Here is a 69,325-nt window from a genome sequence, read left to right as displayed (position 1 = left end):
ACACACACACACACATACACACACACACACACACACACACACACACACACACACACACAGTGTATAAACACACACACATGCACGCGCACAGACTTGTCTAATTTTTTTAGTCTAGTATCCTGAATTCTGGGATCAACGAAGTCAAATCATGTTGCCAATTACTGTCCAACCGACCACAAAGCGGCTATTTCAAGGCAGTCTGGGATACATAAAAACAGGAGGAGTTTGTATTATACTCCATGTTTGGTGATACATATACTTACCATGTCAAACTGATGCAAACTAGGCCTATCAGTTTGCTCTGCTTGTCCAAATTTCGCGCGGCTAACAGTGAAAAGATGCCCCTTCTTACCCGGTCCGCTCTTAGCCAATCAAACGCCTCTAAAAGCTACAAGCGCTGAATCATTCTGTAAAAACAACAATTTTCATACATTTTGCGCAGCAGGCATGTGGGAAGTGACATGCAGAAAGCAGATGCACAGGGGAAAGCACGAAACCCACTCGTGTAATCAAGTGCTGGGATGACAAATAATGCAAAACCACCCACACTCACTGTCAAGCTCAGCTTGCCATGTTCTTTGTTCACCACTGAATGGATGGATGGAGGGGTGGGGGTGGGGAGAGGAGACGGGGCTGGGGAGAAGGGAAGAAGGTGAAGCCGGGACTGGTGAGAGGGCTCCCTCATTAGCACAAGCAAAGTGCGACATTGCTTAATATTAATAGCGCACCTGGCAAAAGGGCTGCATATGAGCGTTGCAAACGAACAAACCAGAATAAAAATTAACCCAATAAACAAGAACCCAAAAACCACTGAAAATTGTTAAAAATTACTAACATCTATTCACGGTCATTTTGCTTACAATATATATATACATAAACACTGACCTTAACATAATGCTCTGAAGTTAAGGTATGAAAACAGGCGTACACAGTGTGATGTGGACAAGCCGTATAAACCATGGGCTTGGCTTGGTATTAAAAGAAGGTAAAAATGCCATCATCATTATCATAACCATTGACACCATCATCAGCATCATAGCCATGCGGCCATCATCATTATCATATTGATAGCCATGATTCCATCATCATTATAGTAGCCATGACATCACCATCACAGCCATGACATCATCATCACAGCTATGACATCACCATCACAGCCATGACATCATCATCACAGCTATGACATCACCATCACAGCCATGACATCATCATCACAGCCATGACATCACCATCACAGCCATGACATCATCATCACAGCTATGACATCACCATCACAGCCATGACATCATCATCATAGTCATGACACCACTATTTTATGATCATTGCCCTGACACCATCATCACAGCTATGACATCATATCACAGCCATGACATCATCATCATAGCCATGACATCAACATCACAGCCATGACATCACCATCACAGCTATATCACCATCACAGCCATGACATTATCATCACAGCTATGACATCACCATCACAGCCATGACATCATCATCACAGTCATGACACCACTATTTTATGATCATTGCCCTGACACCATCATCACAGCTATGGCATCATATCACAGCCATGACATCATCACAGCCATGACACCACTATTTTATGATCATTGCCCTGACACCATCATCACAGCTATGACATCATATCACAGCCATGACATCATCATCATAGCCATGACACCACCATTTTATGATCACTGCCCTGACATCATCATAGTAGCCATGACATCACCATCACAGCCATGACATCATCATCACAGCCATGACACCACTATTTTATTATCATTGCCCTGACATCATCATAGTAGCCATGACATCACCATCACAGCCATGACATCATCATCAGGGCCATGACACCACTATTTTATGATCATTTCCCTGACATCATCATAGTAGCCATGACATGACCATCACAGCCATATGACATCATCATCGTAGCCAAGACACCACCATCATTGGCATGCCATGACATCATCATCATCATGGCAATACCGTCATAACTATGACACTGCCATCATTGCCATGGCACCACAATCACCATACCCATTACATCATCATGATCGCCACACGACAATCATAACCATGACACTGTCATCATAGCCATGACACCACCATCATAGCCATGACACCACCATCATAGCCATGACACCACTTCTTCAGCATCGCCGAAACAACACCATCTCATCATCATAGCCATGACACCATCACCAAAATCGACCGGGTACAATCCAGTTTTAACGTCCTTGAATTCAGGCGCCTGTTTCAAAGGCAATTACCGTGCACATATATGAAACGATATTACCACTAGCTGATGTTGTAACTCATTTTCAGAGGTTTTCGACTCTGTTTTGAGGGTTATTTTACTCAATTTTGGTGTGTTTTCTGTGCTTAACTGACCTGCCGCCATCTTGCAAGTCCGAAAAATCGTCTGCAATGAAAAAGGTAAACAAAAAACACGGGGTCTTGACACGACAAGTGTCGGTACGAGTTCGTGATAAGAGTAATTTCTCGTCGTATTATGACTAATTCTTGGTTAGAAGTGCCGATTAAACGCAACATGTCATTTCCCATATGCCTCCTTTGCAGAACACACTACATTTTTCCGTTAAATATGTCCCAGAATTTAAGATGTTAAAATAGGTCACTGGGAATGCACACACTTTTGCCAGAGTGCCAGAGCTCTGGTTCTATTCTGTTGTCGTTCTTACGGAAAATAGAATTCTTTATAGTTCTCCTTCACTTCTTTCCATTCTTTTTAAATCTGAAAATAAGTGCATAAAATCGAGCAAATACTGACCTGAGTATGTAATTCCCGGACCAAGAAAATACTAAGAGATGCTCGAAGCGCTTATGCCATTTAGTGGGAACCGCGGCGCATTAACTTGACCCCGAAAGATTCCCCCCAAAATGCTATTTTTAGCTCTAAATATTCAATGAGCGTGCGTGCAACATCCGTCCAACATCTGAAGGCCAGACGCCACAGTTGCAAAAAACAACAACAACAAAAAACAACAACAACCCCATGCCATTCTGTAAAAAAAAAAAATATTGGGTGTGTGACACTCTCTTGTTAGTTTACACACACACACACACACACACACACACACACACACACACACACACACACACACACACACACACACACACTATTATCAAATTCATTACGGACCACGCATTGTTCTAATGTCAAGTGCATATGCTTTAGTAACCTGACAATTGAGCATATAATTTTTCACTGTAGCTTGATGAAGCCTTTTGTACACGAAAGTGTGTCTTCACAAGTGATTGAGAACGTTGATGTTTTTTGACTTTTTGCATTCATTATCAGTTGTTTCGCTTGTCAGTTTAACGACTTCTGTTTTACGAAGTCCTTTAAGTAATTTCCTGTAACTGTATTTAGAGGGGTTTTTTTGTTTGTTTGTTTTGTTTTTCTTCCAAATTTCACCCACATTTTTACCCTCATTTGCCCAGTTTCCCCCAACCCTCCATTCATCCACATCGCCCACCCCTTCTAACCGATAATACTCAGATGTATTCATAAATACTTTAACAAAATGTCTTCAAACACCGATATGTGTGATGGGACATTAAACAAAAAATTCCTCCACACACAGAGGGAATATATATATATATATATATACGTCAAGCAAAGTCAGTTCTAGCAAATGTATCTGAAGAAAAGAGAGAGAGAGAGAGAGAGAGGTGGAAAGACTCAAGACGATACAGGAAAAATGTACCCTCGTTTTCTTTCTTTCTCTTTCCATGCCGCCATTCTCAATATCTTCAATTGTTAGTCCCACATGCAAGCTTCGCTGGAGATCAGCAACCATATGAGAAATTGATGATGGTATTTCATCAAGTCATAGAACATTTGAGAAGGGTGTGTCATCCTTTGCTCAGAGCTTTTTTTTTTTTTCTTTTTTTTCTTTTTTTCAGATGCCAGACATTCTCTCTGGAGTCTCTGCCCAGTGTCCTTGAGTCAGAGCAATGAACTCAATCAGTCGTCAGTCTTCTTGTTTCTTCTTTTCGAGGCACTTTCATCACAGTGTGTCTTTTTCAGCTCTCAGTGTTCTGCAACATATCCATATAGCGGTTGTGAAGGAGGAGTGCTGCGTGTTGCAATCCCTGCAGGTCATATTTTTCCACTTTTTATGTGTAGCTTAAGAGGAAAGTGGCAGAATGGTTAAAATGCTTATCTGCCAATACAGTGTGTCAATACAGTGTGTCAATACAGTGTGTCAATACAGTGTGTCAATACAGTGTGACAACACAGTGTGCCAATACAGTCTGTCAATACAGTGTGTCAATACAGTGTGTCAATACAGTGTGTCAATACAGTGTGTCCATACAGTGTGTCAATACAGTGTGTCAATACAGTGTGTCAATACAGTCTGCCAATACAGTGTGTCAATACAGTTTGTCAATACAGTGTGTCAATACAGTGTGTCAATACAGTCTGCCAATACAGTGTGTCAATACAGTGTGTCAATACAGTGTGTCAATACAGTGTGTCAATACAGTCTGTCAATACAGTCTGCCAATACAGTGTGTCAATACAGTGTGTCAATACAGTGTGTCAATACAGTGTGTCAATACAGTCTGTCAATACAGTCTGCCAATACAGTGTGTCAATACAGTGTGTCAACACAGTGTGTCAATACAGTGTGTCCATACAGTGTGTCAATACAGTGTGTCAATACAGTGTGACAACACAGTCTGCCAATACAGTGTGTCCATACAGTCTGTCAATACAGTGTGTCAATACAGTGTGACAACACAGTGTGCCAATACAGTCTGTCAATACAGTGTGTCCATACAGTGTGTCAATACAGTGTGTCCATACAGTGTGTCAATACAGTGTGCCAATACAGTCTGTCAATACAGTGTGTCCATACAGTGTGTCAATACAGTGTGTCAATACAGTGTGTCAATACAGTGTGTCAATACAGTGTGACAACACAGTGTGCCAATACAGTCTGTCAATACAGTGTGTCAATACAGTGTGTCAATACAGTCTGTCAATACAGTGTGTCCATACAGTCTGTCAATACAGTGTGTCAATACAGTGTGTCAATACAGTGTGTCCATACAGTCTGTCAATACAGTGTGTCAATACAGTGTGTCAATACAGTGTGACAACACAGTGTGCCAATACAGTCTGTCAATACAGTGTGTCAATACAGTGTGTCCATACAGTGTGTCAATACAGTGTGTCAATACAGTGTGTCAATACAGTGTGGCAATACAGTGTGTCAATACAGTCTGCCAATACAGTGTGTCAATACAGTTTGTCAATACAGTGTGTCAATACAGTGTGTCAATACAGTCTGCCAATACAGTGTGTCAATACAGTGTGTCAATACAGTGTGTCAATACAGTCTGTCAATACAGTGTGTCAATACAGTGTGTCAATACAGTCTGCCAATACAGTGTGTCAATACAGTGTGTCAATACAGTGTGTCAATACAGTGTGTCAATACAGTCTGTCAATACAGTCTGCCAATACAGTGTGTCAATACAGTGTGTCAATACAGTGTGTCAATACAGTGTCCTTGAGGGTGTTGGTTCAATTCCTGCTCTGCCCCTTTCTCCCAAGTTTGACAGGAAAATCAAAATGAGCGCCTAATCATTCAGATGAGATGATAAGCCAAGGCCCCAGGCGCAGCATGCACTTAGCGCACTGGAAAAGAACCCTTGGTAACAAAAGTGTTGTCGTCTGGCAAAGTTCTGTGTTTAAAAAACAAACACTATGATAGGTACACAAATATAATTATGTGCATGCACTCATGGCCTTACAAGTGTGTTGGGTTATGCTGCTATTGGGCATCTGCTTAGCAGATGTGGTGTAGCATTTAAGGATTTGTCCGAAAGCAGTGATGCCTCCTTGAGGAACTGAAACTGGTCGAAACTCTCTGTCTAGTCTAAATTGATTTCTGGATCTGGAGTGAAGTGTACACGAGAGCTGTCCCTCATCTTCCTGTATAATAGTCAGTCATGTCTGACTATGACCGTCAGAACAGCAGATAGAGGAGGCAACTGCTGTCCTAATTAACTGGGCTAGAATTTGATTATAGTACATAGTGTCTTGCCCAGGTTACATCCCCACTCTCTTGTCCACGAGGGCTTTTGGACAGTCAGTGTTGGGGATGGTTCCCAAAGTCCAACAAGCCCCCCCCCCCCCAAGGCTGCAGCACTAAGTGAGTCTTGCCTAAATTACACCCCCACTCTCTCGGCCAAGAGGGCTTTAGGACAGTCAGTGCTGGGATGATCCCGAAAGTCCAACAAGCCCCCCAAGGCTGCAGCACTAAGAGCCAGTGTAATTTTGTCTCTTAGTTTGAAAGTCATAGTCCTTCACAAAAGACTAAGCTGTAAATGATTCCCATTGTAACGGAGAAACCATTGATTACACAGCTCTTCTGTAACGCACACCTATTTGACACATGAAACTAAACACCCAACAGAACCAAGCCCCAATCCTTAACAACTTGACCTTTAGGACAGAGGCCAATAGGTCGTTAAAGTGAGCTCTGAACCAACAGAAAACAGTTTAAGTGTCCGTCTCAACACAGTGTTGCTTTGGTGGTGCGAAGAACGAGCAGTTCAAAATATACAAAATATCAGGGTAAAAGAAATACCTGATAACTTTTTTGTCAGCATGGTGTCAGTGTAGTGTTATCAAAGGTCCACTTCCCTTCTTTCTTTGGATTTTAACCCAGCCGATCATGTCAAGCTGGTGTTGATATCGAACTTGACTGTGACTAAATAAAGTATAAAATATAACCAGCGAACACATCTCTCTACATGGGTGAACATTTTGCCGTTTTGTTTCAGCTGGTGTCGCATCAGTTCGTTCTTTGCCTCAGGTCATTATCATTCCCCTTGGTCATTGTTTGCCACAGCTCATTATTATTCCCCCAAGTAATTCTATATTTACCACAGCCCATTATTGTTCCCCTAGTAACTGATTGTTTACCCCATCACATTGTCGTTTCCCTAGTATTTCGTTGTTTACTATAGCCTATCATTGTTCTAGTAACTCATTGTTAACCCGAGTTCATTGTTGTTCCCCTAGTATCTCATTTGCCACACCCCATTATTGTTGCCCTGCTAACTCATTGTTTAACCCAGCTTATTGCTGTCCCCCTAGTAACTCATTGCTTACCACAGCCCATTATTGTCCCCCTAGTAACTCATTGTTTGCCCCATCTCATTATTGTTCCCCTAGTAACTGACTGTTAGTCCCAGCTCATTATTGTTCCCCTAATAACTCTTTGCTCCAGTTCATTATTGTAGTAACTGTTGTTTGCCCAGCTCATTATTGTTCCCCTATTATCTGTTTGTTCCAGCTCATTATTGTAATAACTGGTTGTTTGGCCCAGCTCAATATTGTTCCCCTAGTAACTGATTGCTCCGGCTCATTACTGTTCCCCTATTAACTGTTCCAGCTCATTACTGTTCCCCTATTAACTGTTCCAGCTCATTATTGTAGTAACTATTGTTTACCAAGCTCATTATTGTTCCCCTAGTAACTGATTGTTTGCCCCAGCTCATTATTGTTCCCCTAGAAACTGTTTGCCCTAGCTCATTACAGTTCCCCTAATAACTGTTTGCCCCAGTTCATTATTGTTCCCCTAATAACTGTTTGCTCCAGCTCATTACTGTTCCCCTTATAACTGTTTTCCCTGGCTCATTATTGTCCCCCTAGTAACTATTGTTTGGCCCAGCTCATTATTGTTCTCCTTGTAACAGATTGTTTGCTTCAGCACATTGTTTCCCAGGTAACTCTATGGAATACTCCAGTTTTTGGTTCGCTCTATTGTTGCCCCAATTCATAAAGCGTATAGCAGAATGTTTGTTTGCTGAGGGGAGTGCTGAAACTGCCTGTTGTTGATTTTTTCCACTTTTATTCAATCTGTTTACACACGCCCTCATGCTTATGTGACCCCATACCTATCATGCCTCATCTATGGGTCCCATATGGCGATACTTACACGCCTGTACAAAATACAAGTTGACCTATCTCCCCTTACCTGCATCCCTACACCTACAAAGGTGTCTCCATGCCTGTAGTGTCCCCATGCATGTATGATGTACACATTCTATGTGTCGATGCACAATGTGTATATCCTTGCCAGTGTGTACCCATATTCATTTCCACCCATATCCATGCGTCTTGTCCCTGCATGTCTTGACTCATCTGTGAGTGACCTTAATACAGGTCATGACTAAGTGACCACTGTGTTTGTGGGCCGTTACTCCTGCATTCATTCACATCTAAAGAGGGCTTTCACATCCATGACAATTTTTTTGGCTGGATTTGTGCAGCATCACTCAATAGCCTTCAAACCGCATTGAGACTGGTCCATAGTTTTGATCATGTCAATGGTTTTACAGTGCCGTCGCGGTATGTTAGTTGAACTTCTGATCCAATGTGCACCAGTGGTAAGGGTCTAAGACCCTGTTTCAGCAATGTATTGTCTTTGGGAAAGGTACTTCACTCCAATTTTCCTAACTGCACCCAGATATGAATGAATACCAGATTTCAGTTGAGAGGTTAGATAAATAGGCGGAGAACTGGGCCCCGACTTCATAATATGCTGCGCCCTGAACACAGTCGGCATTCCTATGATCATGAAAGACTATGGGACCTTAAACTTAACTTCTTAACTCTCTCCATACGAATGACGAAAGAGACGACGTTAACAGTGTTTCATCCCAATTACCATCATCAAAATATTACAAGCGGAACGCTCTTATACTGAAGAGGTGAATGTTGACAAAGAATACCACAGTTCTGACGACAGAAGCTAAAGGTTGGGTCATTCAGACACCCACTGGACATCCGAGGGGTCTGTGTAGAGGAGAAGAGAGGACTGGCCGTACTGAGTGAGTTAATGTTTTATAGTAGCTATAGTAGCTTCTTGCAAGTGGTGTGATATACTTTCTCTAGAGAAAGAGAGCACCTAGCGCACACCCATTCACAAAGAAGTTGCAAAAAACGATTTTAAACTTTAAAAAAATAAGTTAAATCATCCAAGGACCAACATTTTTCACATGGCACTTTTTTATGTGCTTGACAATATACTGATTACATAACCTAAAATCATACACACACACACACACATGCACACTACTCTTCCACTGTAAGTGGGGCAGGTGAGAAAGAAATAATGAAAACAAAAACAAAAACAGACTGCTTGTGAGCTGTCAACTAGCCTGCAAAATAATTTGGTTTTGGTGTTCATGTTTGTTGTCTGACAGTCATGAGAGAGAGAGAATGTGAGAGGGAGAGAGAATGACAAAAGTTGAGATGGACTATTGAGAGAGTGTGACAAAAGTTAACAAACCAAACTTAAAAATTAGTGACATCTGAAATGATTTATTCATCAAATTCTAACACAATTTTACAAACTCTTTTAAATGTGGACAGCCAGTTAATATTAAATATGAACAGCAACAGTTCAAAGCAATGAATCTTATGATTAACAAAAATTTACCCAGATTAGGGTCTTTTTAAACAAGCTGAAGTTTAACCTAGGAGAAACAAAAGGGCTGAAATTGCATGCGTAACATAAATTTGAGTCAAGCTGATTGCCAGCACAATAATTGCAGGATAAAAAATATACTTTTCATGTCAGATGTTCCAATCGATCAATCAATGAATAGAGAGATTCATAGACCAGCTGACCATTAAGACCATCCTAGAACCGCAAAATGTGATTAAAAAAAAAGAAAAAAAAAGGATAAAACTACACACAATACACAAGCAAAAAGCTCAGAATCAATTAAAAGAAAAGTCAACTTCAAAATCAGTTCAAATGATAAAACATTTCAACAACAACAAAAGGACTCATTTAAAAAGCTAATTGAACCCCCCACCCCCCAAAAAAAACGACAATAAAAAAACAAACGAAAATTACACATGCTTATGTTCAACAAATCCCAGCAGTATATGAAACATGTTTGTTTCCCTGCCTACACCCCAATCCCCCTTCCTCCTCCCTACAATATGGCCAGAAAGAGAAATATGGTGTGATGAAAGAGAAATACAATACATCCCACAGTCTCCTTGCTTTTCAGACAGTAAGAATGGTTGAAATGTGGACCACCACACACACTTAACACTTTAAAAGGAAATTTTCTATCTAAAATCACGTTTAAATAACATACTTACCATGACCCAACTAGTGCATACTCCGGCAGGGGTCTGACATTCCTGTCCTGTGCAAACTACTATCCGCCTATGCGGAGAAAACGAAAGTAACTACGGCTGATAACCTCCTGGAAGTAGGTAACCTCCCCTTTGTCCCGCTGGCTAGCACCCTTTTTTTTTCTGGCAGCCATCATGACTCCTGTTCCTGTGCTCTTCATACGGCTAAGTTTTTTTTTTTCCTCGTATTTTCTGCCTGTCTGTCGATTCTTTGGCGTTCTTGTTTGTTTTGTTTTTTTTATCAAATTATGTCTCCAACCAGGTCACATAATTTAAAGTACAGGTTTACTTTCATGTTTCCCAGTACACCTTCAGAAGTGTCACTTGAATAACAGTTAATTCTTCACAAGTAAAATTCTACCATCCATTTCTAACACTTCTGGCCAGCTTGATGAATATTTTTTTTTACCACTTCTGAAGCCCAGAAAAGCTGCTAGAAAAGCAAAAACGGACAATGCTACTACCATAACCTTCGAGACAGTTGCCACATCAATCGTCTTCAAAAACAACAGTAAATTCAGTGTAAGTAGCAATGGTCTAAGGATGAGCAATGTGTACTTTTTGCCAGGAAATTATGCTACATAAACAGGCAACACCTGGTAGAGGATTTGAGGGACAAGAATCAGTAGTCCGGCAAAAAGCAGCAAAACACTGGTCTGCTTTACATTCCTCCAAATCTTGACACCACCTTCTTTGATGTGAAACAGGAAAACCGTAAAAACATAGTTTATATATGTCAAGCAGTGAAGGGAATACTATCACTTAATAAAAAAAACATCAAGTATGTACACGATGTCACAATGTTTATCAAGCAGTCAACTGGGTATATGCTTTTGTGAAAATGATAATAATTACCTCTCAGAATAGTTCCAAAGCTCTGTTCTGTTTCTGAAATGGCACAACAAAAGCTGATATATGGAAGGTGGACTGAAACCACAGACTCAAAACTGTAGTATGAACGTGAGTATTGCTTTGTTACTGCATTCTGAAAAATGATCAAAGTCAGCAAGAATAAATCTTATCTGAAATAGCTGAACAGTAATTTTGTTTTTGAAGACCTGAAGTTTGTAACCGTGACAAGAAGCATTCAATACGCTGGAATTACAGGAATGCAAGGGACTGGGGAATGCTACAAACTGATGTACCCTAATTTGTTCTGGTGATGCGGCTGATTTGTTAAAAAAATGTTTAGATCAGAAATGAAAAACAATGGTAGTTTTCAAACACACAATGCACATTTAGAACTTCATTTCCTTCAATCTTCAATGACTCCATCTTAAAAAACATGACAACCCAACATTTTCATGGAGGAAACTCAAAGTATGCAAAAAGTTTCTGACTGTGTCCACAAAGAATTGTTTTCATGTTTATTTCCAAATCCCACATACATGGACATCCAATTGTCAGCATGCATACAACACAACTTGCTGCTGTCTTGTTTGCTGACCATCTGTTGGTTGGTACTTTGTTTTTTGTTGAGACATACCACAACTTCATCTTTTCATCAGCCTAACAGGCAAACAACAACCCACAGATAATTAGAAATCTGAAATATGGCCCTTCATAGTGGGTTCCTTTCTGCCAAAAACCTTGTGATAAATGGCTGTGCATGAACATTGTAAGCTAACACTATGTTTTTATTGTTGTTGTTTGTTTTTCATAGACACATAATTCTTGTTAACATGTTTGCTGGTGATAACTTGCAAATGACAGAAGTCAAATGCTGCATTATGAAGTCAAAACAGAGGTGTACACAAGATGCCCTATGTAATCTCCAATATGCTCTACTGAAGGCAAATTACACCCTCAACACACTAACTGAATGGAAAGGTGACATATAATTATTGCCTTATTACAAATCAATTGCTATGTACCTTGCACAACACGAGCATACTTTGATTCTTTTAGAAAGACTTTTTTATTTTATATATATATAAATGTCTGGTTTTTATTTTAACGGGAATCATAAACTCATAATAAGACACAGCCTTGAACAGCTTAAAGAGAAAAACAAAACAAAACATGTAATTAACAAAAAGCACTGCCAGGTTAAGATATCGGCAATATATCATACTGTCTTGATTATGGTTTATCATTTAGAATTACTGAATACTCCTCTCTTTTTCAGCACACCTGAACACAGGACACTGCTGAGGCATTTCCCTTACCATCAGTGAACCTGGCTTTCACCAACAACTTGCCACAGGGGTGATGGTTGGAATATTCCCTTAAAAGTTAACAAAGGCTGAAGTCACATCTCTGCCTTACTGACAGAAATGAGCACACACACACGCATGAAAAAAAGAGGGGTGCAGGATACAGAACAGAGAAAAATTCAATCTTTGAATTAATAATAATAAAACAAATTTTTAAAAAGAGAGAAGGAAAACACAAATATACACATGTACTACCTTGAGGAAAAGTTCCCTCTGACAAATTCATGCACAGCAGTTTTAAATAACTCATCACCACTGAAACAAAAAAGTGATATGACCTGATCACACAACTGTTGGGTGGACAAACGCTATCCATTTTGTAACACTGAAGTCTTTAAAACTGAAAAGGTATATCCATCTGATCTCCTTCAGCAGCAGGAAAGCTTGCTTTCTTTCTTTCACAGATCCATTATTTTTAGGCATCCCTCCACAGCTGTTTACCTTCAGAGCTACAAAATCAAAGGCTACCATAGAGACAGAGGTAGAGAGAGAAATAGAAATGTTACACATACGCAACCATCCTTCAACCAAATCAATGATCAGGAGTCAAGTTACCACAGCAATGAAAAAAAAAAAAAAAGAACAAACAAATAAATGAAATCACAAAATGTGCTACAATATATACCAAAGAACAACAAAAACCACCAACAACAACAACAAAAAAAAGGGCTGAAAAACCTGAACAGCCTCAGCATAAAAGAGTGTCAGCAATTATGTGTCAACTTTGCCAGTACATCTTTTACTTCACCCAGTGGCAGACGCTATCGCAGTCTTTAAAAGCAAGGATGGAAATTTTGAAAGTAAAGGTAATCCGATATTGTGTACCCTTCTATTTCTCTTTGAAGATCACTACACCTGTTGAACAGCCCCTAAGGTAACGACATCATATCAAACCGTCCTTCAAGTAATGACATCATCTCAAACCATCCCTCAGGTAATGTAATGGTATCGCTTATTTTTCTTTCATGATATGCACACACTTTACGGTCAGTCATCCAACCAAAGATGTATGATGATGCGAGATGAACAAGCACAAAGTTCATAAAAGTTGACCACCCTCTGAAGCCAACCAAACAAGGAATGGGTCGCTCTCTTGTAACCCCATTTCCTTTCCCTGCCTACACCCCTGCTCCCAATTCCTCCCCCTCCCACCCCCCATTATGGCCACAGCAATACACACCCACAGCCAACCATCCAGATGTACCATGACCACGACCCTCCTCCCCTCTCCCCCTTGCAGTCTACTTGGCCACCTTGCGGCCACGCCTGGCCTTGTTGACCCGGCCACCCGGGACAGGGGTGGAGGTGCTGACAGCAGCACGAGTGGCCCTGGTGGGTAAGGAGTCGCCCTCCTTCTCTTGGCTCATGCTCCCCTCTCCCTCCAGGTCCTGCTCCTCCTCCTCCTCCTCCTCACCATCACCCACAGCCTGTTGGTTCAAAAACATTGCAAAACAGATGCAACACACGCATTGGGATGGTGATCAGGTCTTTATATGTGCTGCACAGAGAGTTACATCCAATTCCCTTTTGTGTTGACGGTTCTTTTTTTCTTTTACTTTACATATCAGTAGCTCAAGGAGGCGTCACTGCGTTCGGACAAATCCATATACGCTACACCACATCTGCCAAGCAGATGCCTGACCAGCAGCACAACCCAACGCGCTTAGTCAGGCCTTGAGAAAAATATATATATATATTTTTTTTTAATTAAAAAAACAACAACAACAAATAAATAAAATAAATGAAAAAAAAAGAATAAAAAGAAATAAGTAAATAAATAAATAATAGATAAATACATAAAAAAAACTACTACTACTACAACTAATAGTAATAGGAAATGCTTATAATCAATCTTCATGAAAATCTGTAAAACATGAGGCCAAACAGAAATAGATTAAGTCTTACACAGTATAGGTCACTGGCATTATATTAACTTGCGTCAATCAAGTCACCTCCTAGCAATAACTGGTTAGAAAAACAGCTATGTGCATGCGTGTGTGTGTGTGTGTGTGTGTGTGTGTGTGTGTGTGTGTGTGTGTGCATGTGTGTGCGTGTGAATACTGAACACAGGAAATTTAAAGACCCTATCACTGGAAAGTACAGGACAATACAAATGGCAAAGATTTCAGTCTGTCCGTGAAAACACAGTTCACAGAGACCTGCAAAGTTCTCCGAACAGAAAAGTATGGCTCTCTGACAACCCTGATGGTGACAAACACTGATCAAACAAGTCAAACTTTCATGTGAAAATGTCTGCCCGTTACGTACTAGAATAAGTGTGTACAAGTATCCAAATATACACCCCCCCCCCCCCCCCCCCCCCACCCTCTCTCCAAACTTACCAAGTCGGTGGTGATCTCTGAGGTCAGGAACTCAGAGCCACTCTCCCCGGCCATGAGACTGATGGCCGAAGTTTCCTCCCCCTCCCCCTGGTCCTCCTCCTCCTCCTCCTCTCTGTTCACCGTGTTGTCCGCCCCGGTTGTGTCATCAGCTGTGTGGTAGTCGCTAGCCTCTCTCGTGTCCTGGTATATGATAATCCAACTCAGGCTTTGGTTTTCTTACGTGTGTGTGTGTGTGTGTTCAACACGTGCAACAATATGAAAACTGGTTGGTGGCCTGACATTAAAACAGTTCTGAGCTCTGAGTAGTACATAAAAGACAGCTCAAAGATTCAATGAAAGTTCATCCTTTTGCCCGTTCTGGGGTGTGTGGAGGATACAATAAGAATATATGCACACTGAATCACAACTTCAGTCCAACAATGTCAAATGAAACAAGCAACAACAACAACAAAAAAAAGAGAGTCAATATTGAGTGTGTGTGTGTGAGTATGTGTGTGCATGTGCATCTGTGCGTGCATGTGTGCGTGCGTGTGTGTGTGTGTGAGCACTGACCTGCAGCAGGCAGCCCTCAGCATTCTCTTCGATGTCCTCATCCAGGTACTCTCCCGCCGACCCGTCCATGCCCAGCATGGCGTCTTCCTCCTCCTCCCCACCCTCCCCAACATCCTCCTCCGCCGCGTCTTCCTCCTCCCCTCCCCCTTCCTCCACATCCTCCATCCCCTCCTCTCCTGCCCCGTCCTCTTCCTCCTTCTCAAAGCTGTCGTCTTTGTCCGCGGCCCCATTCTCCTGTTCCTCCTCTCCTCCTCCTTCCTTCTCCGCTTCCGCTTTCTCCGCCACCTCTCTCTCTGCTTCTGCCTTGGCCCGGAGCTTGGCGTACACAAACCTCTGCAAAGTGCATTGTCCTTCTTCAATTAACTGTTGTGGGTGTGGGCGTCAAATCGGTGCTCTGCTTCACATCAGCTTCTGGCTTACTGGTTCAGTCTCCCCCCCACTTTGACCCTACGACTCGTGACACTAGTCCTGACAGTTATAACCCACACCATTCATCATGCTTGGCTGCTACCTGCTGTGCTTAACTAGTATGGTTAATCAAATGCATTACAGACACACATTTAGGAATCATGGAAATGTGGAGGAAAAGCCATGTGAAAGTGCATGGCGCTGTTTCTATGCTTTTTTTTGTGCTTCATTTCTTTTCTGTCCTCCCTCCCTCATTATTTTTTTCTTCTTGTATAATGCAAACATATTCAGAGACAACAGTGATTTCATTCTGATTCTTTCGAGTATACTAATGAACTATTCAAGATTTCCATTCATAGAGGCCAACTCAGACTGCTGTCAAAGCCTACCTTTAATTTGAAACCCATCAGAAATGTTGGCTGTTATCACCTAAAACCAAAGCCTAGTGAGTTTACACTTAACCCAACCCCGCAGGCAAAGGCTGAGCAGCTAACCACACGGTTATCTTTTCCACACACTCCCATCCACTCCTCCAGCCAGTATGTTACCTTGTATTTCACATAGTGCTCTTCGGTTTTGCAATGGGTCTCTTTGGCAGCTGATTCGTTGTTATAAAACTTGTTGCACAGCTTACAGAACCATCCTGACACTGGGATCACACACATCTGGCCTGGAAACATACACACACACACACACTACATAATGAACTGCATCCCACATTTATACTTCGATTCAGACAAAGAGATTGCTTACACCTGACTTCCCAAAGGCTTCTGCTACATGCTTAATTAATATAACGCTTTATCACATTGGTGCCTTTGCTAGACAATAAAAAACAACAACAAAAAAGCACATACATATAAATTATATAACATGTATGACAAGAGAAGCAAGGCCTTCAAGACTCACATGTGATACACTTAAAAAAAAAAAAAAAAAAAAAAAATCTAATCGTTAAAATGTGTTCTGTATTTGTTATTTTAAAGCTTCGGGTTAAAAAAAGAAAAAGAAAAAAGAAGCACGAAAAGTCCTGACGGCAGATTCTAACCACACGTGTTCAGGTGAGAAGAAACTGTCTTACCCAATACACTATCGTGGCTTCTTAAATGACATTCAAAAATTAAACATTTAAACATGCTTTTTTAAGGGTGATAAATCGATTGCGGTATTCGCAGTGAGAATGCTGTTTAAATCATATTATTCTGGTGTATCTTGGGTATTCAAAATGTCTTTAAGGGCAATTAAAAATTCTTTTTAAGACCGCGGTAAAGGAGACGTGGCTATCGCCGCAATCACACTGCAACATTTAGCTGTTTTCTCTGGATCTAGATAGATGTACCCGCCAGGAATGTATGACACGGTCGATTCAATTTCTCTTTTATGTTCATTCTAATTTTATAGTTTTAAAGCTGATATGAAAATTGAGTATTCTGTTAAACTAATAACATGTAGAGCCAAGTACAAGTACTTCTAAACGTCGTATGAAGTGAAAAGGACTTCATTTTGAGAAAAGTCAAGACTGGAAATTTGTACGTTTCATCAAGGGTATTAACTCTCATGGTTTATTATTTTTTAACTGTGAATTCCGAATGATTTTGTTGATATTTTTATGGCAGTTTGGGGGCATAATCCAGTAAGTGATGAGGCATTCACAAATCTTTCTCTGAATAAATGTTTAACGGTCTCCTTCTCCAACTTTCCATCACATGTTATCGTGTATTGTCGATTGAATATAGGACTGAACGGGCAGGTCAACAACTTGAAACAAAATGGCGTCCTTCGTGTTCACAAAGGAGGAATATGAGCACGTGCTTTGAATATGTATAAATATGTGTATGCAACTGATTTTTGCACATGACTTTCGGGGCTCAGCCAATAGATCTATAAAGTCCATTCGTAGTATTGATTTTAGTATTTTCCGAAAAAGACTACTTGAGCGAATGAACATAGTGAAAGCCCTGTACACTGAGAGTAAAATGTACAAGCTTTTTATGTACTGAGTATAATTTCAAAATGTTATGTTTAAGATGAGAAAGATCAGTTTAAAGCAAATTAACCCCCATAGCATTAATTACAGATTAATTTCCCTTTTTTACTATCTGCAGCAAAGACATGCACCAGAAATATAACTTCCATGCGAAGCAAAAGAAGTTCCTGTTTGAACAAAAAAATGATAATAATGACTCCTCTTGTTGTTGTGCCAGAATCAAAGTGCCAAGTTTAGAGAATAAAAAAAAAAAAACTATAACAGTAAATTCAGTGTGCATATAATTTGGCTTCTTATTTTTTTGAGCCCATCCCAGAGGTGCAATATTGTTTTAAACAAGATGACTGGAAAGAACAGGAAATTTTCTATCTAAAATTATGTTTAAATAACATACTTACCGTGACCCAACTAGTGCAGACTCCGGCAGGGGTCTGACATTCCTGTCCTGTGCAAACTACTATCCGCCTATGCGGAGCAGACGAAACTACGGCCGATAACCTCCCGGAAGTAGGTAACCTCCCCTTTGTCCCGCTGGTTATCGCCCTCTTTTATGCCAAATTTGGTGTCAACTGACAAAGTATTTGCAGAGAAAATGGCAATGTTAACGTTTACCACGGACACACACACACACACACACAGACAACCGAACACCGGGTTAAAACACAGACTCACTTTGTTTACACAAGTGAGTCAAAAATGAGAGGAAACGCTGGAACACTGGGTTAATTTTTTCCACTGGCACATGAGAGGGTGAAAAAGGTAAATATCCAGTGTGGTGAGTTTCTGTGAACTGTTTAACACCAATGACATCTAGAACAGTCAATTCATCACAACACACAGACAAGCACTTTCCATGTCAGTTTTATCCACATATTTCTTTTCTCTACAATCTTTTAATGAATATTTTTCACAAATTATTTTTACATCAACAACAAACTGTCTGTCTATCCCTATAAATCGTGACAGAAACAAGTCTGACCGTACATGACAATTATAAGCACTGAAGAACAAAGATTCAGAAAAAAACAAACAAAAAAAAACCCAAAACACACACACACACAAAAAGAAGCAGAAACATTTTCCATCTACTTCTTTCCCATTAACCAGCGGGACAAAGCACTTGGCTGGAGACCATATCTGGATAATTTCTCTGCTTTTTGTTTTTCACATCAATACATAACCACTGACATAGTTGTTCATCGTCCAACTGATCACACAGGGCAATGTCAGGACTGAAAACGAAATAAATGAAAAATTTAGCAACAGTGTTTTACACTAAACTGTCATATCTAACAACAACAACAAAAAAAAGCCGAACAACAATTACTTTAAACGTTAAGCTTCTGAAGGGACGTAAGCCCCGACTGTACCGGACACCAAAATAACAATGCCAATAAAATGAACTGACCGTAAGTGATATCAGCGTTGTAGCGTGCCAGATCAGCAGGGATCTCCACCCTGATGGGTGCACGCTTGCGGGACCCCTGCCAAGGACACAGCAAACGCATCGTCATTACATCACCACTAACACATCACAACAACAACTTTCTCAGGGACATACTCTCAGGGTTCCCAAACACATGACCAAACAAATTTTTCCACAGACTTTCCAGACCAGACTGAAAACAGAAAAACGTCCATACCAAACTGAATTCACACTTCATCAGCCACACCACTGACAAAAGATTATCACAGTAAAAATGTTCAATTTTCACCAATATTTCTTTGTTCATTTTTTTTTTTTTTTAAACAAGAGTAAAATCAGCACTCCTGACTCACATCGGTGTCTTTCTTGGGTTTGTCCTCCTTCTCATGTTTCTCCTGGTTCTGTCACAGTAAGCAAAACACAAACACATATATATGAATACCAAATTCAAGCACAGATATGTATGTTTCTTACAAATGCATATAAAGTTTGATTATTATACTGTTCATTATTTACAACGTGCTTTCAAATGACACATACGCTCTTCAACTCTGAACCGGTGTTAATTTGACTGTGATCAGTATCAGAACTGTTTTCCACATTTAACAGTGTCTTGAAAAGCTGAGCATTTTGTTTCTGAATCATTACATAACAATTTGTCTTCACTTAAAAAATAACATTTATACAGGTTCACCAACTCTTGATTGAAATCTCAACATAGATTTAGGACCCGGTCATTCAAGTATGGATGCTGAAAGTGGACATTATAAGACAAACACACAAAGTGAACAAATAATTCATGACATGAACATGATTGAAGGACTGAAGATTATTTCAATTAATAAGTCTTTGAGGCATTACAGCTCTTCAGTAAGGAAGTTTATTTTATATTAAAAAAAATCATTTAAGTTGCTGTGGAGATACTATCAGTAAGTCCAATTTACTAATACGGATAATTTTCACTTGATCACAAACAGTTAATGATCTGAAAGCAATGGTGATTTTCATCTGTTCATTTTCCCCATGATGGGGAGAACACGAGACAGGATGACTGAAGCCTGTACCTTTTTGTGTTCCTCAGTGTCGCGATGAGCCAGAACTTCTGTGAAGTTTTTGAAGGCAGGCATGCCACACCAGCCACAGCCTTTGGTCACCTGCTTGACCCGTTTCTGTCACCAACACACAGTACACACTCACTGCACAATCTCTTTTTTCTGTCCGCTCCACCTCTCCATACACACACACAATGGCCAACAATCTTTACAGGATTCACACAACAGCTTGTTTTCTTATCACCTAAGACAGACAGACAGCTACTGGAGTCATGAAAGAAACGGGTAAGAGGATTTCTCTGGCAACCATCTCGCTGCTTCAGGTTTATTCTTCAGCCTGTACTAATACTTTGCTCCCGATTGCCTGTTGATTTGGAAAACTCATGTGTATATGATATTTGGTATGTTGTCGCTGAACATATTGAAGAGGCTGCAACTGTCCCAGAATCCATGAATATGTATGAGGTTGATATGAAATTATGACATATTTCTCTGATACTACCATAAAAAATGACAGGTGAATTATTGGCCGTTCTTTCAACAACCTGTCATATAAAATCGCTCTTCATTGTTATTCTATCTTGCAAACTCACCCCGTAACACTCCTCCCCAAAAATCTCTCTAAAGCAAAAAAAACAAACAAACAACAACAATAAAGAAAAACACAAAAAAAACAACTTACATACAGAACACAGCAGATAGATGGACCCAACACTACCGTAAAGTTCGGTCTATTGAGCGCACTGGTATATAAGCCGCACCCACTAAATTTTGGAAAAAAATTGAACTTTATACATACATAAGCCGCACTGGCTTATAAGCCGCACTTATTTCTGGTACGGGAACACATACTGACACTACAGAAAAGCTGTCAATACTGTAGGTTATGAAATAAACACAAGTGGGAACAACACAAAGAAAAGCAAGCGAAAATACTGCTTGCCACAAAAAAATAATAAATAAACACAACGAAAATAAAATCCATAATTTAGGGATAGTCACATTTATTCAACGTCATCCTGCTCACTGAATCCACTGAAATCTTCGTCTTCAGTGTCCGAGTTTAAGAGAACCAGCACAGCTTCCTCCGCCATCTTGTCACTGACTTTAGCCTCGCTTTCACTTCATGAACATGAAGGTGCAGGTCGCTGCTGGTTTGTCGCTTGCACTGTCGTCTGCTAGGTCGATCGCCTTCAATTTGAAGGCTGCATCACAGGCATAACATCTTCCTCCGCCATCTTGTCACTGACTTTAGCCTCACTTTCACTTCATGAACATGAAGGTGCAGGTCGCTGCTGGTTTGTCGCTTGCACTGTCGTCTGCTAGGTCGATCGCCTTCAATTTGAAGGCTGCATCACAGGCATAACATCGCGTTTTCGGCATGATGAGGGTGTACGCTTGAGCAGAGTAGAACTGAATGCTGATCTGAAGGCTTTAATGTTTGCCAATTTGATTTATAAAACGTGGACAGTTAGCACACTATCCTGAAGCTCATCCAAAAATTCATGGACGGAAATCATGATTTTGGTGAGTTGAAGGGCAGCTAAGAATAGACGAGAACGTGATACTCCCGGGATCGTTAAAATCCTCAAATAAGCCGCATCATTGTATAAGCCGCAGAGGTTGAAGCTGGAGTAAAAAGTCGCGGCTTATAGACCGAACTTTACGGTACTCTCTTCTTTGGACACACACACACACACACATACACACACACACACACAGAACAGACTAACAGATGTACAGGAAACTGACTAACCCTGTGGAAGGTCATGGCCTGGTGATCCACATAGCGCACTTTCAGGGCCATGTCACATATCTTGCAGAATCCTCGCCTGTACATAAATCAACGCACCATCATCAACTCTTGGTAACAAATCACCACCCATCTTGCCACCCCACAACACACTTCTCTTCTCACTCACTCCCACATAAGAATGACACACACTAATGCAATGTACAAATTTAAAAAAAAAATCCAGGTTTTATTTGCTTTCTTCTTCTTCCTTTCTTAAAAAGAAAAAAAAAAAAAAAGGAAAAAAAAGAGATCCCTACATTCCCAAACATATCTCAACAGCAATGAATCCCAGCTGACACTATTTCAAGATAGCAAAAAGTTTGTGCGTGTTTTGTTTTTGTACTGGCTGCTTCTTTTCCTGCTTGTCAGAAGCCTGTGTAAGCATCGCATACAAACAAGAGCAAGAATTATGCTGAAAACATTTTGTAACTGTGTTCTGTGCAAACAATCCTAACACTGTTCTGCCCGGTGGTTTTTGTTGTTGTTTTTTTTGTTTTGTTTTTTGGACAGACTGGGACGAAAAGACCCCGCAAGGGCAAGACAGATCCAACTCACGTCACTTTGTCTTCGTCCTCCACATGTCTCAGGTGTTTCTCCGCCTTCATGCGTGACGCGATCTGCGTGGTCTTCTCCTCGTGTATGGCAAGCATGCCCATCATGCGGTCATTGTGGCGCATGCTGTTCATGTGGCGGCGGAAGCCCTCGTTATCCCGGCAGTTGACGTTGCACACGTGGCAGTGGTACGGATCCTCACTCTTCCCCTGACCTCCTCCATCCTTCTGCAGTTTCAATGACTCGTTACAGTTATGTTACTGGATATTGCACAGAAACAGTGCTGGGTCATGGAAATATAAAACATTCAAATATCAAACATACATATATATACAAAGTGATGGTGAAGGGGTGCAAGAATGGACTATGAGATGAATACTAATTTATATACCTCCCATCTGATCACAAGTACACCCATCTTATTTCAGCATCATACTGCCCACACTAGCTTGTTTCCATGCTATCTCCTTCATCGTTTATTATACTGTTGACAGCCCAGCCAATGATGGAGTATTGCTCAAGGCTAATAAACAACCTGTGACCCAAACAACACAACACAAACAACCTCAAGTATTTCACAAACATAACAAGTTGTTATCAAAGGACAATCCTTGCAAATAATAAAAGCTCAATGCAAGCCCACCCCTGGCACTGCATTACACTGCATGCTTTTGCGTGCACATAATTTTAATTAAGTAATCACTGTAACAACTGCAAAACAATAGAACATATAACTACCCTATTCCAACATCACACAACTAAAACAAAAAACAACAACAATTACTGGAATCAATAGCAGTCAAAGAAGTCTTCAGGTCTACAAAAACTTAAAAACCATATATGGAAAAAGTTCAAGATAACGAATAAAGGATGATGTGTCATGACAAGTTATCAGTTTCTGATTAATGTAGGTCAGTCAAGAATGGCAGGACATTTCCTCTTTACTCACATCATCATCGGCTGTAGGTTTCTCTGGGTCATACTTGTCACTGGAGCCTCGGGACCTGCCTGAGAAGATGGATACAAAGACCACTGTCGTCACAGTGACAAACTGATATGCTCCACAAACCTGCACTTCTCTTACAAGCGCTAATGGCTATTAAGGTTTTAGTAACTGTGTTATCACTCATCACTAACAAATAGCAGTTCCAGCTTTAGTTGTGCAGCAAATTTTTAAGCATTTGAAATGAATGGCAAACTTAGGGCAACAGTGTAGTACTGTTGCACCTGAGGACCAGAACGAGCTATTTTCTGACGATAGTCCTTATATTCCTCAACCATTTTATGATGATAATACTGAAGTCACTGCCAAAATTAAAGAAAGAGACTGAAATAACAGGACTGAACAAAATCATTTTCAGAGCCTGCACTGACAAAACTGAACCATAAATCATGTATCTACCATAAGTCTATATCAATACACACAGTCTGGAGTCAACTGGTGAATCACATCTGGAAAACTAAGGTAGCTGCAGAGTTGGTCAATTAACTGAAGGAGTGAAGCACTTCTGTTAGCCATCTCAACTGAACCTACAATATATTTAAACTGTGGGCAGAAACCGTTTAGAACCAACTAATCCACCACTCAGTGATAAGCACTGATGGGGTCTGACTCCATCACTTCAGCTTCTTAATAAGTTATTTGGTCACAAGTGCTAAATAAACCATGACACCTGTAACATCATCAGTCAATCATTTGATCTGCAGATAAATGTGGCAGGTAGTGATGGTCTGCAAATTCTCACACAATCATTTAGAAGAGACTTTTGATGCTAGTTCCATGAGCATCAGAAAAAATTCTTTTAGGACTTTCTTTTCACACCTCCACATCTCTTCTGTCCCCCTCTTTCACTGTTTCGGCAAGAATAAAAAGTGAGTTTAATATTTCAGAGTTGAGCACAGACTGAGAAATCAAAGTACTATTTCTGGATTTATTTCCTTACTTCTTTTTACCTATCTGTATGCATGCTCATTTCCTTCAGATTTGGTTTAATTTGGAAGACTGACAAGATCAAAGATTTAAGAAGACTGCACAGACTGAAGTTTCAGGTTGAAATGATGGAGTAAATATCAGACATTACATGGAAGACAGTCTGAAGTAATCACAGTGATCAACTACAGAGATTACACAGCAAAGCATGTTTTGCATTGGCCAGAATTTTGTGTTTCAGTTCTATCTGCGTCCCAGAAGAGTCTGAAGGGTTAGCTGTCAAACACTCGTCCCCAGATCTTTTTGTGAACAGAAAGCATTGAAAATCATATGGCATTGAATACAGAGAGTGGAAACAAAACAAGAACTGATGAACTTGTTCCCTTGATGGAACTATAGATACGAAACAAGTAAAAGCAACAACTAACTAACAAGTCACATTTCTCATCAGATAAAGTGAAAACAGACAAACAGGTCAAGATAGAGAAGAGGCTGTTCAGACAGTGAGATATCTTCTCCAAGGCAGAGGAAAGGAGACTGGGCAGAACAGACACAGAGGAGACAGAGATCAAGCAATGAGATATCAGAAAACACGCAACATCTGCACAGGAGTCAACCAGTGCCTTGTGAAAAAATAAATGATTTAAATAAAAAAGCCCTCATCAAAAATGCACAACTTCTGAAACAGTATTTCTTCCCCAAACCCAAAGGGATAGCCGTTTCAAACAAGCAAGGATTGAACAATGTAATCATAAGCAAACGGCAAGAAAAGGCCAACATGAGTGAGTAGTAACACAGTAAAGCAGCAGTGTGCTTATCCCTGGGAGCCACAGCTCCGTCAAGTTTACCTGAATAGCTGCGACTGGAGGAGGTTTGACTGCGCCGAGAGTGGGAGCTTCTATTTCCGTCGTCAGAGTCGCGACTTCGGTATCTGTCTCGGGGCTGAAAACCACCACAATGGGTCGGCCCGAATACATGAGACAGAAGTTGAAGAGATTCTTTTAGGCAGATGGCAGTTGTACTGAGAGTGGTTTGTCCACAACAACAGGTTGAAATTTTCACACTAAACAGGAGTCAGAGAGAAAGGATACTGATGAAACCAAAGTTAGCTCGATAACAAGACTAGGTGAAAAACAAGTATAGTAGCAGATGGAAACTTGTCCCAAATACAGGTAAAAAAAAAAAATAATTAAAAAAAAAATTAAAAAGAATGCTGTAATTCGTACCAATGGTTCTTTTATAAACAGACGTAAGAGCCAGAAATAATTTCACAACGAACAGGAATTGAAGAGAAAGAAAGTAGCAAGTTTAGTAAGATTATAAAACAGCATGAATTTGACAATAAAGCTCAAATTCTTATGAAATAAAATGAATAACTTATTGAAAAGATTGACCATCCATCGTAAATACCACTACCAGTCTTTCGAACCAGCATCTTTACTCTGGCTGTCAATGCTCAAGAATGAAAAGAGTCATCACAGACATGTTCTAACTGAAAAAAAAGATGACAAAGATAATGGTAAGGCAAGCAGATCATACACTACTTGTTTTAATTTTGTTCATAATGTGATACAATATGATCTCAGAGCATGACTGAAAATATCATCACTGGTAGAAAACTTAGTGAAATAGATGAAAATTTAAATATGATGCAAAAGCAAGATGCTATGAAAGCAAGATTAAGTCATATCAATCATCACAAAGTTTTTCTCCCGTCCTTTGGTGTGTGCATGCATGAGTGTGTGCGTGCACATCAAGGTGTGACAGGGGAAACAACTTGTCACACCAGCTAGACGAGAGAGAATTGAATTCAACTTGTTTGTTTTAAATTGAAAAAGGCAGAAAAGCAGTCAACAGCCACACAAAATTTCAGTTCAGAATGCGCATGGCTGAGTTGTTTTCATTCAACCCAAAACTCCAAGTGGACACTTGAATACAGGATGTGGGCAGCAAATAGGACAATGTTCAACAGCAGGTTTGCTACAAGTGAAAAGAAGAAAAGATAAGAGCAAAGAACAAGATGAAGATCAGGGAATGACAATGCCACACCACCAGTCAAGTTGAGCAATGCAGATGGAAAAGGCAGGTATTTCCTCATTCCTGAAAAAGTCACACTGTCAGTAGGCCATGGAATCCTTCAGAGAGAGCAAATTGATCAACAGAATGCATGCTTTATCATAATCTGTTATTTTCTATCCAAGAATTTAAATAATAGTAATCTACATAATCATGACAGAAACACCAACGGTATAAAGGAGAATTCTGATAATAAAAGTTATATTTCAAATACCAAAAGTCTTGAGTATAACTATAAGAAAATATTGTACTTACAGCGCTTTGAAAGAAGTTCAAATGGAGGATAGAAATACGTGAAATGTGAGATGCTGATAATAGAAATGATAGCCAGTGTTAACACCTAAAAGGACAACTTGATTTGTAGAACTAGAATCATCCAGGGTGCAAAATGAAGGGCATTCTGCTGACTGAAATACAAATTTAGAACCTCAAGAACAGTTCATGGGCCACTATGAATAACTACGATATAACATAGCTGCACAAAATCATGAATAGATACTTTTTAAGAGAAACTATTACTGAATACTGGTACAATGTAAAAGAGAGTGATACATTTACACTGCTATCGTATTTTCCATCATTTTATTATAATGATATTTTCAAAACCCCAGATGTGAACTAGTACTAAGTAGATCTGTCTACATGTTTTAACGCCTCTTACAAACTGAAACTTTTCATTTTTATGTTCCCGCTATATCTGCTAAAAGCTGAAACTTTGAATTTGTTTTATTCACCTTCGAAGTATCTTTATTGTCTACACTCTTTGACTAAGTTAGGCGTATCGAAAATAAGTGACATATCCATAAACAAATCTATTTTCTGCATAAAAGTTATCGGAGAATATTTCTTTAAATTATGGAAACTGCATTTTTACTAAAATATAACCCATTATGCAAGTGATCAGATTCAGCATCAGTCTGGCTGCTGCCTTACCCGTGGGGAAAAATCGTTGCGGGGACGTTTGAAATCCAACCCGTAATCATCTGGCCTCATATCCATCCGCCGTTTGTTGATCATCATGCGGGGTCCCATCCCCAGAGGACCCGGGCCAGGACCAAGAGCCCCGGGCCCCCTCATGCCCATGCCAGGTCCATCCATAAGGTAAGACTGGTGCTGCTGCTGAAGAAGAGAGTTGGCCAGGGCCAGCTGTGACTCACGCAAGCTCAGCTGCTGCTGCAAGGAACGCTGATGGATAAGGCTGTCCACTTCATACCCTCCGCCAGCCCCATAGCTGTCCAGCAGACCTTGACCGCCACGATTTCCATAGCCACCTCCTGGACCATCGTAGCCCCTCGCACCGCCATAGTCTCCAGATCCCATGCGAGATCTGCCTCCTCCACTGCGCATGTTGCGGCTCATTTTGCTCGGTAATCAACTCTGCAGTAGTACCATTTTAAAATTTATTTTTTAGAATTAAAAAATTATCTTCAGTATATTTTGCCAAGGACGTTTCTTGTTTCTTTCCCTGTCACAAACTTCCAATCCCCCCCCCCCCACACCCCCTCTCTCTCTTTTTATCAAAAGAAGTGCACACAGATTTGCGTCTTGTACTATCTGTGAAGCAGGTATTTCAATATGTTTTTTTTTCTCTACAAATGCTGAAATCATGCCTACTCCAACTTTCTTACATCATGGTCATCTCCAAGTGTCTATTACTAGTATCGGTATTATCTATTTGTCCAGGAATCCCTCATGTATTTTCTCCTGGTAACATGGCCTTTGTTTCTGTGACAAAAACCTTAACATTTTCTTAAGAGAATTTTCCACCAACATGTCTGCAATGTATATTACTGCCATTGTGTTTAGATCAATAGATGGTAATGCTGAACAATATGACACTAAGATTGCAAAAACTAAGAATCAATAGTGTAAGATAATGTTTGCTCAATACTGAATTTGAAAAATGCATCTGTCATTTGTGGTGACTCTTTTTTTCTTACCCACTTCAAGCAGGCAAAAGGCCTTGTCAGGCTTGCATGCCTTGATATTGATATGATACTCAAGATTCCAGACACTCTGCCATCAACATACAGTCAGTTTGGGGACATTATAAATGATAACCTAGACCAATAAACACTGGAAACCCATTCATAAAAAAAAATTGTTACAACACTCAACAGAACATGGATGACATAATCAAAATTATATCAATGTCATTCAGTGTTCATTCTCAAGCAAAACCAGCATGGGTCAACTGATCCATCTGTCCAAACTGATATGGTTTTTTTTCCCCAAGTCATATAAATTTACTTAAAACACAGTATAATGCATTGCTTGATTAATTCAACATGTACAAAGAGTGAGCATGCATGCATGTTTCGGCGAACGTACAAAACAGTATTAAAAATAACTAAATGAAAAACTGTGAGGCCACTCTAGTGATGCTGCTGTTGTCTTTGTCAGTGTGTGTGTGTGTGTGTGTGTGTGTGTGTGTTAGTATGAAACTTGTAGTTGTAAGCAGAGAGAGACCTGAGAGGGAGAGAGCGGGGATCAGAGTACGAAACCAGTGTATGCGCGGGTGCATGTGCTTGACTTGAATCTGCCCTTTGCAGTTTTAGGCCACAAAAGACTGGCAAAATTAGAATCTACTGAATTTTTTTATACTTAAAACTGTAGAATTTAAAGTCCAATCCTGTTGCTGCTATCATAACTTTAGCATTCAGCACACGTGACACTTGGCTTCACTTCGTCGTCCCGATCGCGAACATGCTTGTACTGGACTTCCGAGCATGTCGACAATGAAGGATGCCGAAACAAGACTTCCAATGACTAAAATTCAAATCAAACGATCATAACTAAATCAGTAATAGTTTAAACAAAAGATATTGCAACTTTAAGAAAAAATGCATACAGGGATCAACATAAAAAGATCTAAAATTTGTTTTCATCACCTCTCCTGCGACGTTGTGAAAGTATGGCGTTCCGTGTTAATCTCTAATGAGTTGCGGCATATGTTCACAGAAATCCAGACTCTGGATCTTTTTCAGATCAAGTTTACAAATAAATACTAATATATTTTTATTACTGCTCATGAAATACCCTATTTTACTTATCAGTATTTTCCACTGACAATATCATTAAAGATTTTTTAATGTGAAATAGAGATTGAAATTACTTGTCCGAATAAGTGTGACTGGTTCAAAATGTGAGACTCATCCAATCGCATTCGGTTTTACATTGAGGAGACGGTCCACAGAAGTGTCTGTTTGAAAGCACATTAGCATGCTGCCAACCCCCTGAACGGTGCGAGGGCTACCGACAGATATAGAGGGCTGTCTACATTTTTTGTTGCAGAAATTGCAAGACCAGCGTGAATTGATGGAACGTGATCGTTTCTTGTGATTCAACTGCGCGCTTTGTAGACCCTTTTGTTTGTTCTGCAGAATGACAACCCCAACAAATCTCAAGGCTGAAGTTCAAGATGGATTGCCAAGGCAATTTGTTGCATCACTGAAGATACTGTTTGATATTTTGGATGAAGAACACTCAGGCTTGATTCGTCTGAGAGACATCGAGACCAGGTGGAGCGATGAAGGGGTGAAGGATTTACCATCGGGGGTGATGGAGGGCCTGCGAAAGGTAGCTCCTCCGAACGGTCTCCTTACTTTCGAAAATTTTGTGTCTGGTCTCAAACTGGCATTGTTTCGCGGAAACGATCAAATGAAAAGACGCTCAATGAGTGCGGGCAGCGGAATCCAGAAAGAAAACCGAAGCCCCACTGGATCAGTCCCGGGTACGTCAGTCGGTGCCAAACACCCGTCTTCCCCCAACCAGCCCCTGCAGACTTCTCCAGCTAACCGGCAGCAGGGCTTCGCCGCATCAGACGTCAGCGGCAAGCCGGCTGCAGGAGCGGGGAAACACAGATCGGCCATTCCGCATCACCAGCAGAAAAGCCCCACAGATGCTAGACCAGCAACAGTTGCTGTGAAACCGCAGCTCAGCAGTGGAACTGTCAATTCCAACCGCCATCCGCCACCTCCTCCCCATAACTCATCTGACCAGCCCCATCCCTCTTACCCATCATCCCGTTTTCCTCCACCCAGGCCAGAGAGATCTCTTAATCCTCAGGTTGTGCAGAAATCAGGATCAGAGATTAACCCTCCCCATGTTCCACCTCGTGATCAGCGTCAAAACCAGAAAGTTGTGACTGAAACAAAAAACTGGCAGAGAGACTGGGTGAACAGCAGGGGAACAGTCAGCCCAACAGTTGTACGAGACAGACCCCCATCTTCGGATGACCCTCAGCATGCCATTTATGGTAACCATTTGATGATAGCATTGAAAATGCAAAATAGTAAATAAAAAAAAGGCTATTTTTCTGTTTGCTGTGCGTAGAATATTTCTGTTACAGAACTTCAGATTGTTTGAGAAGGCCAGGAGTCACATGGCAGGCAAAAGTGAGAGGCCAGAAAATCAACATCAGTGGTCATCAGTTAAGCTGGCAGTCTGTATTGAGAAATGGACAGGCACCAATATTAGAAATGCTGTGTTAGATTGTCTGTCTGAACCCTGCATACAGTAGTTACTTCACTAATGGAGAGGAAGGTGGCAGAATCATGAGAATGGTTAAGATGCTAATCTGCCAATACAGCAACCATGATGGTCAGGGTTCAAATCCTAGTCTCACCCTTTCTCATTAGTCAGACTGGAAAATAAATCTGTGTGTCTAATCATTTGGATAAGATGATAAACAAAGCCCAGGTTAGCAGCACACACTTTGTGAGCTGAAAAATAACCCATGACAACAAAAGGATTGTCCTCTAGCAAAATTCTGTAGCCATCTACCTCACACATCTGCTGATAGGCACACAAATATGCATGCGCTCAGGCCTGACTAGTGTGTTGGGTTATGCTCTGGTCAGGCATCTGCATAGCAGATGTGGTGTAGCACATGACTTTGTCAGAACATTGTGATCCTGCCTTGAGAAACTGAAATTTCAAAGAATTTGTTTGCTAATTAGGAACAAAATATTAAATCTTGATGGTATACATGTATATATATGTGTATGATAATATATAAGTACAATTAACATTTTTTGTTTTGCTGAATTATATAGTTAGTTGTATATAATAGTAGGAAATAACCAGTCGGAAGCTGTAGGGTTGTGTGTGTGTGTGTCTGTGTGTATATATATATATTTTTTTTTTTAAAGTATGTACACATTACTTAAGTTGGTTTTCATAAGAAAATGTTTTAAGCTTCAGTGGTTTTCTTTTTTTTTTCTTTTTTCTTTTTTTTATACCAGTGAGAGTATTGAAATCTGATATTATCAGAGAACTTGGTGCTTTTCAAACAGCAAATTTTCTATAAAACCAGCAGATCTAGGACCAGTAGAAGGCAGACACAAACAGGAGTGGTGTCACTCTTTACCCTGTGAAAACAGCCCAGTGGCAGAGTGACAGCTTGCCCCCATGTGCAGTAGAGCAGAAAAAGAAGAATAGCCTTTCCACTTTCCATGCACACAGCCTCAGGTGGGCAATTTACGGCTAGCGCTCTGTTGGAATGACGATCTGTCATGGCTCATTAAAGAAGTATTTAGGCGAGATCCTTTCAGCTTTAGGGGTTTAGCGGGTGCTGGAGTGCAGGTGAGTCAATCACTCAGTGTCACATCTTTTGACGTTGTCACAAAGGTGTTGCTTTTAATTGGTCAGTGTATGTGTGTGTGTGCAACTGTGTGAGAGAATTTGTGTGTGTGTGTGGTGTGTATTGGTGTTTGTGTGTTGTGTGTGTGTATCGTGTGTGTGTGTGTGTGTGAACATGCATACATTTGTATGAAACTGAAAGGGGAAAGGTCAAAGACTGTCATTAGTGTCAGTGTGTGTTTGAAAGAGACCTTGTGAGAAACCGACTGTGTGTGTAACTTGAAAGAGACTGTATGCATGTAATGATGTATTGGCATGTGTGTGTGAACCCTTTTTTCTGCTTCTCATTTCATTATTAGAGAGAAAATTTCTTTGTCATACAAACCTTTGAGTTTGATTTTGAATATGATGCTTGCTTTTCTTTGTGTTGTTCCCGCTTTTGTTTATTTTATATTGACAGCTTTTCTGTAGTATCAGTATGTGTTCCGGTACTGGAAATAAGTGCGGCTTATGTATGTATGATGTACAGTTTTTTCCAAAATTTAGTGGGTGCAGCTTATATACCAGTGCGCTCAATAGACCGAACTTTACAGTATATCAAATATATATTATATATGTAAATGATTTTTTAAATAAGTGTTTAAGATAATTTTTTATGATTCTACTCTCATCTCACTCTCAGTGTTGTGTTATGAAATTGGAAGAATTAAAAAGCATGAGACCTGACCTCTGATGCAGTATGACGTACTTGAAAGGTGTTAACCCTTTCAGTTTCACCGCCATGGTCGCATTTTGGCACCAGCTAGGTAAAGCACCCATGTCACTGAAATGCAACCAGTTGATGGGCCTTTTGTGCATTAAACTAATGCTCTTAATTTTCAGTGGTAGGATTGGCCATTTTTTTCTACACATCACAGGGGAATCCTTAGCTATTCTTAGACACCATCTTTTCTGTGGTTCCTGCACAAGGTTAATTTGCACTTTAAACTGACTGGCAGTGAAAGGGTTAATGCGAGCAAGGGACAGGTGGTCATAAATTTAGTTTAATCTGGTGCAAAAAGCAGCGTGGATCAAGGTCAATCTGTCCACACTTCTGCGGGTCAGTTGTAAGTTGGTATGATTTAAATATCAAACATACTGTAGTGTGATTCATGTCCAAACAATGGATTGATGAACGTATCCGGTGTGTGTGTGTGTGTACTCTGTGTGTGTGTGTGTGTGTGTGCACATAGGGGGGGTGGGGAGGGAGGAATCAGTACATCAGTGTTAATGGTGTGGTGGCCTAGTGGTGTCCACCTAGGAAGCGAGAGAGTCTCAGCATACAGGATTGAAATTTGAATCACACACTCAGCAGTATTTTCTCGAAGTTCTGTCTCTACTAGACCTTGAGTGGTGTTCTGGATGCTAGTCTTTCAGATGAGATGAAAAACTGAGGTCCCGTGTGTAGCATGCACTTAGCTTAGCGCCTGTAAAGGAACCCATAGCAACATGAGGGTTTCACTGGAAAAAATATGCACAAAAAACAGTTTATAAGAAAGAAATAGACTGGCAGTTTCACTTTCAGGCAGGAAAAAAAGTGGATGACACTACACTGTAGCGTTGCTCTGTCCATGGGTAAAGCAGCCTGAATTTCACACAGAGAAATCTATTGTGACAAAATAGTTATACAATACAGTTCTGTATTCCCCTCCTGATTAATTCTCAACAGCTCATCCATTTCCAGTATGAACTAAAATGACTGTGAGTGAGTGAGTGAGTTTTGATAGTTTCAGAATTTGTTGGTAGTATTTTTGATTGTGTACAATTTACGATTGTGTGCTGTGACTTGTGTGTGTGCGTGCACGTGTGCTTGTGTGTATTGTGTGGGGGTGGGGTGGATGAATAGTTTTCAGTGACGTTTGGTATCTTGTGTTCAGTTTTTCCTTTTTGATATTTACACATTATGTGTTCTATTTGTAAGGGCTTATTTTCAAGATAAGGCATTATAAACGCTCATAATAATAATAATATCAATGGACATGTCCAAACTGTTGCTTGATTAATGTATTATAATGTGTGTGTGTGAGGGTGGTGGTGTGGGGATCAGTACATCAGTGTTAACGGTGTGCGATGAAGGACAGACTGTGTGTCTCCAGCCAACATTGACCAGTTCCAGCACAGGAAGACGGAGGAAGGGGGACAGGCCCATGCTCCTGGCCTGCAGCATGCTCCTGGGAAAGCCACAGTGCGGCGACATGGATCTGGTCGACGGCACACACTTCAGAATGGGGTGGATCAGAATATGGTAGGATGCTTTATAGTTTACGTTTTGCCTACCTTTATTTAATTTTTTTTTTTTCCCCCATTCTAAGTTTCCCTGTGGGATGTCTAGGGTCTTTTAGTATTAATACTAGTAATAGCATCCCCTCATTCTGGAAATTCTCTTTTCAACTGAAAAGCTCTCTATATTTCTGCCCTTTTTTTTTCTTTTTTTTTTCCCTTCACTTTTGTCTTCTTTTTCTGCCTTCCCAGTCCAGTTCCCTTTCGTTTTTCGAGCAAGCCTTGAGCAGCTTGACACCTTTTTTTTTCTCTCTTTCCTGCAGTCTGATGCACTGTGCTGTTTGTTGTGGTGATTAGGTAGTGAGATTGTAAATTGTCTAGCTGCAGTGTTGCTTGCCTTTTGGCTTTTCTGGGGGGGCGTGGGGGGTGGGGGGGGGGTGTAAGCTGTTTTTGTTTGGGTTTTTTTGTGTTTTTTTATCCCTTTTTTACGATTTTTGGTAATTTGGGGATAATAAATCATGAGGAAAGGCTGACATCCTCAGCACAACCTTGTCTTATTTGCCCTAGGGTTAAGATGTCATGAACTGTGTTTTGTGGGTTTGTCTTGGTGATTTGTGTGTGTGTGTGTCACTGTGTTTGTGTGTGTAATGTGACAGTTTTGTGTTAATGTGGTTGAGTATTTGTGTGTTTTGACAGTCCTGATACAGCCCTGTGCAGTTGCTGGGCTATGATCAACAATAAACAATATAATATGTACATCATAGTGTAGACTTGTATATGTGTGTGTGTGTGTGGATGTGCGTATACAGGCACATTCGTACATGCTTAACTTCTGGCATATGTTATGTACATCATCATGTAGATTTGTGTGTGTGGTCCTGTGTATATTGGCACATTTGTACATGTTAGACTGTACGCTGGCATATCTTCTTCGTCGTTTGTGGGCTGCAACTCCCATGTTACTTGTATACATGTACATGAGTGGGCTTTTACGTGTATACCTGTTTTTACCTGCCATGTAGGCAGCCATATTCTGTATTTGGAGGCGTGCATCTCTGGGTATGTTCTTGTTTTCATAATCCACTGGACGCTGACATGGATTGCAGGATCTTTAACGTGCATATTTGATCTTCTGCGTGCGTATACACACAAAGGGGGTTTAGGCACAAGCAGATCTGCACGTATGTTGACCTGGGAGATTGGAAAAATCTTCACTGTTTACCCACCAGGCGACATTACCGAGATTTGAACCCAAGACCTTCAGATTGAAAGTCCAACACTTTTAACCTCCCAGCTATTGCACCCGTCGCTGGCATATGATATGCACATCATCAGTTCATGTAGATTTGTGTGCATGTTCAACCACTTGCCTGTCGGTGTGCAGATCAAGAGGATGCAGCAGCTGGAGGAGGAGGGGGAGATGCTGAAGCGGGGGCTGGAAATGGTTGAGGTGGCCCGCGACTGGTACCTGCGTCAGCTGGCTGCTGTGCAAGACAAGCAGAGGATGCTGGGCAAAGTCAACCACAATGTGAGTCCTGCACGCTTCATCAAGCCTGTCTTCCTCCTCCCTGTCACCCCTCCGACTCCCCTTACCCTTCCACACACTTCCTATCCCTCTTTTTCTTGCCCCACCCACCCCCCACCCCCACCCCCGGCCCCGGCCCCCCTTCCCAGCACCCCACCACCACCACCACTCTCCCAAACCAACCACCTTTTTTCTTTTTCTTTTTTTATTTTTAAGTGCATGTCTCAACAGCCTGGGGAGAAATCATGCACACGCGTACATGTATAAAAGCAGTCATAAAATGCATGTTGATTACAAATGCAGAAGAAGGAAGGCTTTTTTTTAGGCAGTGCAGTGCACAAGGCATTTTGAATCGTGCGTAGGATCATGAACATAAACGTGGCAGTGCCTCATCTCTGAATACAGTTGACACTTGGTAAGTTTCTGATGAACTGAAAAATAGAACAGTTGGTTAGTTTCTGATGAATCAGAAAACAGAACTGTGAAAACAGCATCTGGTTCACAACAAAACAAAATAGCTTTATAGACTGTTAATGAAACAAACATAATCATTTGTGGTCTGGAACTGAAATTGTGGAATTGAATGTTTTTATCTGGTTCAGCCTTTCACCCTGCCATTGAACAGGAAAGCCACTTTGCACTTATCTCTTTGATTGCTTATGTGGATTGCAGTAACAATTACAACAACATGAATGTGACTTATTATAAATCATGACTATAAAACCAGCTGCCGTGGCGAGGTGGTTTGCGTCACAGACTGACGACTGGGAGGACGCAGGTTCGAGCCCTATCAAAGATGTGTTTTTTCAGCCCGTGGCTGGCTGCTTACCCACAGTTGACCACACAGTCAGAAGTCATCCACTTCATGGATGCGTCGTTGGGAGTGTTGCTCAAGTTTCCTGACCAACACTGCAGGCGTCTGTATCTCTCAGGCTGGTTGACACTGGGATATGGTATTATGAGAGTACAGCCCTGTCAGGTAGTCCCAACCTAAATGGACCGTCACAGTCATAGCAGCGTCTTCCATCACCATCATCATCATCATCAGAGATGCCGGCTGTAAGGATTTGGCTGTATTTTGTTACGCTTGATCGTCGTTTGTTCCGACGTTACGCCAACATCAAAATTGTTCTGACGAGTACATTTTCGACTACATAGCATGGTCACATGCTTTCCTGTCATAACATTACCCAGACACTCTAGACCTATCGATCACGAGGCCAGGGCAGTCACTACTAACCTTGGTGTCACGTGATGATGCTGAGGTAATTGCGTGCCTGTTTAGATAGAAGCAGCATTGAGTGGACCAGTCAGCTTAATCGTAGCAGTGGCACCATGTTGCAGGTAGTCCCGAGTGTTTGGATGCCTTGTAAGTGTATGTTTGCTTATGTGGCTCGGAGTCCAAATCGTACTGCCAAATTCAAAATGTTCCCACTAAATTTCCTGATTGTTCCTACAAACACGTGACAGGGGTTGGTATCTGCATGATTCATCATCATCAAAATATAGAAAACAAAATGATCCAAATTCTGGGGCACACACACAAGAAAAACCTACCCTGTTATATGCTGTCATTTCTTATGTCATGATTACCCATGAATTCTGGAGGTTGGTATGGATGTCATGAGAAGTAAGAATGGCTGGACATGTCCCTTCCCTCACAGGACAACTCATTGGAAGCCCACCAGGAGAGGATGAACTTTCAGCGCGCACGAATCTCCGAGGTCAACCTGCAGCTTCGTACTTTGGTGGACAGCTCTGAAAAAGTGAGTCTTACTCGCAGGGTTCCGCTTGTATATTTATAGAGAGACAGTCATGGAAGTCTGGAATTTGTGGAAAAGTCTTGGGGTAAAATGAGAGAGCCATTCTCAGGGCTGGGAAAGTCTGGGGAAATTATGTTTAGACCTTCAGGATCTGGAAAAGTCTTGTAATTTTTATGAAAGAAAAACCCTTGAGCAGTACTATGTAACACCTAAACATGCACAGCAGTCACCCCTGTGGGGAATGCAGGTCTGATGAGCTATTGACAATGCTGTTGCTGCTGATGTTGGGCTTTGTCCCAGTGGTAATGCGCCCAACTTGGAGGCAAGTGTCCATGGGTTTTGGACTTAGATAGGGACCAGGCTTTTCTCTCTCACCCTCCACTAGACTTGTGTGGTGTCTCCACTAGACTTTAGACTTGTGTGGTGTCTCCACTAGACTTGTGTGGTGTCTCCACTAGACTTGTGGGGTGTTCTGGGTGCTTGTCATTTGGAGGAGTTGGTCAATTGAGATCTGTGTGACTGGCGCAATAGCCAAGTGGTTAAAGCGTTGGACTGTCAATCTGAGGGTCCCGGGTTCGAATCACGGTGACGGCACCTGGTGGGTGAAGGGTGGAGATTTTTACAATCTCCCAGGTCAACATATGTGCAGACCTGCTAGTGCCTGAACCCCCTTCGTGTGTATATGCAAGCAGAAGATCAAATACGCACGTTAAAGATCCTGTAATCCATGTCAGCGTTCGGTGGGTTATGGAAACAAGAACATACCCAGCATGCACACCCCCGAAAACGGAGTATGGCTGCCTACATGGTGGGGTAAAAACAGTCATACACGTAAAAGCCCACTCGTGTGCATATGAGTGAACGTGGGAGTTGCAGCCCATGAACGCAGAAGAAGAAGAAGAAGAGATCTGTGTATACAGTGCACATGAAAAACAACAGCCCACTTCAACAAAAGGGTTTACCTCAGTCAAAATATTGTAGAAAAAATTCACTCTGGTACTTGGCAGCAAAAGAAATACTCTTGCAGGCAGGGAAAAGGAAAGAGAGAGAGAGAGAGAGAAAGAAAGAAAAAGGGGGTAGTGGCACTATACTGTGGCAACACACTGACTCTGAAAAGAGCAGACTAAATTTCACCAAAACAAACAAACAATAAATCTGTTTTGACAAAAAGTAGCACAACTTGGCACAACTCAACTCCACACTACACAGCACAACACAGCACAAAACACAACACAACACAGCACATCACAGTGCAACGCAACACAGTGCATTGCAACACAGTACGATTGTTATCATTCACTGTTTGCAGGGATTTCCTTTACACATGAACCTGGCGGTGACGCCTGTGGCAAACGGCTCCAGTTCAGGCACCAGCGATGGCACCATCCACATTGTCCGCGAGCAAAATAGGAGACTGACCCAGGTTTGCTGTTGATCTTGCCTAAGTGTGTGTGTGTGTATGGGTGTGTCTGTGTATGCGTGAGGTGGGGAAAGGCATGTATGTTGGTAGAAAACTTGAGAACAGGAGCCAGTTGCATTGCTCGGACGGAAGAGCCTAGTATAGTCGTAACCCGCTACTAACTGTGTGTGGTATGGAACTGACCAATGGCGTAGTGCGGTCAACATAGGCATTTAGTCACGTGTAACTGTCAAAAAGTTAGAACCAAGCAATGCAACTGGCACCAGGAGAATTGGGGACGAGGTCTGTTAATGTGTGTGTGTGTCCATGTATTTTTTCCTGCGTGCCGTTTTATTTGTTTTTCCTATCGAAGTGGGTTTTTCTACAGAATTTTGCCAGGAACGACGCTTTTGTTGCCGTGGGTTCTTTCACGTGCGCTAAGTGCATGCTGCACACGGGACCTCGGTTTATCGTCTCATCCAAATGACTAGCCTCCAGACCACCACTCAAGGTCTAGTGGAGGGGGAGAAAATATCGGCGGCTGAGCCGTGATTCGAACCAGCGCGCTCAGATTCTCTCTCACTTCCTAGGCGGGCGCATTACCTCTAGGCCATCACTTACACCAGCGTAACCCAACCTGTCAGAGAGGATTTCTTCTTCAGAATTTTGCCAGAGGACAACACTTTTGTTGCCATGGGTTCCTTTCCAGTGCGCCAAGAAGCATGCTGTGCACAGGACCCCAGTGTATCATCTCTTCTGAATGACTAGGTGCTCAGTTTGATTTTCCAGTCAAACGTGGGAGGACGTGCGAGACGAGGAATTGAACCCAGCCCCCTCATGGACTCTGTATCGGCATATAAGCGTCTCGACCATGGTGTCGCCTTCCAGCATGAGAACGAAAGTGCACTGAGCAGTGGTTTGTGTGTTGTGGCCGCAGGACGTGAGGGAGAAGTCGGACAGGATCACCAAACTGGAGCAGGAGAAAGCCAGTCTGATCCGAGAGCTGTTTGAGTCGCGCTCCAAACACAAGTCCAACTACGATGACACCACCTTCATGTGAGCTCTGACCTGACCTGACCTGACCTTGAGTTCAACTCTTGACACCAGCTGTATGGAAGTGGTAGACAGCAAGGTATATGATTGAAGCAGTAGACAGTGTTTAATGGAATGGTAGACCAGGTTTATTGAAATGGTAGACAGCAACGTTTATTGAAACGGTAGACAGCAAGGTTTATTGAAGTGATAGACAAAGTTTATTGAAATGGAAGAAAACAAACTTGAAATGGTAGACAATGCTTGATTGATATGACAGACAACACTTTATTGAAATGATAGCAGTGTTTATTGAAAAGATGACAAGGTTCAGGGTTTATTTGAAATGGTAGACCAAGTTTATTGGAATGGTAGACAGCAAGGTATATTGAAATGGTTGATGTTTATTGAAATGATAGACAAAGTTTGTTGGAATGGTCTACAGCAAAAGTTTATTGAAATGATAGACAAGGTAGACAACAGTTCATTGAAATGGTAGACAACAAGGTTGAATTTTCATTGAAAAGTGAAAAGGCAAACGACAACCAGTCATGTTGTGCATTGGTTGTGTTTGATGTCAGGCTGGTGGTATGTGTTCATAGAGCTTGCTCATGTGGTGTGAAGTGTTCAGTGTAAGTTAAAGTATTATTTGCGTATGGATTGTCAAAGCATATCTTGTACATTATACGATTTATAGTATCCATGTCAAATGCGATCATCCCTGAAGGAAAGAGTCTGAAGTCGGCTATCATCATTCTGCACAGGCGTAGAACGAACAGAGAGAGATGAAAGTTACAGGCTTTAGATGTTGATAGGTCTGTGCACTACAGTGATTCATCTGACACATTTGTTGCTGTGGGCAAAATGCATGCTGTGCAGATTTTGTCTTGAGAACACCCTCAAAAACGGAGTGCAGCGACCTATGTGGCGGGATGAAAACAACCGTGCATGTAAAATCCCAGTGATTCATAAAAATGAACATGGGAGTTGCATTCCAAGAAAAAGAAGAAGTTTTGAGAATACTTTCATTTTGAGGCTGTCTTTGAGGACATTTGTAATGTTGGAAACTTTTTCAAAACTGTGTGATAGAGTGACTGCAGCAGACCTGCTGTCAGGCTGTGTGTGACTGGTGTGACCAGGGTTTTCATTGGCAGAGCAAGAGTTCAAAGTACTGTGAAGGACACAGAACAAAACTGAAAATGATTATGAGTACAAGTCAAGTAATCTTCATTGTCTCCAAAGAGATAAGCATAAAAAAATGCATTTAAGAGACAGTGGTAATCTGGTTCATCTGGTGGCACTGTATGGAGGTTCATTAATATCTATGTCACTGTCGACATTTCATCATGTTTGTAAACCATGTTTGTTCTGTAGCTTCTGATCTATTGGAAATTGACTTTAGTCAGTCAGTGATATTGTTTGCCTGGGGACATTGCTGCAGATGTGTGGGCGTGCATTCGAGAGTGTTTGCACTCAAGAAAAGGTTCTAGTAATTGAGAAGTAGAAACTGTATGTTTGACATGGGACAGTTTAATTCATTTGACATCTAGATTAGTCTTGTATGTTTCTGAACCCTACAAATGATTTTTTTTTTTAATGAAACAGTTATGTTGAATGACAAAGCAAATGAGGATCTATATTTCTGGAACCGTAAGATACAACTTAATTGTCTGAAATTCACAGAATTTGTCTTTTGGCTTGACGGGCGCAATAGCCGAGTGGTTAAAGCGTTGGACTGTCAATCTGAGGGTCCCGGGTTCGAATCACGGTGACGGCGCCTGGTGGGTTGAAGGGTGGAGATTTTTCCAATCTCCCAGGTCAACATATGTGCAGACCTGCTAGTGCCTGAACCCCCTTCGTGTGTATATGCAAGCAGAAGATCAAATACGCATGTTAAAGATCCTGTAATCCATGTCAGCGTTCGGTGGGTTATGGAAACAAGAACATACCCAGCATGTACACACCCGAAAACGGAGTATGGCTGCCTACATGGCGGGGTAAAAACGGTCATACACGTAAAAGCCCACTCGTGTGCATACGAGTGAACGTGGGAGTTGCAGCCCACGAACGCAGAAGAAGAAGTCTTTTGGCTTGAGTACATGTGACATTAAACATACAAAGCACAGTCACTTTCAGAACGGTAACATTCATTAAAATGTGTATTTTTCCTTAAGGCAGACTCTGTGTATCATCTTAGTTTCAGAGCTGAGTGGGTGTTCCGAATCGTTCAAAATCTGCAGGGCTTTGCATTTGACAGCATGATGGCACAGATCACACAGGGACAGTTACTGAAGACCTACTATATTTCCAGCCAGTCTCACTGCACTTGCCCTGCTCCCAACTCCCAGATAGTTAACACCATGAAGAGATACTGAATAAGAGTTTGCTTTCAGCAAGACTTTTGTGCACAGTTTGGAGAATGCTTTTGGCTAGTATTACAATAAATTATTTTAGGTTTCTGAGAAGGTAACCGTTTTTGTTGAGCTTTCTTAAAGCATACGTGATGACAGTGAACAGTCAAGTTGAATTTCTTATCAGTGATAGCTAAACTGAGGCCCTGTCTCCACAGGCTCACCATCAGTTTCTGGAGTTCGTTTTCATTTTGCCTTCAATGCAACGCTTATTCCTTTGCTTCTCCACATTTAAATGCTGCCGAGACTGAAGGATAACGTTTATACGCTTCACTTCAGTACAGGAGAGGAAGCTTTTACCATGGATGGGGATTTGGTTGTCTTATTAATTAAAAAGAAAAAGAAAAAAAAGCAGTGTTGTCTCTGTTCTTGTAGAGTATTGCAGTGACTAACAGGTTTTGGTTTGAATTTACATTTCATGCTGCAGTACACTGAAAGAAGTCTTTCGGGTTTCTCTAAAGAGCTCCAGTGTTAAGAAGACAAGGCCAGTGTTTGGAGTCAATTATGTTTTTGGTACTGTTGTTTTTTCTGATGTGAACATTACTTTTTTTTTTTTTTATTTAGCAATGTGTGTCTGTCACGCTGACTTTGAAGTCCAGTTATGGTGAAGGTAACTGTTTCTGAAACTCCTGTTTTTGTTGTCCTGATAACTTGTGGATTGATTTTTTTTCTTTCGGGTGATAAATTTAGATATCTTTCTGTGGTTAAAAAAATTTTGTTTTAAATTGTCAGTGATAGTAAAACCATCTTCAGTTCTAAATAATAAAAAGAATATACTTGATATGTATGTAAAGATGTTTTGGTCAGTGTTGACATATTTTTGAAAAAGTGACACCAACTTTTTGTTTGAGAAGTAGCCAGTAATAGTCCCATTTTCTGGTGCCATCATGTTTTTCATGTATTGAAACAGCAACAGAAGAGATGTGAGCAGTTTGGGTATTTTGGATGTCTGCAGCTGCCCTTGGTAAACGTGGTGTGTTTGGTTGTGTGTGATTTCCTGGCATCTGTTGAGACGACAGTATCAGTATCAGTAGCTCAAGGAGGCATCACTGCATTCGGTCAAATCCATATACGCTACAGTATCAGTAGCTCAAGGAGGCTATCACTGCGTTCAGTCAAATCCATATACGCTACACCACATCTGCCAAGCAGATGCCTGACCAGCAGCGTAACCCAACGCGCTTAGTCAGGCCTTGAGAAAAAAAATCTTAAAGAAATAATTTAATAAAATAAAATAAAATAAAATAAAATGAATAAATAATGATAATAATAATGAAAATAATAATAATTATGGTATTTATGAGGTGCAGAATCTTGATGAAATCAACTCTTAAGTGCACAAAAAAAAAGATTAAAAAAAAGATGAAAAGGCTAAAGAATAAAAAGACAATAATAATGATAAATAAGCAAATAAATGTGAGACAACAGTTCTGCCATTGTGAGAATTCTTTCGCTATTGTTTTGCATTTTTTGTTACTTTCTCCACACAGCCTGTTGCCCTCATCCATGAGTTGCCCATGGACATTTTGGATGTTAAAATAGAAGTTTGTATTTTGTGTACATACTGCATTCAGGCTTGTGATCAGGTAGTTTTTCCCCCGATGGATGCAGGGGGTCTTTCAGTAGATAGCATCATTCTGTGGAACTTCTTTAATTGAAAATTCCTTTTTTCTGTTTCTCTCTTTGTTTCAGACACTTTTTCTTCCTTCCTTGTCTACTGATTTTTGACTCACTTGTGTAAACAAAGTGAGTCTATGTTTTAACCCGGTGTTCGGTTGTCTGTGCGTGTGTGTGTGTCAGTGTGTCTGTGTGTCCGTGGTAAACTTTAACATTGACATTTTCTCTGCAAATAGTCAGTTGACACCAAATTTGGCATAAAAATAGGGAAAATTCAGTTCTTTCCAGTCATCTTGTTTAAAACAATATTGCACCTCTGGGATGGGCACAAAAAAATTAAAAAAAGAAGCCTAATTATATGCAAATTGCATTTACTGTCATATTTATATTTTTTGTATTCTCTAAACTTGCCACTTTGACCTCTTATTCTGACACAACAACAAGAGGAGTCATTATTATCATTTTCTGTTCAAACAGGAACTTCTTTTGCTAAGCATGGAATTTTTTTTTATTTTGCAAACATTTTGGTGCAGATAGTAAAAAAGGGAAATTACTCTGTCATTAATGCTAGGGGACTTAATTTATCACAAGTGAGTCTTGAAGGCCTTGCCTCTCTTGTGTTTTGTTTTGTTGTTGTTGTTTGTTTTGGGGTTTTTTTGCCCTCCCAGTCCATTCCCCTTTCTTTTTTCCCAACAGGCTTGACCCCCTTTTTTTCTTCTCATTTCCAGTCTGTGATGTGCTATCTGTGTTTTTTTTTTTTTTTTTTTTTTTTTTTGCTCTGGTGATCAGGTAGTGATATTGTGAACACTGGGATGGGCACTAGCTGTCTGTTCTGCAGTGTTATTTGCCTGTATGGCCTTTTTATCCAATTTTTGTGTGGCTTTTTGAAGGGTTTTTTTTTTAAATCTTTTTTATGATTTTTTTGGTAATCAAGGAATGGTAAATTAAGCAGAAGGGCTGACGTCCTCAGCGCCGCCTCGTCTTGAGGAGCAAAATTGGTCAAGATAATGTGTCATGAACTGTTTATTTTGCAGGTGGGATTTTGTTTGTTGGGTTTGTTCTTTTTTTTGTTTTTAGGGGTTTTTTTGGTTTGTTTTTCACCTTAAGTTTTGTGTTTAATGCAATTGAACTGGTGTTGTTTTTTTTAAAATATATTTTCCTGGGCAGTCCTGATATTGCCCTGTGCAGCCAGCTGGGTTATAACTAGCGTAAGCAACAGTGAGGATGATAACCCTCCCCCACCCTGCTTATTGGAGGAAGATGTTTCTTTTTTTTTCTTTTCTGGTTGGACTTGCTGTTCAGCATTCTCCTTTGTTTTTCAGACTGCCTTTATAAACAGGTTGAAGGAATTCATATCTGCAGAATGTAGACATTGGCAGGCAGGTCAGTAGACTGGAAGATATTTACACTAATGTAATCTGATCCACATAAATAAAGCATTGATAGGAAGGTAGATTCGTTGTCATGTAATCCCACTTAAAAAGTTTTGATAGAAAGACAGGTTTAAGTTGAAATATAACATACATAATCTATGGATAGGAAGACAGATTGAAGTTGGTATAATCTGACCCATTTATTTGTAGAACTTTTAGTTGGTATTATCTGACACACGTAAGATATGCATAGAACTTCAAAGGCAGATTTACGTTACTATAAAATAACCCATTTAGTCCCACACAGACTAATGGAAAAAGTCCCATACTGAAAAAGGAAACCACAGACAAATTGAACAGTGTTTTTGTATGTACTATTACCATTTGTTGTGCAATTTACTGTGTTATACAGAAGCTTACATCTGTGTAGGCCTGTGTTTCTGCTTATTTGACATGGATTTCTCTGTAATATTGTTCACATTTTTGTCATGTATATTTGCATTTTATACACATGTTTATAAATTTGTTCATAGACTGTGTTACTGTTCATTGTAATTAACACACAGACACACACAAACACACACACGCACACACACTTACATATATGTGTGTGTGTGTTATGTCTTAACAATAACAAATTTACTTGAGCATACCCATGTGATAACCATGATATAATCTAATTATGTTGACACTAAAAGATAATATATTGTGACCTTGATTTGTATATCATGTGATGAAATTTTCTCTATGTCAGATGACACTGGTTAAATGCTGTGTTTACTTACACCATGATCTACCCATTTGTATGATGTGATTGTAGGCTTTGCATTGTGACCACAGTGTTGCTTTACTAAAAGTCTGTACATATGCTGATATATTTGCAAAGTGTTGTACATATATATATATATTAATGAAAGAGATTTACATTGTGATGGTTGTGGAAACGGTCAGTAATGACAGCATCTGTTGATGTGGATGGAGTGGAGATCTGTAGCTGTTGTGACAGTTTCAGTTTCATTGTCTGCTTGCAATGCAGAGTGTGTTGTGTGCGCAGTTGTTTGCAGGTCACGGTCTTCACTGGTTTTAACGGAATTTGGCGTTCCCTTTGTGAAAGTTGCGCTAATCTTGAAGAAGGAAACTTCTTTTTCTTTTTCTGTCTGCTGCAGTCCCACATATTTCTTAAGGAGCAGGATCTCCTCAGTGTTTAGCCTTGGTCCGCTGGTGAAGAAGAAGGGGCGTTTTTCTAAGTGCCTGTCGGGGTGTGCATTACTTAACAAGTCTCTTTGAAAGGGGGGAACGGGTAGAGGAGCTGATCTTTAGCAAGAGGTCAGTGACTGTGTGGCAGTGTTGCTATTCAGTTTCGTGTCATCGCCAGTACTGTGAACGTGTATCATTGTGCCAGTAAATTATAAAACACAAAGCGATGCAATGTTGTTTTCTACAGTAGCTGCCTGTTCATATCTTGATCTTTCTGAACTTGGTCATAAACAGGGAGGAGATGTCCAGGATTGTTAAGTGAAGGTTAAAGATCCCTTAGCGATCGGGGCAGAGAATTTTTTTTTTTTTTTTTTTTTTAATATCCACTATGTTTAGGTCACGGCATAGGAAGGCGAGGTCCAGTCCTCTCTTTCTGCCATTGAAACTGCCCCCCCTCCAACGGATGTCAGGTACTCAGTTCACAGGTGGGAGTGGAGAAGTGAGACTTCAGTGCCTTTCCCAAGAGCACAGCACCATGGGGCATCAACCCTGGACTGTGGATCAGAAGTCCAGTGCCGAACCAGATCTGTCACAGTGCCTCCATGACAGTGCAAGGTGAACAAGAACCTCTTTTCTCGCTGTCCATGATGACGGTATGGTGCTTCTGACCAAGTCTTTTGATCAGCGTTTCCCCAACGGGTCAGATGACTAGTGACGCCAGCTGACTTGATTTTTATCGTGTTTTGTTTCGACCTATCGCAGTTTGTTCTTATGTTGCACCCTGAAATGGCCCCTTTGCAGTCAGCTTGGCTATAATCAACATGATTTGTTTGGAATGCTATGCAGACATCAGAATTGTTCCAACAAGTTCATTTTTGGCAAGCTAGTAATTAACAGTAACTGGCGTAGGTTGCTGGCAGATGGTTTTAGATTTGACATTGATTTGACAGTTTATACACACAGTGTTGACTGGGTCACAGCAGGTAGAGTTTTAACGGTATGTGTGTACATCTGGTGTGTTTTTTTGACATGATGTGCTTATGGCGTGTGTGTGAGTGTGTAGTTCTGCCCCAATGCTGCTTTCTTGTGGAACTATAAGTGCTGTATATATATATATATATATATATATATTTTTTTTTTTTTGCCCTGAAATTATGTTTAACATAAAAAACAGTGACCCACTCAGAGACCTTCTCATCCTTCCCGCCTTTGAGTTTTTCCCATAGCTGTTTGCTTTCCTGGCTTTCTTTGCCTTCAAAGAGGGCACGTCACACGTAAGTAGATGGGAGGTAATACACCTAAAGGAGATCACTAGCCCTGGCTACTTTCACCCTAGTAGTTTGCACCGGACAGGAACCAGACCCCTGCTAGAGTCTGCGCTGGTGGGTCAGTCAGTTTATTGAAAATCAAATGTGATTTTAGGAGAAAAAAGTTAAAGTTGTGGTGCATGTCTGTTAAGTACAGTGGATCCAGTTCTCTTTGTTCAGCTTTTTGCAGAGGCGGCCTGAATAGTGCTGGTGTCAGTGTAGTTGGTGGTTTGACGTTGTGAGTGCACTGCTGTGGTGGTGGTGGTGGTGGCTTTGGTTTCTCTTTTAGTTTTGCTGGATAAAACCTCTGGACTGCTGAATCTCAGTGTGTGGTCATGTCAGTGTGGTGTGGGTTTTGAGGATGTCCAGCAAAAATATACCGTGTGTTATTTGTTTGGGTTTCTTTTTTTCGTTTTTCGTTTTTTCTCTTTTTTTTAAAAACAGAGACTGGTTTAGCTGAGGAAGGTGATAACTGCTTCATGCCGCCCCTATCCCTCTATTGTTTTAAAGGGGTGAGGAATGATGGTGTTTGTTAAGTCGTCTTTGCTCTCTCTCCACACCTCTCTGGCCCCATGGCATCATTGTGTGGGAGGGAACAGGACAGGGCCTGGCCAGCAACATTGCATGTCGGCAGCAGTCGAGGGGTTAAGAGATGAAACTTCACCCTATGGGCATGGAGGTTCATGAGAAAGTTGTCCTGTTGATTATGTGCTTATATATGTATATAGCTTTTGTTGTTGTTGTTACTTAACCACAGCTGTGTGTGTTGCTGATTAAAGCTACTGTTGATTAGGGTGGGGCGTGGGGGGATGGGATTGGAGGGGGTTGGGTGGGGGGGGGGGGCAATATTTACATATGTAAAATGAGAAATCGGGTTTTGCTTGTACTCTGAAACGAAGATATGAAAAAGCACATTGCCAGAGTCCCAATGAAGTATGACAAATATGTTCAGTGCTTGAATGCATACACGCCGCTATTTATCTAGGAAGTGTTGTCGCTCTTTTACTGGTCATTTGTCTGTCATGCTGACCCAGCTGTATTCTGAATATTATACTTAATGCTGATATGCTGTGACACACATACACAAAAAGGTGTTTTTTGGGGGGTGGAGGGGAGGGAAAGGGAAGAGAAGCTGACAGTTGGAAAATCTTTTTACCAGACCACACTGAAAGTAGTGGAGGTTTTGTTTTGGATGGTGGTTTTTTTTTTGTGTATGTGTACGACAGGTGCAGTAGCCGAATGGTTAAAGCGTTGGACTTTCAATCTGAGGGTCCCGGGTTCGAATCTCGGTGACGGCGCCTGGTGGGTAAAGGGTGGAGATTTTTCTGATCTCCCAGGTCAACATATGTGTAGACCTGCTAGTGCCTGAACCCCCTTCGTGTGTATACACAAGCAAAAGATCAAATACGCACGTTAAAGATCCTGTAATCCATGTCAGCATTCGGTGGGTTATGGAAACAAGTACATACCCAGCATGCACACCCCCGAAAGCGGAGTATGGCTGCCTACATGGCGGGGTAAAAACAGTCATACCCGTAAAAGCCCACTCGTGTATATACGAGTGAACGTGGGAGTTGCAGCCCATGAACAAAGAAGAAGAAGAAGTGTATGTGTACATATATAATTTTTTGTTGTTAAAAAAACCTCTTTACTTCTGCTGATCTGGCTGATTATACATATCACCAGCCCTCTTCTTTTTATATATATATAAAAAAAATTTATGGCATGATATGTGTAAAAAGTCCCTTCAAACTGTGTCATATTTTTTGTGATAATCTGCTAAGAACAACTGAAATTTTTGTGACAGTTACTGACTGAAGAATACAGTATATACATATTTTTTTTAAAAAGGTTTTTAACATGAACAGATATTTTTTATGTTCATAATAAAATGGCTTGAACCAAATACAAAGTCCTTGAGATGGTTTTTTTAAATTGTGAAAAATGAAAACATAAAAAAGCAAACTATGTTTCTATATTCGTTAAGACACAGTGACATAGATCTCGGTCACTACTAAATAAATCTTACACGCCAAAGACTTGTGCTACTGCCAACATTCCAGGTTTAAAAGAAATTGTGTGCTAGCATGCTGCTTGTCTATGTCATCATTAAAATGCTGAAAACAGTGTGATTTTCTGTGTCTGTGTGTCTGTGCTGCTGAATTTTTCACTCACTCTTTCTCCCTCTCCTCCTTTCATGTTCATACACTTTCTCTCTTTATCTTTTTTATTTATTTATTTATTTTTTTTAATTTTAAATATGTTGTCTCTATTGAAGCATTACCATGAATATAACAGGTACACTACTACAGCCAAATGCTTTTCTCAAATCATAATGATTTGCACAAGAACTTCAAGACCAGTTTGGGCAGATAAAAATAAACCATTCTCAAACTGAAACACATACTCTCCATTATATAACATTTGTATAAAAACAAAGTTTTTTTTTTAATTGTAATAAACCCCAAACAGCAATCAAAAACAATTGCATCATTTGAAAAACAATGATTAAAAAGATTTTTTAAAATGAGCAAACAAATTTTTATTTTGGGGGTGTGGGGGAGAAAATAGTCATGGATAAGAAAGAGCTGTACACAGTATAGCTATCAACCCAACAAATCAACACAGGTGTAGATTCCTCTGAAGGAAATGAATACAGTATAAGTACACTTACATATTATACAAATAGAAAGGCGTTTATTTTTGCACAATTATACCAGTTAGTATTCTGGATTGTGTGATACATAAAATATATCCGTAACTTGAGGCCGCTGGCATTAGATGGAAGAAATTTTAGAACCATGAAGTATACTCTGAACACATTTCTTTACTAACAGAGTAACAAATGTTTGGAACAATTTGTCACAAGATGTTGTTTCCGCAGGAACAGTGAATACATTTAAAAATTATCTTGATATTCATTTGAAAAATTTAAATTACAAAACTCATTTACATATTTATTGATTTTTCAAGCATTGCGCACTCAATGTTGAAAAATGCATCAGACATATGTGGGGACTCTCTTTTTCTTCCCCACATCAAGCGGGCAAAAGGCCTCGTCAGGCCTGCACGCCTTGATATGATATGATATGATATGAACACGGGTATAGATCCTCTGAAGGAAATGAATACAGTATAAGTACACTTACATATTATACAAATAGAAAGGCGTTTATTTTTGCACAATTATACCAGTTAGTATTCTGGATTGTGTGATACATAAAATATATCCGTAACTTGAGGCCGCTGGCATTAGATGGAAGAAATTTTAGAACCATGAAGTATACTCTGAACCATCAACCGTACTTTGAGTTTTATTTGCCTGTCTCTTTTGGCAAGTAAATAAATTGCTTGAACAGTGCTAAACTGGATAAAATGGCATCAGTGAAGTGTCACTCTTCAGAGATCGCCACATACCATGTGCAGATCTACTTGCGGTCACTGCACATGCATACACAGAGAAAACGATTACAAGTCAGAGAGACATACAGGCAGGCGGACAGACAGACAGCAAGTCTGACGGTCACGGTAACATCCTTTCGCAGAGGCCCATACATTCTGGGATCCAAGAGTTCAGAGTTTGTTTATTCCCATTAACTCTTTTGAGTCATAGAGAAACAAGGAAACATGACAATAACAGGATGACGGCCACAGAGGAAGAGCGGAGATAATTTAAAAAGAAGAAACAAAAGGGGGGATAATACAAATGGGGGAAAATAAAATTATATAAAAGGCCAAATGTAATCATCAGTCTGGTACAATGCAATAGAAATGGACAAATGCACAGATCACAACTTAGATTTACAATACGGCTCTGTATCAGACTAGTTGAGCCTGAACTGGGAACTGGGGGGTTACGAGCGGCTTTGCAACTCAAAGAGACATAACTCATCACACGATATGATCGTAGTCTCGAAGCAGTTACCCCTCCTGATTTCTGTACCAGTCACTTTCACCTTCCCCCATTATTCTTGCAGGGCGGAAATTTGGGGATATTTACCATTCAAATATCAAAATATAGTATATAATAGGCAAACGAGTGATTGAGTATTTTTGCTGTATCACTGTTCCAATATATGCATACCTTTCAGTGACTCTTTCAGTTTCTCACTAAGAGGCGTCACTGCGTTCAAGTTCGGACAATTCAATATACGCCTCACATGATCAGCACATTACTAAATAACCGTGCCCAACGTCACTTAAGCTTCGGTGATCGCACGAGAACCGATGTTTTCAACGTTGTTTGGCCGTTGGCGGCAATCTAGAGAAATTAAAGATGAATAAATCATCAGTACTCTGAACCAACGACCGCCCTTTCCGTTTTCTTTTGCCTCCCGACAGTTCTTCTTCTTCTTCTTCCTGTTAGGAGTCCACGGTCATCACGTTGACCATTCTGACACCATAATGGGGAGGAGCGCAGCAGCATGACCCACCTTCCTAGGTGATGGAATGGAGGGGGTAGAAAGATGGTGGGCCCAGTGGTGGGTGGGTTGGTGTGTGGGGGAGTGGGGGGGGGGGGGGGAGCCATCAACTGTTTCAGTCATCAGGACCAGGCCATTCCGGCTACCGAAGCGGCCCCCGGGATCAAGCCCCGACCGGCAGAGCCCTAGTCCTTCACTTGACTTACTTTGGATGATGGCGGGGCAGGGCTTTTTTTTAAGACATTCGGGACATCCTTGAGGCAAAAGCCTCAAGTGTTTGACAATTAAATAAATTTTAGTGACAATTAAATAAATTTTAGTAACAAAAATACAAATGATATCAGTGACATGAAGTGTCAGTGTTCTCAGATCGCCACAGTGGTTTGCACCTTCTAAAGTTGTTCATGCACACACGCAGAGAAAATGAGACTGAGATAGCTCGTCAGAGATACAGACGGACAGTCGCCGCTCAGTTATCTGGGGAGTCTGTTAATATTCATGTGCAGCAGATATAACATTTGACCAGTCCTTGATTGTTGTCAAATCCTTGAATTTACATGTAACGGATATCTACCCAACTCTCCAAATAGATAATTGTCTGGTGTTTTATCCGGCAGACACATTTAAGAAACCTTTTTATATCATGATGATGTTTGTGCATTTTTTCAATCGAATCAGTTGATTTGAAACCCCTAAATTCTGTTGTATATGTTAGTATAAGTTGAACCAGAGTATTTAAAAAAAACTCAAGTAAGTTTGCTTCATCATGTCTTGCAGAGATCACGGGCACAGTCACATAAAAAAATCAACCCTCTTGTATTCACATACTTCACACAGAAACTCTCCCCGGAGTTCGGCTCTTATACTGAAGAGGTGAATGTTGACAAAGAATACCGCAATTATGACGACGGAAGCTAAAGGTTGGGTCATTCAGACACTCACTGGACATCCGAGGGGTCTGTGTAGAGGAGAAGAGAGGACTGGCCGTACTGAGTGAGTTAATTTAATTTAATTTAATTTTTTGTTTTGTTTTGTTTTGTTTTTTGTGCATGATCGATGTTGCTATTTTCACTTTCTCTTCGATGTATTTGTGAAGCGTGGCTCTTGTGTTGATGTGAGTGATGGTTGCTTGCATTACTGGCTGCGAGTTGTGGACTGTCTTCAGTGGTAAATGTTGCATTGTTGTAATATCAAGCATCAAACTGATGATTTTTTTTGTTTCCATCCTGCGTACTGTCTGTCTATTTATATAAATGCTGAATATGTATATATATATATATATATATATATATATATATATATATATATATATGTGTGTGTGTGTGTGTGTGTGTGTGTGTGTGTGTGTGTGTGTGTAGTAGTAGTAGTAGTAGTAGTAGTAGTAGTCGTCTTCAGTTTAACGTCTTCCACTTTAAGTGATATTAGACGGGGAAAAAAAGGGGGCGTGGGGGGTGGGGAAGATACAGATCACTGGAAAAAATAAGACATTAAAAGGGGAGACATAGGCACAATATAGAAGGAAACGCTAACATCAAACAACTGTAACAATTATAACAAATGTGTGTGTGTGTGTGTGTGTGTGTGTGTGTGTGTGTGTGTAGTAGTAGTAGTAGTAGTAGTAGTAGTAGTAGTAGTGCTGTTCTGATGGTCATAGTCGAACACGACTGACTATCATATATATATATATATATATATATATATATATATATATATATATATATATATATATATATATATATAGTAGTTTGTGGCATCAATTTTGTTCTGGGACTGAATTTATCAATCACAAGAAAATCATTATTCACATACAATGTGTGTGTGTGTGTGTGTGTGTGTGTGTGTGTGTGTGTGTGTGATACCATAAATATTTTGTGTTATGAACTGCGTATTGTGGTTATTTTGTAATGTTATCGGATATAAGACATTCTACCATATGCAAATGAATCACGTGAAAATATGACATCACATGATAACAAAATGGCCGAGGGAGACGGTCGGGAGGACAGTTCTGGCAATAATCACCAAGACAAACCGATCTTACCAGACCTTGAAGTCGTTAACATGGATCCAGAAGCCATAGAACAAGGTGACCACAGATGTGGAAGTCAAAAACATCTGTTTCAGTTTGGGGATTTTGAAAAGGAATGTGTTGAACATTATCATGAGTGCTGATTTTAGTGTTGAAAATTCACCTTAAAATTATGCAAAAAATTAACAGTTGGGCGATGTAATATCCAGTTTTATTTTTCAGGGCATGAAATTCAGGATCCGGATCAAGATTTGGGGCGTTGTCATATACAACTTAGCCATTTTTGGCTTTTTATGCCCCTTCAGATTTACTCCTTTTTATTGTTGGTCAGGTCGTTGACTAGCTCAGTCAATAACTCATGTTTATCTATATCAGTATATGGTTCTTAAAAGTATTTATACTAGGTGCACGTTTGATATTGTTTGTTAATTTGTTCCAATATTTTGTTACTCTTTTTGTAAATGTAAACTTTCCGAGATTTGTTCTGGAATACTGTTTAAATAGTTTATTTGTACTGTTTCTTGTAGTGTCTACCTTTGGAGTACAAAAAAAGCATGCTTTGTTTACATCGTTAAACCCATTAAATATTTTGTATGTCTGTATCAAGTTCCCACTTACTCTTCTTGCTTTAAGTGATGGTGCTTGTAAGTACTTTAATCTTTCTTGATATGAATAATCTTTTATGCTATAGTCGTATAGACCAGCTTTGTTGCTCTTCTTTGAGCCCTTTCTATGGCTTGCGACTGCTTTATTTGCATTGGGTACCATACAGTGTTTCCATATTCTAGGATAGGTCTAACTAATGTTTTATATAACCGTAAGAAAGTAACCTTATCTATAAATGTAAATGTTCTTTTTATTATTCCAATCATTCTGTTCGCTTTGTTTATACTATTTGTTATATGTTTGTCAAATGATAAATTTTTGTCAAATGTGACACCTAAGTCTTTTTCCACATCACATTTTGATACTTTTATTTCTTCCTCTCCGATTTTTCATTATGTATTCTTTCTCTGGGTTTGATTTCCCAATATGAAGTACTTTACGTTTTTTGGGCATTAAAATATAAATTCCATGTGTCTGGCCATTTTACTAATGTTTCAATATCTTTTTGTAAATCCTGATAGAATTTTAGAGAGTTGTATAATTTTGTGTCATCTGCAAAAATTTTACATGTATCTTTAGTTCACAAGGGAGAATATTTATGAATAAAGTAAATAGTATAGGTCCTAGTATACTGCCTTGTGGTATGCCACTTATAACATCAGCTTTACTGGAGAAGGAACTACCAATCCTAACCCTTTGAGTTCTTTTTGTCAGAAAGTCCCTTATCCACCCAAGTGTGTTTCCTGTTATTCCATAAGATTCCAGTTTCTTTAGTAGTCTTTCTTGTGGTACAGAGTCAAATGCTTTTTTGAAGTCTAAGTATAACACATCTATGTTTTCTCCCTTATCTATCTCTTTTGTAAAGTCCTCCATTACTTCCAGAAGTTGAGTCACAAATGACCTATTTTTGCGGAATCCATGTTGGCACTCAGCATACAATTTATTATCAGTCATGTGTCTAACTATAGCCTCTCTTATGAATGATTCTAATATTTTACATATGATACATGTTAAGCTCACTGGCCTGTAATTCCCTGGGTCTGTTCTTGTTCCTTTTTTTTGAAAATTGGTATAACTGTTGCTGTTTTCCAGTCTATGGGCACAGTCTTCTCCTCAATTGATTTGTTAAAAAAAATGTTCAAGGGGACTGCAATCTCTTCACTCAGCTCTTTTAGTATTTTAGAATAAGCAGGGCTTATTTTTCAAACCCTGAAATATGACAAGATAACTGTGTACTGAAGAAATCCTGGGCTGTTGCCATTCAAAATAACGGTTTTATTATTGTTTTTACATTACTTTTTTATTGCAAAATTCGAAATTGAAAGTTGCACTGTGTGGAAACCCCATAGACGTGGTGCATTTAGAGAGTAATAATTACTATGTAAAGATGTTCTTGGAAGATGCGTGTGTATGGCACAGTGTATATGCCATTGTGGGTATTCTGCCAAGATAAAAAAAAATGTGGATGAAAAATCAGTGATGTTGATTGTAAATGTAATGGTCACGGTAGTGACAGTGATCATGATGATGAGAAAGAAGAGAGATTCTAAAGGAAGGGGAGACCACACAGTCTGCTTAATTCTGACAGCAAAGGTGATATTATGCCCCCGCCTCTCTTCCCCCAAACAAACAACAACAACAATAACAACAACCACACACACACACACACACACACACACACACACACACACACACACACACAAACCAAACAAACATACAGCATCCCCTAAGTGTTGTGCGTATATATATGTATGTAATTTTATTATTTAATCCTATTATATATATATATATATATATATATATATATATATATATATATTATGGCAATGCACTCACATGTGCTTCCACAAGCACACACAGACCAGGAATTCAGATTTGAGACTGTTTTGGGTGTCACGTAATTTGATAATAAGATGTTAGTTGTTGCATGAAATAGCTATCAAATGACAAAAGGTATCAGGAAAAATATAAACTTGGTGAAAATATATCTTCTGTTCTGTTTAAAATATTTTATGATTTTTATACAGTAAAGCAGTCAGAGACATATTGAGAAATTATGAAAGAAAGGTTTTAAAGTTGTAACAAGTAATAAAAGATGACATTACATTACACATGTTAAGAAAAATATCTTTTTTGTAGAAGACAAGAGAAGTAGAAGCATTATTGACATTTTTTCTGGTTTTGCTACTGGCCCATAGATAATTTTAGTGATTTTTACCAGTCCGAGAGAGAAGTAGTTTTTCTTTTGTTGTGTGTGTCTGAATATGTTTCTAAAGATGATTTTGGTTTAAAAAAAACAACAACAACAAAAACCCCTGCTATATTGTCCACCACACTGTGTGTTTGTTTAGACTATAGAGCATTGGCTTCAGTAACACTTGCAGCCTGCTCATTGTTCCAGACTGTATGTTGTTTGTGTGTATTATATGTATGTTTGGGTGGGGGGGGGGGGGGGGGGGTGGGGGGGTCATGTATATATATATATTTATGTTTTGAGTGTATGCTTATGTAGTTATATACATATGTATGTATGCATCATGTTCATTTGTGTGCACAGTTTGCCAAGAACATTTTGGTGTGTATGTTATGTAACACTGATGCAATTGCATGTGTAACGTCATGCCTTCTGTAAAGCAGCTGGCTCAGTTTTCTGGATAGAGAGCTAAGTAAGTATCTGTTATGACTATCTTGGTATGATTTGAGTATCCATTATTCTTACTATGAGTATGATTATTGGTGGTTTCAGAGTACCATGCCGGCGATTTTAGTGTCCATTATTCTATTTCTCCATTGTGATGGGAACTTATTTACAGCTTAGTCTTTTGTGAAGGACTACGACTCTGAAACTAGGAGGCAAGATTGCACTGGCTCTCAGCGCTGCAGTCTTGGGGGCCAGTTGGCCTTTGGGAACCATCCCAACGCTGACTGTCCTAAAACTCTCTTGGCCGAGAGAGTGGGGATATAACTTGGGCAAGACACTCTTCACTACTATCAAATTCTAGCCCAGATAGTCAGGACAGCAGTTACCTCCTCTGCTGTTCTGATGGTCATAGTCAAACACGACTGACTGACTGTCATATTCTTCTTCTTCTTCTGCGTTCGTGGGCTGCAACTCCCACGTTCACTCGTGTGCACACGAGTGGGCTTTTACGTGAATGACCGTTTTTACCCCGCCATGTAGGCAGCCATACTCCGTTTTCTGGGGTGTGCATGCTGGGTATGTTCTTGTTTCCATAACCCACCGAACGCTGACATGGATTACAGGATCGTTAACGTGCGTATTTGATCTTCTGCTTGCATATACACACGAAAGGGGTTCAGGCACTAGCAGGTCTGCGCATATGTTGACCTGGGAGATCGTAAAAATCTCCACCCTTTGCCATCACCGTGATTCGAACCCGGGACCCTCAGATTGACAGTCCAATGCTTTAACCACTCGGCTATTGCACCCGTCGTCATATTCTTATTGTTTAATGACTTCTCTTTTACGAAGTCCTTTAAGTAATTTCCTTAATTGTCTTTAGAATTTTTTTTCTTTCAAATTTCACCCGCAATTCACCCTCATTTGCCCAGTTTCCCCCAACCCTCCATTCAGTCACATCTCCCCACCCCTTCTAACCGATAATACTCAAATGTATTCATAAATACTTTAACAAAATGTCTTCAATCACCATTATGTGTGACGGGACATTAACCCAAATTCCTCCTTACCATTGGTGGTTTCAGAGTACCAGGCTCTGGACAGTCAGCTGGATCAGCTTGGCGAATGTCTGGACACCCTGGAGGCTCGGAACGACAACCTGATGGCCAAACTGCAAGCCTTTCTCGCCGAGGGAAACTCGGATGTTGGGACGGTCGTCACGGGCATGGAAAACATGCTGAAGGACTCCGAGGCAGGGAAGGGTGGTGCGGACAGTGGGGGCAGCTCAGGGAACAGTGCACAGGATGGGGAGGGGGGTAGCGGGGCTTCTTCTGATGGTGGTGGTAGTAGTGGTGGTGGCAGCAGCTGAGTGAGTGATGCCCCCTTTCTTCACAATCGTGTTCAAAGTCGTCGTTTGTCGGGTTACGGTTCTGGTATTTTAGTAAAGACTTTTTTTGTGTGTGTGTGTGTGTGTGTGTGTTTTCTTTGTTATTCTGTGATATTTCTCTTCTCTTGATCTCCCTCTCTTGCCTGTCAAATTCAGTGTTGTGCAAATATTTTCTTCATTCTTTCATTTGCTTAATCAATAAACTTTGAATATTAGATTAAATGAGTGTGTAATGATGAACAGGAAGTAATAGCAGTTCAGGTCAGTGTATAATATTGAGTGGTATAATTTTATATTTTTGCATCAAATTGAAACATTATAAATATTGAAATGGTGTGGCTAAGAGAGGGTTTAAAAAAATTTTTTTTAAAATTTATTTACAACAGTATGAATCTGGATCATACAGTGAGATGGAGGGGTTTTAATTGATTTTTGTAACTTTACAACCATCTAGACCTGATCATACAGATTTGGGGAAGAAGGAATATTCAGTACTCTTCAGTGTCAAGATTTGTTCATCAAGACAGATATCCTGGTGTTTTGTATCAGTTTCATTGTAAAATGACTGTTCTGAATTGGGAGTTCATCTTCCATTTCTTTGTATAGCATTTTGCCTGTGACGACAGCGATTTGGAACACATGGGTGTGCAAGAGAGAATCAGAGATTAAGTATTGTATGTATGGTGAGAACTACTTGCACCAAATGCTTGCATGAAATTTAGGTTTAAGAAATGAATGCTTGAGTGTGTTTGCATGATGACGCAAGAAAAAAAAGAGTGAAGCTGTGGTTAGTGTTGGACTGTTGTCAGTCTGAGGGCCTCTGGTTCAATACCGGTCCTGTCACATCGTGGGTTAGGAGTGGACACTTTTCCATCTCCCAGGTCAATGTGTGTGCCGACCCGTAGTGCGACTGGTTTAACTCCTTCCCTGTGAATGCATATGAAGAGAATCAAACACAGAGATCCCGTAGTGTGATAGGTTTAACTCCTTCCCTGTGAATGCATATGAAGAGAATCAAACACAGAGATCCCGTAGTGTGATTGGTTTAACTCCTTCCCTGTGAATGCATATGAAGAGAATCGACACAGAGATCCCGTAGTGTGATTGGTTTAACTCCTTCCCTGTGAATGCATATGAAGAGAATCAAACACAGAGATCCCGTAGTGTGATTGGTTTAACTCCTTCCCTGTGAATGCATATGAAGTGAATCAAACACAGAGATCCTGGCGGGTACAACAGCCAACAATTGGTTTGAATTTTGGTTACAGCGCCTGGTGGTTAAAAGGAGGATATTTTTCAGATCTCCCAGGTCAACATATGTGCAGACCTGCTAGTGCCTGAAACCCCTTCGTGTGTGTGCGCACGCAGATCAAACGCGCGCTAAAGATCTTGTAATGCATGTCAGCGTTCGGTGGGTTATGGAGACACGAAAATACCCAGCATGCATCAAGCATGACAGAGTCACTAGCAAGTTGATGTTGGTCATGTTAGGAAGAGAAGAAATGCATGCATTAAAGATCCCGTATTCCATGTTTGTCAATGTTTAAGTGGGTTGATGGGTTATGGAAGACACGCACATTCCCAACTTACCCCTGAAAACAGAGTGTGGCTATGAGATAAGATGGGAGCTGCAGCATACGAATGCAGAAAGAAAGAGTGTATTTCTTAGGATTGTCAGAAGAAAAAAAGAGAGAGAGACAGACAGAGTAATGTTAGTGAGCGTGAGCATGGGCACTACAAGTGTTCTTGTCACAGTTGTTAGCATTTATGAACTTGAAGTTGGAATGAGAGAAATGGTAGACTTGAAAACTGTTGTATGTGTCTTGCAGGTTGTTAGAATGAGAGAGATGATACACTTGAAAACTGTTTTGTGTATTGTGTAGATGGTTAACAATTAATTTGAAGCATAAAATAAATGTCTGTAAACCGATCAGCAAATCTTTTTTCTTTTTTTTGAAATGTTAGATTTTGCTGCATTTGTTTTTATGTTTTCCCAGATCTTCAAATGCATCTTTGTTGTTGTTGTGCACTTTTGCTCCATTGGGCTATGCTGCTGGTCAGGCATCTACCATGGTTTAACGTACATGGATTTGTCCAAATGCATTGAGAAACCAAAACCATATTTATTATATATATTTTTTTTTATTTTATTTTTATCCTCTCTCAGTTTCTGTCTGGTTTCAAGCAGATCTAAAACGTACTCTCAGACAGACATTTGTAGCGCTGGTCTTTTTAGCCACATTCAAAGAAGCAACCATGATGCGGATGATATCTGATTATAATTATCATCCCACTGCTTACTTATATTGGTGTGTGACTTTGGTTTGGGGTCTTGGAAAATGTAACGCAGGGTTTTAGAAAAAAGTATGGAAATTTTTTGCTCAGGAGGAAGGTAGCAGAATGGTTGAGAGGCTTATCTGCCAATACAGTGTCTGTGAGGGTCTGGGTTTGAATCTTGTTCTCACCCTTTCTCTCATGTTTAATTGGAAAATCAAACATTCAGATTAGATGATAAACCAAGGCCCTGTGTGCATCATGCACTTGCCCACACTGAAAAAGAACCCCTGGCAACTTGAATGTTGTCGTCCGGCAAAATTCTGTAGAAGAAATCCACTGTGATAGGCACAGAAACATATACGTAGACACTCAAGACATCACTAAGCGCATTGGGTTATGCTGCAGATGTGGTGTAACATTTTTGGATTTGTCCGACTGCAGTGAAGCTTCCTGGAGAACCTGAAAACTGAATCTGAATTTGCTCAGACTTTTGGGAACCCTGGCTGGTGCTAGGACTGCTGCTGAGTCAGTGAGTGTGGCTGTGTATTGAGGATTCAGGACATGGAAGTGTGACAGTAATGCCACTAAAGGCGACACGGAAAAAAAGAAAAAAAAAGAAAGAAAGAAATCAGTGTTGAACTCTGATCAAAATTCAACATACATGCAAGTCTCATTTAATCTTTCAATTTCCGTATGGATGCTGAAGAAAATACCCACAACACACACACACACACAAAAAAACAACAAACAACCCCAAACAGTGGAAGAGACATCATCAACAAAATATATTGTGTCTTAATTCTTCCAGCTGAAGCTACATGAGTCCGTGAGACCTAGGTTGGTTTGGCAGTGGTGGAGCATGGACACTGAGGGCTGACAGGTGAACCACGGGTATGACGACACACACCTCTGTCAGTCACAGGTGTGAGGGGGTTGGGGGGAACACAGCACTGCTGCTGTCCTCCGCTGTGTCACACAGTGTGTCACTACACACTGATCAGCTGTCACTGTCGCACAAGGTGTGTCACTAAAAAATGGTTCATCTGACAGCCCCTACAACCAGCAGTAGCGAGATGACTGTTCAATAGTGAGGTCAGAAAGTGAAAGTCTTGAATTCCTGAAGCGCTGAAGTGATTTAAAACACACACAAATTTCATCCCCAAGTTCCAGATAGAGAGCCAGTGTGTGTGTATATATATATATATATATATATATATTATGTAAAGCAGCAAATGCAAAAACTTTGTGCACACAGTCACACGCCTGAACAGCAAAGGCGTCGGTACACAAAGCATTGTTCTGGAGAGTGTGCATGCATGACATGATCACATCTGTGCATCTTTTTTCTTCTCTTTTCAAGAAATGAGGAACTGCCGACACTGACTGTTACTATGCTGCAATCTGCTGTACGGGTGTTTGTTAATCTTCCATCACAACACGGATGGAGATGGGATATGTTGAAAGGCACTTTGTGACATTTTCAATGATGATACCAGCCAGTCTTGGAGAATGAGTTTTGCAGAGTCCAAATGATACTGACAGATGCATTCAACACCCACGAGAAACAGACTACTTCCAGGACTACAGAAAGAAGAAGAAGAAGACAGGACAGAAATCAAACACAAGGAACCGTTCTGAAATGTCCGTGTTGCAGACGGACTGTCAGTCACAAAATGCACACTTAAGTTACATTTATTCTGACTTGCTGTCATGGACGGAACAGACTGATGATTGTAAATGTTCTGATAAACTGTAAATCTTGTTGACTGAAAAATATGTGAAGAAGGATAGTACAAGCACAATGTACACAATATTAAAAAAAACAACCAAACACCCCAACCAAATTAATAAAAAGGCAATACGGCGTAGCACCAATGAGCATACATGTAACAAGAAACAAGTTTTTATCCACCAATGAAAATCAGCATATGTGAACACATCTTGTGACCGAAAAAAAAGAAAAAATAAATGTTCTGAATCTTGCATATCATTTTTGTTGTGAAAATGTAAGCTATTCATAAACATAAAGATACAAAGCAAGAACTGAACACGCTGAGAATGACATAATATGAAAAAAAAAAAAAAAAAAACGAAAAAAAACTCATGTAAGAAACAGCAAAACTACTGCACTGATTTTGTCCCAGTATAACTTCAAGTCCAACCACTTTGAGAATGTTCAAAAGAACAAACTTGGAAAAAAAAAGAAAAAGAAAAAAAAAGGACTGTGTAAAAAATGGGGCAGTTCTTGGTATTCTACCCAGACTTTTACACAGAAAGCAGCTGAATCAGAACTCACAATTAATCCCAAATGACCAAAACAAAACAAACAATAATAATATAAAAAAAACAAAAAACAAGTAAAACACCTGGTTAAAACCCTGATGCAAAAAACAACGCCTCACCAGACAATAGCAGCAGCAGTGTTGGCTGTGGTGGTGGATGGAACCTGATGTTTAAAAAAAAAAACCCAACAACAACAACAACAAAAACAACAGTGAACAGTGCCAAGTTTGAAAGAGAAAGCGGTGAATGTAAGAAGAAAATGGACGGCGTGGATTAATCCAAAATGGGATGAAGTGAAAGCAGACAGACGCCCAGACACACAAAGACAGACAGACGGACGGACAGTCAGACAGATGACTAGCGGAAGCAGATGGGCCCAGCCTCGTAGCCAAACTTTTGCCAGGGACTGCCGTAGTCCATGGGCATGAAGTTGGTGATGGGCAGACGGTCCAGCTTGTCTGTCTTGATCTCAAACACCGTGGACCCACTCTGTCCACGGTCCTGAAACATCACACAACATCATTCTACAGTGACGGCGCAACAGCCGAGTGTTCAAGCATTGGACTTTCAATCTGAGGGTCCCGGGTTCGAATCTCGGTGGGTAATGGGTGGAGATTTTTCCAATCTCCCAGGTCAACATATATGCAGACCTGCTTGTGCCTAAACCCTCTTCTTGTGTATACGCAAGAAGAAGATTAAATACACATGTTAAAGATCCTGTAATCCATGTCGGCGTTCTGTGGCTTATGGAAACAAGAAAATACCCAGCATGCACACCCCCGAAATGGCTGCCTAAATGGCGGGGTAAAAACGGTAATTCATGTAAAAGCCTTTTCATGTACATACCAGTGAATGTGGGAGTTGCAGCCCACAAAGGAAGAAGAAGAAAAATCATACAGTTCTCTCCGTGAACTCGCACAACAGGCTCTAAACACCTCACATGAAATGCTACATATACATTAGTGTTCATAATCAGTCTGACCGGAAAAAAGCATAAAATTCCTAAGTTTGTGGTTTGTCTGAAAACGGCTCCAATGTTACTCATCACTCAAGGTGGAAAAACCCATATTTGCACTTAGTGCCCCATCAGTGCAGCTGCACTGTGGACCAGCCCTTCAACAGCTGAGAGTGCTGTCAAAGCCATACTTCACACAAAACTCAAACAACATCATCGAAAAACGCACTCAGTCTCCTTGAAAACACTGGTGAGCAATGTAGAGGTGAAGGTCAACAAGCTAAAAGCACCGAGTGAGAATGAAACTGATTGAAAAAGCAAAACCCAGGACAGGACACTACCAACTCGGTGGTGGGGCCACCATCCCCAAAACACTGGTCCCCCCAGGGGCTGTATTCAAGAGACCATCGTGCCTTCGGTGAAATGTGTGCGGGTAATCTGGCTGAGGCAAGGCAAACTTCCCGAGGGTTAGCAATATCCAGCATTCAGGAACACAAACCTACCTGCAGTTCTACACACCCAAAGGCAACTTACCCTTACTATCTGCCAAAGGTGACAGCCCATGAAGCAGAGTTAAACATGGTGAATCCTTTTGTTGCGGTGGTTATTTTTAGGGAAAACAGGCGTTCTGTGAAGAGACCGTGTCTTGGATACAGCCTCTGATAGTTTGATTTTATCCTTTGTTCGCTTGGCTGTCAAAACTGACGTATTGAGACTGGCAGTCGTCATTATATTTCCTAGCTGTGAAGTGAGTGCACTTGCAGACGATAGATTTGGAATGCTCTAAGTTTGCTGATCATCAAAATTCGTTCATTCCAGAGATATATTTGAATCTGAACACCATTATTTTAGTTTATTTTTGCAATTAGCTGTAAAGCAGGGAGAACAACATGTCAGAATGTTAAAGTGGCCCCTAGATTTGACAAGTTGCTGACTATAATCGATGCTTTGCCACTTAAGTTGTTTTTTTTTCCGTTTTTTTTCTCTCTCTTTTTTGTCACACTGTGGTGCAGTGTGAAGTAAAAGAGCATGTGAAGAAGGGAATCCCTGGGATTTTTATTTACAGACCATGGGTTTGCTGTCTGAGTGCACTTTGTGTGTCTTGAATACGAAGATAACCTGGCTTTCAAGGCAAACTGTAACCACGGGTCCCTGCCATGTCAAGGGTAACTTGCCTTCAGGGAAAATTATTTCTGTCATGAATACAGCCTCAGGAGGCGGATAGGGTCCTCAGGTATGAGGGTCAGCTACGATATTTGCAGCCCTGGACCAACTGGTGACGATCCAATCAGGATGGGGCAGGGCAGCAGGTGGCACTGTTGCACTCACTGAAATACCCCATGTGTCCTACCACAGGTTCATCATGTGATCCAAGAGGCGCACTATAACCTCCAGCCCCGAGGTGGGATCCTTGGAGAAACAATTCCCCCCTGTGCTCAGAGGGCAGGAATTTGGGTCATGAGGTAAGGGAGAGGTAACCCTGACAGAAACCCCGAGTGCTGAAGACAGGGGCGTTGGGCCGCGCGGCACACTCCAACAAACCACAACACCATGCGTCAACACTGATGACAACGTCAGACACCCACAAAATGGACGGCGCTCGCCCACTGGGTTTAAAGAGGACAACGTCATTCATCAGACAAGCTGGACTGACACTGTGAAAGAGAAAAAAAGAAGAAAAAAAGCGAAACTAAAACTGCCTGCTCCAGTATGGAAATATCTGTACCCAGTCGTTGGGAATGAAGTGGGTGTTGCAGGTAATTCAGAACTTGGGATACACACAGTGTCTGCCTGAGGGCTCAAGCTCTCATCTCACCTTGCAGCCGTCACTGATGATCTGCTCTGGCAGGAAGCTGCTGGTCTCGAACTCGTAGTCGTTGTCTCCCCCTAGGGTAATGGCGCTGTCATAGCTGCCGGAGCTCTGGTCCAACCAGGCCACAGAGCCAGAGCAGTGGTACGTGAACCGCTGAATCGCTTCCTCACTCAGCAGACGCAGCAAACCCAGCTGGATGGACGACCCGTACTTGATCTGCCGGACAGCACAGGGTGGATATTGATGTGTGTTATACTCCTGAGTCACACTGTATGTGGAAAATGAAATGTCTGTCATTCTTACACACACACACACACACACACACTTTGTGCACATACACATGAGGACACAAACAAACATACACACACACACACACACACACACACACACAGGGGGGCACACACTAAGGGGAGACACACACACACACACACACACATACAAACACAACACACACACACACATGCTGGGATACGGAAACACATTCATATTAACACACACATAAAAAAATGCTCACACATACACATTGTGTTGCACAAGTATAAATACACAGCTGTCATGCAAGACATTCCTCTCTCTCTACATAACAAACACACAAATACTTAAAATTTAATCAAACAAAATTCTTCAGACCTAATTCTGATACAAGGTCAAGTTGTCAAGACAAACAACCACAGCAAAGCAACACTCGCCAAAATTCTCACAACACACATTCTCACAGCCACCACACATTCTCACAGCCACGAAACATTCTCACATTCACCACACCATCACACACTCACCAACTTTCTCATACTCACCAAACATTCTCACACGTAACAAACATTCTCACACCCTACATGTGCAGAGACAGCCAGAAGCACTCACCGTCGAGCCTCCCTTCAGCCGGTTGAACCAGCGTGATTTACCTGCTGGCTTGGTCCACGTCTTCTCTGCCACCTGAACACAGAGGTCACGCAGGTCACACAGGTCACGCAGGTCACAGAGGTCACAGCAGTCAAGTTCCAGTCTCACAAAGCCACTCAACAGTCGTACACAGTTGGACACGCACAATAAGAGACATAGCTGCTGTTTCAAGACAACACACACAACAGAACTGCAAAACCGCATATCGCCTGACTTCATGCACGCACACTGCACATGCTGAAACACACACACACACACACACATGTGTACACACTGCACACACACATACACACACGCTTACACACTGCGCACACATTCACATATATGCTAGACACACATACACGCACGCCCATTTCACACACACGCACACAAAATACATACAGATATACTTGACACGCACTACACACTGCCCCCCACCCCACCAACCCCCACTCCCACACAACCTCCCCTACTCCCCCCCCCCCCCCACCACACCATAGGGTCCTCACCATCTTGGTTTTAGCGGTGGGGTGGACACAGGTCTCGATGTAATCAGCGGTGACGTTGCACCATACCTGAATGGCGTCGTCCGGTGACCCCTGGCTGGGGTCAATCCAGTACCATCCTGCCCAGACCACACCAACACTCTTCACTGATTAATTCACAGACAGCGATACGTGTACAGCACTTGTCTTAGGTCAGAGACCTACAGCACACCAACACTCCTCACTGATTAACTGACTGATAGGGATATTTGTACTGCACTTGTCTTGGGTCAGAGACCATGGTCTTCTATTAACTAATTAACTGACTGATAGGGATATTTGTACTGCACTTCTATTAGATCACAGACCTACAGCACACCAACACTCCTCACTGATTAACTGACTGATAGGGATATTTGTACTGCACTTGTCTTAGGTCAGAGACCATGGTCTTCTATTAACTAATTAACTGACTGATAGGGATATTTGTACTGCACTTGTCTTAGGTCAGAGACCTACAGCACACCAACACTCTTCACTGATTAACTGACTGATAGGGATATTTGTACTGCACTTGTCTTAGGTCAGAGACCAAGGTCTTCACTTCATTAGCTGATTGATAGGGATACTAAGCACGTTGAATTACGCTGCTGGTCAGGCATCTGCTTGGCAGATGTGGTGTAGCGTATATGGATTTGTCCGAATGCAGTGACACCTCCTTGAGCTACTGAAACTGAAACCAGGGATACTAATATTGCGCTTATACTTGTACAGCACTTGTCATAGGTCAGAGACCATGGTCTTCTATTAACGTATTAGCTGACTGATATGGATACTTATATAGCACTTGTCTTAGGTCAGAGACCAAGGTCTTCACTTCATTAATTAGCTGATTGATAGGGATACTAATATTGTGCTTATACTTGTACAGCACTTGTCTTAGGTCAAAGACCATGGTCTTCACTTCATTAATTGACTGATTGGGACACTTGTACAGCACTTGTCTTAGGTCAAAGACCATGGTCTTCACTTCATTAATTGACTGATTGGGACACTTGTACAGCACTTGTCTTAGGTCAAAGACCATGGTCTTCACTTCATTAATTGACTGATTGGGACACTTGTACAGCACTTGTCTTAGGTCAAAGACCATGGTCTTCACTTCACTGACTGACTGGGACACTTGTACAGCACTTGTCTTAGGTCAAAGACCATGGTCTTCACTTCATTAATTGACTGATTGGGACACTTGTACAGCACTTGTCTTAGGTCAAAGACCATGGTCTTCACTTCAGTGACTGACTGGGACACTTGTACAGCACTTGTCTTAGGTCAAAGACCAAGGTCTTGGCACTTTACTAATACAGGGTTATTTGCACAGCAGGTTGCCCGGCCAGGATGAGGTCGAGCCTACTGACTGTAGCCTTCAGGGCCTAATCATTCATTTCCTGTGTCATTCAGTCTGGCTTCAGTCACTCACACTGAATCAGACAGACGGGGATGCACACACACACACACACACATGTATAACAGA

General features: G+C 40.8%; 5 protein-coding genes across 8 annotated transcripts in view; 2 read left to right on the top strand and 3 right to left on the bottom strand.

Annotated features, from left to right (window-relative positions):
- Window positions 1–2,882, bottom strand: part of LOC143289766 (uncharacterized) — a 34,376-nt gene extending 31,494 nt beyond the window's left edge. For 3 of the 4 annotated variants that reach the window (XM_076598877.1, XM_076598878.1, XM_076598874.1), the window contains exon 1: window positions 2,798–2,882. The gene's annotated coding sequence lies outside the window, so the exon portion shown is untranslated. Of the gene's footprint in view, window positions 1–885; window positions 1,221–2,797 lie in introns of those variants that run through there. The other variant, XM_076598876.1, reaches the window with a different exon arrangement.
- Window positions 2,883–9,363: 6,481 nt separating this feature from the next.
- On the bottom strand, window positions 9,364–29,476 carry LOC143289763 (uncharacterized). The gene is made up of 13 exons (XM_076598864.1): window positions 29,438–29,476; window positions 27,480–27,923; window positions 25,319–25,412; window positions 23,490–23,548; window positions 22,544–22,767; window positions 21,950–22,025; window positions 20,206–20,310; window positions 19,495–19,542; window positions 19,124–19,199; window positions 16,277–16,398; window positions 15,321–15,653; window positions 14,769–14,948; window positions 9,364–13,853 (listed from the first exon to the last, which is right to left on the bottom strand). The coding sequence occupies exons 2-13, from the start codon at window positions 27,903–27,905 to the stop codon at window positions 13,668–13,670; spliced, it is 1,929 nt and encodes a 642-aa protein (XP_076454979.1). The 5' UTR covers window positions 27,906–27,923; window positions 29,438–29,476; the 3' UTR covers window positions 9,364–13,667.
- A 276-nt stretch (window positions 29,477–29,752) lies between these two features.
- Window positions 29,753–40,677, top strand: LOC143289764 (suppressor APC domain-containing protein 2-like). Its single transcript, XM_076598866.1, has 6 exons — window positions 29,753–30,804; window positions 34,265–34,413; window positions 35,773–35,916; window positions 37,578–37,679; window positions 38,986–39,099; window positions 40,013–40,677. Exons 1-6 carry the CDS (start codon window positions 29,931–29,933, stop codon window positions 40,133–40,135), a joined length of 1,506 nt encoding a protein of 501 aa, XP_076454981.1. The 5' UTR covers window positions 29,753–29,930; the 3' UTR covers window positions 40,136–40,677.
- A 13,723-nt stretch (window positions 40,678–54,400) lies between these two features.
- On the top strand, window positions 54,401–61,027 carry LOC143289762 (uncharacterized). The gene is made up of 2 exons (XM_076598863.1): window positions 54,401–54,519; window positions 58,795–61,027. The coding sequence occupies exons 1-2, from the start codon at window positions 54,411–54,413 to the stop codon at window positions 59,076–59,078; spliced, it is 393 nt and encodes a 130-aa protein (XP_076454978.1). The 5' UTR covers window positions 54,401–54,410; the 3' UTR covers window positions 59,079–61,027.
- A 1,112-nt stretch (window positions 61,028–62,139) lies between these two features.
- Window positions 62,140–69,325, bottom strand: part of LOC143289761 (uncharacterized) — a 183,074-nt gene continuing 175,888 nt past the window's right edge. The window contains exons 60-63 of the mRNA XM_076598862.1: window positions 67,816–67,931; window positions 67,289–67,360; window positions 66,428–66,640; window positions 62,140–64,157 (exon numbers count right to left, since the gene is read on the bottom strand). Of these exons, the coding sequence (XP_076454977.1) occupies window positions 64,014–64,157; window positions 66,428–66,640; window positions 67,289–67,360; window positions 67,816–67,931 (545 nt within the window). The 3' untranslated portion in view covers window positions 62,140–64,013. The remainder of the gene's footprint in view (window positions 64,158–66,427; window positions 66,641–67,288; window positions 67,361–67,815; window positions 67,932–69,325) is intronic.

This window comes from Babylonia areolata, chromosome 14 (genome assembly GCF_041734735.1).
Source record: "Babylonia areolata isolate BAREFJ2019XMU chromosome 14, ASM4173473v1, whole genome shotgun sequence".
NCBI classification, from domain to species: domain Eukaryota; kingdom Metazoa; phylum Mollusca; class Gastropoda; order Neogastropoda; family Buccinidae; genus Babylonia; species Babylonia areolata.
The sequence above is the reverse complement of the archived record's forward strand: the minus strand, read 5'-3'. Positions and strand labels throughout refer to the sequence as shown.

Excerpts from the sequence above, each read along its gene's own strand:
- LOC143289763 (XM_076598864.1), bottom strand. The coding sequence starts at position 27,905 with ATGAGCCGCAACATGCGCAGTGGAGGAGGCAGATCTCGCATGGGATCT. Across the intron at positions 22,768-23,489 it reads AACCTACAGCCGATGATGAT|AAGGATGGAGGAGGTCAGGG; the intron begins GTGAGTAAAGAG and ends TTGAAACTGCAG. Across the intron at positions 13,854-14,768 it reads CAGAGATCACCACCGACTTG|GCTGTGGGTGATGGTGAGGA; the intron begins GTAAGTTTGGAG and ends TTGAACCAACAG.
- LOC143289762 (XM_076598863.1), top strand. The coding sequence starts at position 54,411 with ATGGCCGAGGGAGACGGTCGGGAGGACAGTTCTGGCAATAATCACCAA. Across the intron at positions 54,520-58,794 it reads TCCAGAAGCCATAGAACAAG|AGTACCAGGCTCTGGACAGT; the intron begins GTGACCACAGAT and ends TGGTGGTTTCAG.
- LOC143289764 (XM_076598866.1), top strand. The coding sequence starts at position 29,931 with ATGACAACCCCAACAAATCTCAAGGCTGAAGTTCAAGATGGATTGCCA. Across the intron at positions 35,917-37,577 it reads TGGGCAAAGTCAACCACAAT|GACAACTCATTGGAAGCCCA; the intron begins GTGAGTCCTGCA and ends CTTCCCTCACAG. Across the intron at positions 37,680-38,985 it reads TGGTGGACAGCTCTGAAAAA|GGATTTCCTTTACACATGAA; the intron begins GTGAGTCTTACT and ends CACTGTTTGCAG.